The sequence below is a fragment of the Chlorocebus sabaeus genome, chromosome 4 (assembly GCF_047675955.1).
Source record: "Chlorocebus sabaeus isolate Y175 chromosome 4, mChlSab1.0.hap1, whole genome shotgun sequence".
NCBI lineage: Eukaryota > Metazoa > Chordata > Mammalia > Primates > Cercopithecidae > Chlorocebus > Chlorocebus sabaeus.
Genome location: NC_132907.1, coordinates 69,586,787 through 69,658,875, shown reverse-complemented (window position 1 = coordinate 69,658,875; position 72,089 = coordinate 69,586,787).

Below are 72,089 nucleotides of genomic sequence, written 5' to 3'. Positions count from 1 at the left end.
TAATACTAAACAAAGTAACAACAATGAAAATAATAACAGTAACATGGAAGTTAAAGAAAGTTATTACTGGGTTCTGCACTACTTCAAGCAGAGCATTTTATGATGATTCCTTGTTCCATTATTATATTCTGAGTTGAAAGTAAGAAACTGACATATAGTGAGAACCTTCTTTTCAGTTTCTGTCAATTTGAAAATCTTGGAATCCCTGCTTCCTGGTTAGTCTTAGTGGCACTCTTATCCAGACAGACGCTCCTGGTGATTAGGGGAGCTAGCATGGTTTGATAATCTGCCAAGAACAACTGAAGTTGTATGCACCGCAATGTGGGAGCTTTCTCCTAGGTCACACACCCATGTTCACACTTCTCAATGGACTGAAAAGAGCTTAGAAGACCTCATGAATTGTGTGAATCTATAATTCTTAAGTAAACCGGTGTACTCCTTGGGGAAATCATATTTGTCATCTTGCTTCAAATGTGCATAGACACGATGTGCAGTTTCGAGTTTATGCAAAATTATGCAAACATATTTATATCATCTTTTTGTTCTTTTCAGAATTGCAGAATTCTAAACTTTTGACCTTCTTTCCCTGGTTCCTACGAGTTCAAATGGTATGTAGTTCACTTACAATTTACGAGCTTACTGTTTCTTACATCTAAAATAAATGCTTAGAGTAAAAATAAACGCATTCACAGTTTACAAAGCAATTTTGCATAAGTTGCATCACAGGTGTTATTATTACTCTGAAATATAAAATTAATAAATATGTTTAATAACTGTGAAGCTTCTGTTAAAATGCTAATGATAGAATTAATAATATATTATTAATCTACAATAATAATATTATAGATAATAATAGTCTTTTATCTTTCACGTGTTTTTGACCTTAGGAGAAAAAGGATGTCTCATAACTTTTGAATCCATAAAACAATTTTTACACAGTATATATATATATTAAGCTTCTTCATGTTTGATTTATATTTAGTCATGCATTGATAAACCACAATATATATGCATTTTAAGAAGAAAACTTAATATGTTCAAAATTGTTAAAGATTATATTTATACATATTTAGATTTGTTTAATGAATTTATTACCAAATGAATTGTGTTCATCTCGACAATGATAAAAAATATTTCTAATATAAAATTCCTAATTGTATTGCTAAAAAAATGAATTCATAGAGATTTCACACAGACAGGTTGCACATTTCAGGGATCCAGCAAATCTAATTGAATGTGAGTAAACCCATCTTACAGGGTGTCTACACAGCATTTAATCTTCTTCTATCAAATGTATTTTAATTATTTTGAAGTTGAGCTTTTTGAGATTTAAACGTATTCTCTTTTAATTTTATTTTGTTATATCTAGCTAAAATGTTCTCAAACACATAGCTTTTTAAAAAAATCACGTATTTGATGGAGTTTCAGATACATTGTTTTCTTCTTGGTGTATTTGTTTTATGATATCCTCATATAAAAAGTCAAATAAATGCTAAAATTTGGCAGCATTTTTTTTTTTTCCCTGCAAAGCAGCAGATAGCAAATACTTCCAGCTTTGTGGTCCATATGGTCTCTGTTGCTACTACTCAACTCTGTCATGCAAATATCGCTAAATATAATCTCTCTCTCTCTCTCTCTCTCTATACACACACACACACACACACACACACACACACACACACACTAGAGTGGCTTTTCTTTCAATAAAACTTTATTTGCAAAACAGGTGTAGAACCAGGTTTGGCCTGTAGGCTACAGTTTGTTTACTCCTGTACTAGCTCATTCAACATAGCAGAGTGTCTTGCCTCTGAGTCTCAAATCAGGAACTTCAAAGACTACTTCTTTTCAGAGCCACAAACTCCAATATGAAAATTACATGTTTGATTTTCTGCAACACAGGTAGAGGTTGACACCTTATACTACGTAACCCTCACATTATAAAGTGCTCCTTTCAAATTTTCTTAATGTCTAAAGTACAAGCCTTATTTTGGAGTTAACCATGTTAAAAGTGTTGCAGCATCCTGGAGTGGATGGAACTGAAGGGACACGTGACAGGAGTAACTTTTCACATAATGCCCTAGGGTTATCCATGGGAAGGTGGTAATGACTGAATTTCCAAATATCGGTGGGAGACAGCACATCACAGGAGAAGTAAATTGTTCTTGGCACCTGGACTGTTTACCTCCCTGACTGGGAGAATCATTGCACTAGTAATGCTTTTCCAGCAGGCAGGTTGAAACTTCAGAGGGCTGCAGCAGCTGGTGATTACACTCAGCTGTGAGAAACTAAAAACTTGTTCATCACTGGCTTAAACAATTATGGGCTTATTTTTCTTCAGACAATTAGAAGGCTAAAAGTATTTCAAGGACTCATGTTACGGCTGAGGTTTCTGGCATTTTTTTGGCCTTCCCCTTAGCTTCCTACTGCTCAAGTTGCTTCTGCACCAGCCATCAAGATTACATTCTAAACTGGAAGAAAGGGTGACTGTCAGGGAGCAAGAATGTGCTTACATTAAGAAGGAAGTTTTTACCATATTTTTACATTGCCAAATCTGTGTCACATATCCTTGCGGAAGACATTGCAAAATGTGTTGCTAGGCCTATTGCATGGACTCTGCTATAAAGGAAGATGATTCAATTAACCAGGAATTGGTAAGGCACCCAAAAATGTCTGCTTAAAGTATAAGTATGTATGGAGAGTGCAACTTCCTCTCCACATGCAACATGGAGACCTATCCAGGTTGAAGGACACATTTCTTTTCTATCACTTCCTTTCTTCTCCTTCTCCTCCTTCTTCTTTCACATCTTTAGATAAGGAGATATTTTCAAGCTTAAAGGCAAAGACATCAACCATAGTAAGAAAGCTCTGCATAGCTGATTATATAGAATAGTACTATATATGTGTGACATAAACATTCAAAAATTTGTAAATTAAATTAAAAGTAAAATGACCTCAGTAATACTCAGATTACTTAGCAAGAAAAAATCAAATTCATGTCCATAATGGCAATATATATTATAATGTTCTTAGAAAAATAACAACAATAAAGTAAGTACAATGGAAAAAATTTTCATGCAATTAGAGCAAAAAATCACAATAAAGTTATTCATGAAACTTGATGTAGTTATTATATCATCTGAGGGCTGGGCTTGGTAGCTCACACCTGTAATACCAGTGCTTGGGGAGGCCAAAGTGAGAAGATTGTTTGAGTTCAAGAGTTGGAGACCAGCTTGGACAAGATAGTGAGTCTCCTTCTCTACAAAAAATAATTTTTAAAAATTCTTATCATAACAGCTATTATATTGACAGTCACATAATTAAGATTGAATAAATACATACAGGTATGTCCCCTACATTGTTTTTATTCAATGTTTTGTTGCAAAATTTGTAACCTATGCAACTAGCCATGAAAAGCAAATAAAAGGAAGGAAAAAAATCCAAGAGAATAAAATGAATACCAACATTTTGTCAGGCAACTAAATAAGTAGAGTTTTTTTGTTTTTTTAGGTCAATATTGCAGCTGCTATGACATTTTAACAGTCATAAATTTGCATATGTAAAATTGCAGTTATCTTTACCTTTTCCTTTGGTGAAAATTTCTGAACCAAGCCAATATCTGAAGTATCATACATTTAATCTAGATATTCTCTGACTTTTTCAATTCCAGTTAACAATACCATTCCATCAGTCCCATTTATAACGGACATTTGCATTTGATCTATTCTGTGGCCCTTTGATGTCAGTTCTAAATATGGAGAAATTGTGAGGACAAATTCCTATTGGTGATGAGAAAGAAATCTTCTTTCTTTCTTTTCTTTCTTTCTTTCTTTCTTTCTTTCTTTCTTTCTTTCTTTCTTTCTTTCTTTCTTTCTTTCTTTCTTTCTTTCTTTCTTTTCTTTCTTTTTCTTTTTCTCTTTCTTTTTCTCTCTCTCTTTCTTTCCCTCTCTCCCTCCCTTCCTCCCTCCCTTCCTTCCTTCTTTCCTTCCTTCCTTCCTTCCTCTCTCTCTTTCTCTCTCTCTCTCTCTCTCTCTCTCAAACAAGCTCTCTGCTTGTTTGTATGCCCCTGACTTCTGCTGGTGTCCAGCAACAATTGTCACACTTCTGGTTTGCTTCTTTTTCCATATACTTACTACTGTTTCCACACTCATCATAACTCTAAGACCTGTGTTGATTTCATTTTACTGAAGGTTTAGTTGAATTTTTTCTCATGGTGATAATGTTCATCACTTCTGCATAATATTACAAGGAATTCACAGAATTTTGGTGACTGTTCTTTATCTTTACATTCTTTTTTTTTTTCTGGTTCACACATTCATATTTGTTGTTTACTTGTTCTGATATTCAGTGAATCACATCCTATGTTGCTTTACTATAAATTGCATATGTATTTATTGAGAGCATAGAACAGCACAAAAATATGTATTTTACCTGCAAATTGATGTTTTCTTTCTGCATACTGAAGTCTGGGCAGAAAATAATTTTTCTTTAGAAATTTACATGTATTTATTTCAGTAATCTATATTTTACCAGTGCTGTTAAATCTAATGGCTGCTCAATATTTGCTGAAAGATTTTGTTGCGCACTGTGAAGTTTCATGATGATGATAGGGTTGGGTACTGATCTCTTTGTAGGGTTGATTCTGAGAAACACTGGCAGTTCTGAGGTGTGTTCTGACGTTGCTTCTTTAACATTTTCCTCCGTTTCATTCTCTGTGTCTCTCCTTTGGCACTCCCCTGAGCTTTAAATTGCATCTCTTGATTGATCCTTTAATTTTAGGTTTTCTTTCATACTGTTAAAGCTTGTGTTTGTTTAATCTTCCTCTATTTCCTGAAGGTCGTCTTGTTCATTATTTCCAAAATTTAATGGAATTTTTAATGTGACCATATTTTATATATTTGTAGCTTCTTTTTTCTCATTTCATTTTAAGTACTTTTGTTTTTATTTCTTAGTTTCAACATCCCTCATTTCTCTAAAAAAGAGTAGCGCTGATATATTTAAGGTTTCACTTAGCTTTTAGGATTCCCTCTTTTTTAACCATAGTATTTTTTCTTTGGTCTTAATTTATCTTTCACAACAGAAGCTTTGCCAGATATTGGAGACTCTTTGCTATCCACTTGATATTAACTAGGGCATACTAATGTGACAACGGGACAATTTTTGTTGTTGAGAATTCTCATATTTCAGTGTTAGTATCTCTTGGTTGTGCAGCATTTAGCTTTTTCAGAGAGAAACCTTTCTGTATTCTACATGGTAAGTGTAGGGCTGGCTGTGATTGCCCTAAAAATCAAGTGGTAGAAGGAAGCTTGAGTCATTACAGTTTAATATTTACATATCCATTTAATGTGCTTGCTTACTATAAGAATTTATTACCTTGCCAAACATCAGTCACTGACATATTGGAAACTTGAACCTGTCTTGTCAAATTATTCTGGAGAGGAAACCGCCCATTTTTTATTTAGGTGGAGAAACTGGCTCTATGGAAAGGGTGGAACTGCAGAATTTAAATCCTTCTGATGTATGTTTTCAGATAGACTCCTTGTTTTTACTTCCACATTTTAACCTTGGGATCAATAGTAAAGGGTCCTGCCAATTTATCGTATTTTGGGGCATTTTAATACTTAAATTAGCTTTCTGCTCATTTACACCTCCTCTGCAGACACATATAGAAAGCTATCTATTCTTATTTAAGTCAATTAAAAGACACATAGAGAAAGCTATCTATTCTTCGTTAAGTCATTCATTTTCAGTATTTTACAGATAAATCATCATAACATTTTATCATCAAATATCTTTTGTTTGCTTGAGAGTGTTTTTTAAAAAAATTAATGACATTTTGTAGAAATTTAGATAAATTAGGCAGATATAACGTATTAATCAATTTTCAAATGCTGCTAATAAAAACATAAATGAGACTGGGTAATTTATGAAGAAAAGAGATTTAATTGACTCACAGTTCAGCATGGCTGGGGGACCTCAAGAAACTTACAATCATGACAAAAGAAGAAGCAAACATATCCTTCAGCAGGAAGGAGAAGTGCCAAGCCAAAGGAGGAAAAGCCCCTTATTAAGATCTCGTGAGAACTCACTATCATTAGAACTGCATGAGAGTAATCGTCCCCATGATTGAATCATTTCCCACCCAGGACACATGAGGATAATGTGAACCACCATTCAAGATGAGATTTTGGTGGGGACATAGCCAAATAATATCAGATAGTTCGTCTTTTAGATCAGCCATGTTTCACTAGATATCTCCCAAATCAATTTAATACATCTTTTGCCTATGAGTAAGCAATGCCATTTTTCAGTATATTACATTGCCATGAAAATTTTGGTCTTTAATATAAAAGTTTGCCTCCATTTCTTTCACCTTCTATTAGTACCATATATTTTAATATCATAATTTTATGTCATTTTTAATATATGAAAATACAGCTTCACTGTAAATAAGTGTTCTTAAATGCTTTTTAAACTCATCTCCTGCATCATTTATTGATTTCAGAAGAAATATTATCTTAGTCCATTAGGACTGCCAGACCAACAATACAAAAAACTACATAGGTTATAAACGATGTCCATTTTTTTCTTACTCTTCTGGAAGCTGGGAAGTTCAAGAGCAAGGCACCGGCAGCAGCAGTACCTGGTAAGGGCTCACGTTCTCACAGATGGCTCCTTTCACTGTGTCCTCGTATGGTAAAATGGGCAACAAACCAGCTTCCTTGGGCTTCTTTTGTAAAGACCTTACTCCCATTTCTGAGGGCTTCATTCTCAGGGTTCAGGTTAGGATCAGATCTGGGTTACTCAAATTCTACACATTCCAAAAAGACCTGTCTGTCTTCACAACTGTGGTCCTCAGCCAGCTGCTAAAATATAACGTTTAGCCGGGCACGGTGGCTCACGCCTGTAATCCCAGCACTCTGGGAGGCCGAGGCGGGCGGATCACGAGGTCAGGAGATCGAGACCATCTTGGCAAACACGGTGAAACCCCTTCTCTACTAAAAAATACAAAAAAATTAGCCGGTCATGGTGGCAGGCGCCTGTAGTCCCAGCTTCTCGGGAGGCTGAGGCAGGAGAATGGCGTGAATCCGGGAGGCGCAGGAGCTTGCAGTGAGATAGCGCCACTGCACTCCAGCCTGGGCGACAGAGCAAGACTCCGTCTCAAAAAAAAAAAAAAAAAAAAAAGAAAGATAACGTTTAAACTATTATAAGGTATGTTCTATACCAAAGGTCTTGTGCAATGCTATATTTACGGCAAACAGCCTGTTCTTTTACGCCTGAGGACTTGATCCATGCTATATGTGTTTGAGCAGACAATTCTATGCAAACAGTGTGACTTATGGTGAACAATTGTTTTTCTCTTTGCTTGTAGAAGGTTCTGAAATATGGGTACCTGTGGTAAGTCACACAGGTGCTGCATGCCTGTGTGATTGAATGAAAACTCATAGACCAAAGCTTGGTTGAGCTTCCCTTGCACGTGTTATCACACCTTGTTGGTGGGAGAATGAAATGCACCCCGATGTGACTCCACTGGGAGAGGACACTGTGTCTTTGTCCTTTCTGTTGTTATAATAAAATTCCTTAGATTGGGTAATTTATAAACAACAAAAAATTATTGCTCACAGTTATTGGGGTTAGAAAGTTCAAGATCCAAGTGCGAGAAAATTTAGTGTGTCATGCAGGCCCATTTCTCATAGACGATTCCTTCTATGTATCCTCACATGGTGGGAAAAATAAACAAAGAAGTTCTCTAGAACTTTTTTTAAAAATAAGGACATGAATCTCATTTATGAGGGCAGAGTCCCATAAATGGGGTCTCCCAAAGACCCCATTGCTTAACATTGTCTTGGCAGTTAGGTTTTTATATACAATTTTTTATTGGGGGGGAGCACAAACATTCAGATTGTAAAAATCTAGAACCTTATACCTGATTTCTCCTTGACTTTATCCTATAAATCTTTTCCCTTTGCAGATTTTAATTTGAATCCTTTCACTGCAACAAACATCAATGAGTATAATATTTTATTCTGAGTTCTTTGAGTCCTTCCAGTGAATTATTGAATCTAATTGTGGTCTTAGGAACCACCAATGCACACAAACACATACACCCAGTGATATATTTATATATATGTGTGTGTGTGTATATATATATATAAAAGGTTGGTGCAAAGGTAATTGCAGTCTTTGTTATTAAAAGTAATGGCAAATACTGCAATTACCTTTGCACCAATCCAATACTTACATGCAGCAATATACAGACATATATATATATATTTTTATACACACATGTATAGTTACAGCAATTCTTATGTCAGAAATGTGGATCATTTGAAATTTTTCTCAGTCTTTGAAATATATTTTTGTCTTAAAAGAATACAAACTGGTCTGAGGGCAGTGGTGTTTACAACTAATTGATCACAACCAGTTACAGATTTATTTGTTCCTTTTCTATTCCCACTGTTTCATTCTACTAGCCTTTGAAAAAATAATAAAGATAAAATAAAATAAAAATAAATAAATAAATAAATAAATAATAAATAAATAAATAAATAAATAAAAATGAAATGATATTTCTTGATAAAAATCTCTAATTTTAATAGAGTAAAATATGTAAATGTTTATTATGAGTTTACCTGTATTTTTGACAAATATTCTTTACCAACTTAAAATATTCTTTACCAACTTAAGATATTGAAGATACCGCTTATGGAATCTTCTAAAACCTATAAATTTTACTTTTAAGTTTAGGCCTATTATACATATGAAATTAATTTTTTGCCTGATGAGAGAAAGAGGTTAGGCAAAACTTTTGTTTTTATATGTTCATCCAATCACTCCAGCAACATTTGTTGAAGATACCTTTTTTTCCTTGGCTTGGATTGGTGCCTTTATTGAAAAATAATTGATGACATGTGTGCGTTTCCATTTCTGGATTACTCATTCTGCTTGACTGATCAACTTATTTTTATATATCAATACCAAACCCTTTTGATGAATATAACTTTGTAGCAAGCCTGGTAAGCAAGTGACGTATATGCTCAAATTTGTATTTGATTTTGCTTTAAAAAATTATTAAAGCTCTTCTAGACTACTTAGATTTTCTTATAAGTTCTACTATGCATTATTGGAATATTTTTATATTTTCTTAAATGTTTTATAATTTTTATACTATATATTTTGTTGATGTTTTACCAAATTTATATGTAAGCATTTTATTCCTTAATGCTATCGGAGACTTTTTCTGCTCCTAATATGTGTATATATCTGTTTGTTTTTGAGATGGAATCTCACTCTTTTACCCAGGCTGGAGTGCAGTGGTGTGATGTTGGCCCACTGCAACCTCCACCCCCTGGGTTCAAGAGATTTTCCTGCCTCAGCCTCCTGAGTAGCTGGGATTACAGGCGCATGTCACCACGCCTGGCTAATTTTGTGTGTGTGTGTGTGTGTGTGTGTGTATTTATAGTAGAGATGGGATTTCCCCTTGTTGGTCAGGCTGGTATCAAACTCCTGACCTCAGATGATCCACCCGTCTCAGCCTCCCAAAGTGTTGGTATTACAGGCATGAGCCACTGCACCCAGTCAATATATATTTTTCAAATTAAACTTTTATTTTGTAATAATTGTAAATCCATTGCAGTTGTGAGAAATAATATACAGAGATCTTAAATATACTTTACCAGTTATTCTAATAGTAACATCCTAAAAACTATAACAATATTTAGAATACAGCACGTAATTAGGATATTGGCTTGATACAATCAAGATACAGAGCATTTCCATCACAGCAATGGTCCTCATGCTGCTCTTTTCAAGTGTTTGGATATTTTAATTTTAGCTTTTTTATTGATTTCTTTTTCTTTTTCTTTTTTTTTTTTTTTTTTGTGAGACGGAGTCTCGCTCTGTTGCCCAGGCTGGAGTGCAGTGGCCGGATCTCGGCTCACTGCAAGCTCCGCCTCCCAGGTTCACACCATTCTCCTGCCTCAGCCTCCCGAATAGCTGGGAATACAGGCGCCCGCCACCTCGCCCAGCTAGTTTTTTGTATTTTTTAGTAGAGATGGGGTTTCACCATGTTAGCCAGGATGGTCTCGATCTCCTGACCTCGTGATCCGCCGTCTCGGCCTCCCAAAGTGCTGGGATTACAGGCTTGAGCCACTGCGCCCGGCCTTTTTTATTGATTTCTAGTTTAGTTCCATTGTGGTTAGACAATACACTTCACTTAATTCCAATACATCTAAATCTGTTAAGTTTTTTTAGTAGAGTTTTGTTTTACAGCCCAAGATGTTGCATATCTTGGCATACAGTGGTTGGAACTTGAAAAAGATATTTATGCTATCGTTGCCTGGGGCGTTTGATAAATGTCAATTAGATTCTGTTGGTTGGTGAAGTCATGGAGTTCTAAATTATTACTGATTTTTATTTAGTTGCTCCATTAATTGTTTAGAGAGGAAGATATTTAAGCCTCCAACTGTAATCGTGAGTTTGTTTTTATTTCTGTCAGTTTTATAGGCTTGGCTTCAAATATTGTATAGCTTGCTTGCTTACTGCATATACATTTAGGTCATCTTGGTGGGTTGACCTATTTATCATTATGCACACACACATATATATAATCAGATAAAGTAGACTTCATATATATATATATATATAGCGCCACACTTTTTTCCCTTCACCATTTATATAATGTCTTTTTGACAGTTTTACTTCCATCCTTCCGCTTATATCACATTTGAAGTGAGTTTTCCGTAGGCAGCATACAGTTGAGTCGTACTTTTTCTTTGTCAACCTCTGTCTTTTGTTTGCTTCATTTTCCATTTACACATAGTGTGATTTTTGATGTTAGAACTTGTATCTGTCTTTTGTTTTCATTGTCATTCTCTTTAAAAAATTTCTCTTTCATTTTTCTTTATACTGGCTACATGGATTTTTAATAGGGAATTTATTTAATCTGCAGAGTCTATTAACCCAAAATATGTAAATAATGCTTATTAAATTATTTGGACTTATAGAATATTTTATACAAGGATATCTCAATAATATTATAAAAATATACCGACATAGCATAGATAGGCACAAATCTTGTTAGTTTTTTATTTTAGGTACCTATTCAATTAATTATTGTATTCTAAAATAATAGTTGATATTTGCATAATTTGCATATTTTTTATCAGCTCTGCAAATACTATACATTTTTATTCCTTTGTGTCAACTTTAAGTAAAATATAACAACATAAGAAAATAGGTGGAAATATGACTTCCTAAACATCTCAAAGTGACTCAGAATCTGGACATAAGACAGGAATCCTGTCTCCTAGACTAGTCAATACCACACCGCATTGTACTCAGAGGAATTATATAATGTTGTTTGGCACAAAACACATTTAAAACTTAGCTCTTAAATTATTTCAATAACTTTTTAAACAAATTAAACATTTAACAAACTTTGAATTAGAGTGTTTTAAAATCTCATTTGCAATCATGAGTTCTTCCATATTTTTTTTAAAGAACACGTTGATAAATTATTCAAGGGAAAAACAGATTGAAGTTAGTAAAATCTTCGTTGTTGCTATTACTGTTCTAAGTAATTGAAATGAATCTCTTCTTTAATTCCTCATTTCATGCTCTTCTTTAATGCTCATTTCAGCATTTCTCATTTGGAATAATTAAATTTCTGACATGGGAAATATATGCAATAGGTGAAAGGTAAATAATTTATCTTACATTATCTTTTCTACAACTGGATACATTTTCCATCAGAAAAGAAGATGATGAAGATAAAGAAGATGAAGAAAATGAAGAAGAAGAAGAAGAAGAAGAAGAAGAAGAAGAAGAAGAAGAAGAAGGAGAAGGAGAAGGAGAAGGAGAAGGAGAAGGAGAAGGAGAAGGAGAAGGAGCAGGAGCAGGAGCAGGAGCAGGAGCAGGAGCAGGAGCAGGAGCAGCAGCGAAATCACCATTCAAAATATCTTTAAGTTGGGCAATTTTTTTTCCCTGTTCCTTCGAGGAAGTGAAAGTAAAAATTGGAAACTCCATATTTGCTCAGTGACCAGGCTTATATATAGCTTTTTTATTCCTTTTTAAAAATCGAAATGGCATTTTCTATAAGTAGTTTATTGTATTGAAATAAGGTATTTGAACATTAAATTTATTTCTATTCTTTTTCCATTCTCATTTGTGCAGTGCACAGAGGGATCCCTTGGACTTTGTGGCCAATTCAACAAGGCAAGTCTGGTTTATGGTACTACGTGATGTGAAATCAATGTGTGTAGTAATAAAAGTGTGTACACATTCAAAGTGTGTATATGTGTGTGCTCCTGTGTGTATGTGTGTTGAGTGCTCCTTACTATAACTAAATTTTTAAAAAGAATTTTAAAAAGCATGTGTCTGTATGATAATAATTTTCTTTGATTTATCTAAAAAACATGTCCCAATTTTCTCTCCCAGACTTATAAGAGAAACTTAGTTGCATTGAGTTTGTCTGGATGATAAGAGCTTAAATAATTGACGAGGTGATTATGAGGTTTTCAACTAAAGGCTCAATACCTAAGACCTACATTTTCCATAATCAAAGATCAAATCTTTTGAAATTTATATACAGGAATTCCCAGTATCTACCCAGAGAGTACATCTTACTTCTGCTACTAATCCCATGATATCTATGGCTGACAGATTACAGAAGTCAAAAATTTAAAGTGTAAATTAATAAATAACAACACTCAGAGGTTTTGAAGCATCCTATTGAGACTAGCATCTTTAGCATCACCTGGAGATGTCTTAAAATGTAAATTCTCAGGCCCCACATGATACCAGATAAATCCTAAGATCTGGTAGTAAGCCCCAGGAGTTTCTTTTAATAAGTAATACAGATGATTCTGATGCACACATAAGTTTTCTAATCGTTACTCTATTTGATAAGTAGATTAGTTATTTCCTGGTTTAAAAAAAAAATGTTAGTTTAGGTGATCATAAAATAGCTGTATTTTTGTAAACATCTCACTTAGCAAATTATATAAAATTTTCAATTACCAATAGTTCAACGTATTTATAACATACAGTATTACAAAATTGTCCTTGAATTTTAGATGGTTTTCATTTTTCTCATCTACACCTAATTCAAGCTTTTGCCAGTGCTCCTTGCATTCTCTTCTGTTTTAATTTTCCTCTATTGCTTATTATTGTAAACTTCTTCCCACACCAAGTTTACATACTTTTACCACTCTATGTACTGATATAGTCTTCAGATCTTCATAGATGCTTCAGAACAAGTTATATTTTCAGTTGTCAGTTTTCAAGACTTTTGGTTTTATCTTTCTTGCCCTCTCCTCTCAAGTTGGATTACATTGCTTTTTAAGAAGAGACAGGTACTCAAAGCATGCCTGCCTAAGGCTACTGTCATTTCCTTCACCAGGAAAATGATACCATCCAAAGTTTTAAACAGCTCAAGACTTTATTTCCTCTTTTTTTGTACATTTTCAATCAAATAAATATATTTAGAAGCTTAAAAATATTTCTCTAGGAAAGTTTTAAACAGCCAAAGAAAAGACTGGATCTGGAATCAGAGACTTGTTTCAAATTCTAACTTGGGCGATGATTAATTATATTGCCTTAGGAAAGTCAATTAACTTTTCTGGGACTTCATTTCTTTATATGTAAAATGGAATAATCATTTCTGACTTTCTTGTTTGTGTGAGGTTTAAGATAAATGTAGATGAAGCATCCAACTCTAGATATCAGACATGGCTCTTGACAGAAATCAAGACATGGTCACTCTGTGTGCATACAGCTTTGGGAGAAAAACTACAAAATTAACAGAAGAGTCCCTTAGGCTATATGCTATCATAGATAAGCATTTCTTTTCACGCCGATTACCAAATGATACGCTATTTTTCCATGAATACTTTTAGTTAAAATAATATTCTAAAAATAGCTTGGTATACAGATGTGTGAGGAAAAAATGAAAATCCTTTTACAATATAAATTATTGCAATATTTGCCCACATAACTTACACACAAATTGCCAAATATAAAGTTGTAAATTTGGTTCATCATAATAAAGACACACTGAGTATTTACCCTATGAGATGTATGCTATTTCATTTTAGTTTCAAAATGAACCTACTAATAGCGTTTTTGCACCAGTTTTACAGATAAGAAAATGGAATCACAGGGATGTTGAGCAGTTTTTTCAAGGACACAATTAACAATGGTCAGCCAGGATTGGAATGCTAGTCGCTGGTCTCTGAAATGTCTCCTTAAAGCAAGGTACTTGGTTACATCTCTAATAGAAATGTACCCAAATTAATCAATTTAGTTATAAATGCAGTCTCTGTTGTAATTTGTAAATATAGAAACAATGGGACCCTCGGTATACCACCTTCTTACAATATCCTAGAGAGAAACTGCTGAATGTTAAACCAACACACACACCTAGTGGAATCCATCAGACATAGGACAAGATTAAGGCAGCCTGAGATGAGAGGGAACGTCTTTGTTTCTTTCCATTTTCATACTGATTTGTGAGCAGTGATCACTGAATCAGAGTACCTGTGTTTTGTAGTAAATATCAGTCGGTTACCAAACTAGTAGCCACTAAGCAGTTCCAGACCTTGGTGTTCTTAGTTTGTTTTGGGAATGGATATTGAGGGCTATGGCCAACCCTGGTATCCAGACTTTTTAAAAATAGCCTTATTGAAATATAATGTATACACTTTGGTTCAACTCTGAAAAAATAATAGATGTTACAGAAAAAGACCCAGGTTTTCTCTAGACTTTTGGCTTAAGGGACTGAAGAAAAGAAGATGTGCTGATTTTCCTCCAAACTGTCTAATCCATTTGCTCAGGAAAGGAAAATAGACAAAGAAATGGGACGACTGCCTTGTCAGGAGCTATAAATGGACTATTTGGCTGCAGTTTCTTATTTTAAAGTCTCTTAGGAATCTGCTAACAGACAGCAGGACATTGATAAACCCGAATAAAAAGTAACCCAATGACATTTTTTTCAAATTTACTTTCTGCCTTAAGTTTTGCTTTCCTTATGGTATATCAACTCTGACATCAATGTCTTTTCTTATGAACATATCTCTGCATTAGCACTTCAAGGTCTGTGGCAGGATATAGCTTCATGTTAATTTATGGGTCTGAGCACTCTTTGGAAATTGCTATCATTTCCAAACCTGTTTAAAATGCCTGTGTGACATTTTCCATGAGAAGACTGACACTAGAATCAGCCTGATTGATTTGGGGGAGAGAATAGATGTGGTATCACATTCCAAGCTGGTTTAGAAAAGGGAACAGACAATTTAAAATAGCATAGTAGAAAGACTGGAAGTCCAAGAGCTGGGTCCCACTTTCATATCTGCTTTTTAACCTGTATGGCTGCAGTCACTTCAATATCCTTACATGCAATAACAGCTAAGAAATATAAATACAAGTAATAACAATAGGTATACAACAACAAACAGCCACTCTCCCTGGAAAGTAACTTATTACATCTTAAAGAGAAGGTAAACTAAACATTGGCAAATACTTCCCATTTATTTTTATTTCCTACCAAGTCTTCCTTATTCACTGATTCTTCAATAGTACCTATCCTCATACCCTTCAAGATAATGTTGACATGTTCTAAATAAAGGTTTGCCATTTTGCAGGTTTTTTTGCAGTTTCTAAACATTAACATTTTCCTCCTGGAACATCGTGTAAGAAGATATGCTCGCATCTTGCTATAACTATGTCCTCAGGGTCCTTGTATTTGAGCAGCCTTATAAGATTTACAACAAGGTCCTTTGGCATAACAGGACTTGGCTGTGATTCAAGATGGATTTGCCTTACAACAGAATAGCTTCTGGAGTGTCAGAAGAGGATTTCAAAGCATTTTTAGAGGCATTTATTTATTTGTTATCATGGCTTCAGTTTTATAGACCTAGAAATGATACTTTATAATATTTTCTGGAGGTTAGATATTTTTAGCCATGTATTTTCATTTGTGTGACAAGACCTGTGTCCTCTTTCACATTTCTAATATTCATGGTAAATCATGTTACAATCTGAACTATTTTTCACATCTTTGAGTTACTGGTTCTGTTTGTTTATAGTTCTAATTAATAGATAACCTATGAGATTCTTCAATCCTCAGCTACCAAGAGGGTGACCAACAATTCAATTCAATTCTGACATTAAATACACCATAAGTTTTAGGGCTCTGTCCTTCAAGACTGCCTACACTTCAGGTATCAGTTGCAATGGGACGCCAATGCTGCCCACATTTCTGCCAGGCTGGCAGCCACACACACACACACACAAATTTAGGGGTTCCCATGATTTCTCCCTCAAGTTTGATATTTCACCAGAACAGCCCACATAACTCAGGGAAACACTTTACGTGTGTTTGCTGGTTTATTATAAAGAATGTTTTATAAGATAATAGGATACATCTTTGATAATATATGAAAAGAACTCTCTATAAATAGCAAAAAATTTTCTTATTATATCAAGTAACTCTAATTTGATATTACTTATTCATTTTCATAGAAAAATTCCAAATTACATATTTAAACACTTTAAAGTCAACTCCAAGGAATGTACTGATTTGGGGGGCATTTTGCTTCTCTATGATTTCATTTACCTATTTATCTAATAGTAACTATCATTTCTTTCGGTTTATTTAAAAATCAAAAATCTGATTAATTCAAGGTGCAGTATCAAGCACTTTATCAAGAATACAAGAAAAACAAAGACATTGAAAGATGCTAATTTTCTAGTATTTCTTTTCCTCTCACTCTGGCTCTCCTGTCTTTGCACTGTACCATCCCCCACTTACATTACTTAGGTTGCGTTCTTTTTTGTGAACAATATTACTCTGGTCCACTGGTTTCAGGTTTGGGTAAAAAAAAAATTTATCCAGGTGAAATAATCACTGGAACCAAAGAAGACATCTCACCCCATCGTGATAAAACAAATAGAAAATGAAAATCACTTTAAAGAAATTTGGGGATTAACTTTAAGTAGTAAGAACAGAGAAAACCAAGAGTCCACAAACTCCTATATATTCAAAATACTCCTAACACTTTTTTAAAAAGCTTTCTGAGGCCAGGCGCAGTGGCTCACACCTGTAATCTCAGCACTTTGGGAGGCCGAGGCGGGCAGATCACGAGGTCAGGAGATGGAGACCATCCTGGCTAACACAGTGAAACCCTGTCTCTACTAAAAATACAAAAAAATAGCCGGGCGAGGTGGCGGGCGCCTGTGGTCCCAGCTACTCGGGAGGCTGAGGCAGGAGAATGGTGTGAACCCAGGAGGCGGAGTTTGCAGTGAGCTGAGATCGTGCCACTGCACTCCAGCCTGGGCGACAGAGCGAGACTCCGTCTCAAAAAAAAAAGCTTTCTGATTTCTAAATCCTTCTGCGGTTGGAGTTTTCTCAGTCCCTGTAACTTTTTATACATGAGAAAGTGGATCAAGATCTCTCTGGCACCACAGTGTCCTTTTTAGACAATTATATCTTCTCTTCTTTTTTCACCAGCTTCACAATCAAATATACTCCTCCTAGTCATACTCCTGAATTTATTGACACATTTAATAAATTGAATAATGAATTACATTTCTTTGACCCAACACTTGTTATCTTTCTAAGTGGCTTCACATTTCTGTGGATGTCACAGCCAACATCTGAGGTTTGTTCCTAAATTTTTTTCATCTCAATAACTTTTTCCTCCATGTTAGCTTCGACCATTTCTGGTCAAAAATTCAGAAATTTTACCATCTTTCAAATCACTATTTCAAACATCCCAAAATCCACCTACATAGTCCTCAGCATATGGTTAACTTGCTTAAGCACTATTATTGAAACATTTTTCCCAACTCATCAATGTTCAGTAGGCCTCCTTTCTCTCTGTCAGCCTCTTCCTATCTTAAATCCCCTGCTTATCCACTTTAGCATATTCAGCCTTCCATTTCTTTGCAAATGCCAAGAATATTTCTGGTTCTTTCTGTTTCCATGTCTTTTTGCTGGTTTCTCCTCCTCCTTCAGCCTTGAGTATTCTATTTACTCTTCCCTCTCTCCTTTCCACCAGAATGACATACAATCTAGTTGCCCATATTTTAAATCTCTTTCTGGAATTGTTTTTCTCAACTTCAGTGTTATTTATCCATCTATCTGCTTAGTATTACCATAATAGTATCTATACCTATCTAAAAATTACAGTATTAATTCTTGTGGAATCTATACATGTTTAGAATCTCTTAAGTTCTTGAGTTTAATGCTATTCTATTCCTATCAAATGACCTTTAATAAAATTGGTATAAACCAGTTGGTTCCATTTGTAGGTAACTACAAAAAACCTTCATCTTGGTATCCTAATGTCATTAAAAAGAGAATGCTCTGGTCAAAAAAAAAAAAAAAGGAACAAATCAAAACAAAATGAAACCCACTGTAAACAAAATCAATTGTCAAATGACAAGCACTTGGATAGCTGGAAGAACCTAAACTAGTAAATCACTTTGAAGGATGGTCTGTCATTATACACTAAGTTACAAATGCATTTACATTTGATCCACCAAGTGCTTTTCTAAATATATACCTTGACAATTTGCCTCCAATATTATGAATATATATATTGACATGTTTATTTACAAGAAAATCCTTCAAATTATAAAATATTGAAATTTTATTATTATTCTTATTAAGTTCTAGGGCACATGTGTACAACGTGCAGGTTTGTTACATAGGTATACATTTGCCATTTTGGTGTGCTGCACCCATTAACTCGTCATTTACATTAGGTATATCTCCCAATGCTATCTCCCTCCCTCATCCCCCCACCCCATGACAGGCCCCGGTGTGTGATGTTCCCCATCCTGCGTCCAAGTGTTCTCATTGTTCAATTCCTACCTATGAGTGAGAACATGCAGTGTTTGTTTTTCTGTCCTTGTGACAGTTTGCTCAGAATGATGGTGTCCAGCTTCATTCATGTCCCTACAAAGGACATGAACTCATCCTTTTTTATGGCTGCATAGTATTCCATGGTGTATATGTGCCACATTTTCTTAATCCAGTCTATCATTGATGGACATTCGGGTTGGTTTCAAGTCACTGCTATTGTGAAAATTCCCACATGCGTAAGTAATGAAACAAAAAGTTTCTATAAATGATGGTCATCTACTCATTGGAATACTAGGCAGCTGGCAATAAGAATTAGAAATATTTTTATGAAGTAATAAGGTAAGATTCCAGAATATATTGTAAGTTAAAAACAAAGTTCAAAATAGTATTTATAGCATGCTACCTTTCATGTAGGAAATGAGGAAATTATATACACATATGCACACACACACATATGCAGATATATGTGTGTGTGTGTTTATGTGTATCATGACTGTAATCCCAGCACTTTGGGAGGCCAAGGCAGGAGGATCACTTGAGTTCAAGACCAGCCTGGGAAACATGGTGAGACCCCATCTGTATATAAGAAAAAAATAAAAAATAAAAGCAATGTATGGCAGTGCTTACTCCTAGTCCTAGCTCCTAGGGAGGCTGAGGCAGGAGGATCACTTGAGTCCAGGAAGTTGAGGCTGCACTGAACCATGATCATACCACTGTCCTCTAGCTTGGGCACCAGAGTGAGACCTTGTCTTAAAGAAGAGGAAGAGGAAGAGGAAGAAGAAGAGGAGGAAGAGGAAGAGGAGGAGGAGGAAGAAGAAGAAGAAGAAGAAGAAGAAGAAGAAGAAGAAGAAGAAGAAGAAGCAGCAGCAGCAGCAGCAGGAGCAGCAGCAGCAGCAGCAGCAGCAGCGGCAATATGAGACAATAGCCAATTGTCTTATATGCTTTAAATTCCTTCAGTTTGTCTGCATATACTTCTGGGATGGGCTAGAAATGCAGATTTGGGTGAGTTGGGGAGTAGCCAAGCAATTGGGAGGCATAGGAAGGCCACCATTCACTTTTAAATCCCTCATCTGAAGATTCAGTTACATAGAGAACATCCCCAATTCAGAGCATGATCCAGAGCAGGCTGTGGTGAAAAGATGGGGACAAAGTATGCTCCCTGAGAAGAATGCCCACTGAGACAGCTTCATCCTTCTTCACTCAGTTTTGTAAACTTGATCCTTTCATTTGATATATCTTTGGCCCAAATTGACTTTTCATGAATTCACTTCCGAGTGAACAAAACAGAGAAAATATTGATGTTAATTTCATAAGAGGTTATGGAGTCTCTATTATTTGAATCCTCAAAAGCACCACCTCAACAAAAAATAACAAATATTAGGAAGATGCTCTTCTTAGAATTGAGGTAGATGACTTGGTAGAAGAAGTTGGTGATCATGAGATAATTTTCATTTGGAATTGCTTGCTGGTTTGATTGTTATCAATGATCCATAGTTACAGGTTTTCAGTAGAAACACTGCTATTTCTTGCAAGTTTCCAGTATTTTTTCTCTCTCCTTCTTTTTCAACACTGACCAAAGAAAATTAAATAGTTACATTAATTTGTCATATTGACAAAGTAAGGTTTAGAAATCTGAACTCTAAAATCTAAACTGTTTAGAGATTAAAAAATAGAATTGCTGAAATGAATAAGCAAAAAATGCCAAAGTAATACGAGTGATATGAGGCATAACAATAATGCCAAGAGTAATTGAGTAAAAAATCTGGAAAGATAAGAAATTGTTGTGAGATAAAAAAAAAAACCAAGATCAAGTTTGTGGCTTTAGGTATGAAGCAATTAGGGATGTCAAAGCTATAGGAATAGAAGGCAGAAGTGGGTAAGAAAGTCATGATGAATAAACCAAGTCACTTGAAGCTATTGTATTCATTAGGACAGAAACATCCATACTGATAATGGAATTTACACAAGATGGTAACAGAGTGTGAGATAAAAATGAAATGCTACAAATCATATGCAAAGTCCTTAATGAATATTATAGAATGATAAGGAGTTAGCAGATTTAAAAAATAATTAAAAAATGAAAAGATGGCTAAGGCACTGCCACTGGTTCTAAAAATGAAAAGTTTATCTGCAGGCCTAGAGATGATCAGATAAAGCAAAAAATGAATTAATATGGAATATAAAGTATCAAATAATAAATAAATAATAAAATATATAATAAAATATATGTCCTTGTCACACTATTTGAACATATAGTTGGGGTTTATGTGATACAAATTACACGGATTCTTTTTTTGTTTGTTTTTTGTTTTTTTTTGAGACGGCGTCTTGCTCTGTCGCCCAGGCTGGAGTTCACAGGTGTGATCTTGGCTCACTGCAGCCTCCACCTCCCCAGGTTGCAGCAATTCTCCTGCCTCAGCCTCCCAGGTAGCTGGGATTACAGACATGCACCACAACACCCAGCTAATTTTTGTATTTTTAGTAGAGATGGGGGTTCACCATGTTGGCCAGGCTCGTCTCAAACTCCTGACCTCGGGTGATCCACCCACCTTGGCCTCCCAAAGTGCTAGAATTACAGGCGTGAGCCACCATGCCTGTCCTGTAATACAGGTTCTTGATGTATGATTTATTTGTATCTTACAAGCACTGAAGCTGTATTTTTTTATTTTTTAAAAATGGAAGGCCACTATTTATTGCTTAGTATGTCACTTGAGTGACACATTTTGTACTGACTTCTGGGATTTTTTTCCCACTAATTTTGCTGCAGCCACTTAGGTTAACTGACCAAGCCAGCAGTCTCTGTCAGTACATCACCTAGTCTCTGCTGGATGCTGCTTCTCTCCTATGGTGGGGATTCTTTGTTGAAGCTATAGAATAAGAAGCTATGGCACTTGCTCAAGACCTCATGCTTGTGAATGCAAAGTGGAAGTTAAAAGAGGAGTTAGTTAAAGTTAAGAGCACTCTACCTAAATCTCCTGATCCCTAGTGATTAATGTCTAAATTGGTTCATGAGGACATTCAAAAACAGTTCCAGGAAATTAATTAGTTGCATTTGACACCAAGAGGTGACTAGCTCAGTAACACATTCCTGCACGTCTAGACCCTTGTTCCCTTGCTCGTTGTCCTTGGCATTGTACTACCTGTTAAAGTGCTAGTACATGACAATTTGCATCTCTGGAGGGCTTAGGGCTGAGAAATTTCCATTCTCAAGTATTTGTGAATATATGATTCATTTCTACATCCTGCCTTAACATTGTAAGACTTTATAAAATTAAGCGATCTCACATGAAACCCAGTTTTTCTGTAGAAAGCATCACTAGACCTTCCTATATGCTTAGCCATTCCCCTTTTCAAAAAAGTCAATCACCTCTATCTAGTTAAAGACATACTTTCATCAACAACATCAGACTTTTCTTACTAGAAAACAACTTTTTTCATTAGAAATAACTTAAAACACTGAAGTGTCAGTTTCAAAAGATGAGTTCAATTTGTTTAAAACCAAGATGACAATTTCCATGAAACCTTAAGATAACAGAGTTTCTCTGGGGATTCCTAATTCCTGTTCTCAGTTATTGTGGTTAAAACCCTCTCAGGCATTTTGTTTCCCCTGAAATCCATGCTTTCCATACTTGATCAGTAATCAAAATTCTTCAAAGTTGTTGCCTAAAAATATCTCTTGTATTGACAAATTCATTAATATGCACAAAAGATAATAAAACACATGTTTACTTTGAAAGATGGTAAACAAAGACAATATTGCTGCAGAGGGGCAGAGAGTGAGTAGATAATGATTAGTTAGGTTGAACAAAAGAATTAATGAGGGACATGAGGCTACAGCTTAGTCTTAATGTAGGAAAACAGCTAAACAGAGGATAACAAAAGAGAATAATAATTTTTAAAATACAATTTAATACATTTTATAAAGATTATGACAGTTCTATTTTATTAAGCATTTAAGCCTAATAAAAATTCAGTTGAATATGTCATTCAAATTTATATATAAATGAATCTATATATTAAAAACGTATTTTTAACAATAATTTCCTGATTGTACATCATTTAAGGACAAGTAAGTAGTAGCTAGCTAATCAGATAAACAAGAATATAATTAATACATGTTTCTACAAATGTATACATATTTCTGTGTATGCATATTTCTATATATACACATAGTTATAGATTGAATGTTCTTGCTCCCTAAAGTTCATACGTTGAAGCCTTAACTTTCAGTGGCTATATTTGGAATTGGGGGCTTTAAGAAGTAATTCAGGTTAAATGAGGTCATGTGGGTGGGTCTCCATCATGTATGATAAATGTCCCTATAAGAAGAAGCACCAGCTTCATCCATATTCCTGAAAAGGACATGAACTCGTTCTTCTTTATGGCTGCATAGTATTCCATGGTGCACATGTGACACATTTTCTTTATCCAGTCTATCATTGATGGGCATTTGGATTGGTTCCATTAGGACACATATCTAATGCAAGTGGGATTTAAAGCTTAGATGACAGGTTGATAGGTGCAGCAAACCACCATGGCACATGTATACCTATGTAACAAACCTGCACGTTCTGCACATGTATCTCAGAACTTAAAGTAAAACTAAAAAAAAAAAAAAAAGAGTCACCGAAGACTTTGTGCACTCTTTGTCTCTCTTTCTCTCTTTCTTTCTCTACCTCTTTTTCTCATCACACAAAAAGATTATGTGAGTATACAGTGCATGACGGCTACATACAAACCAATAGAAGAGGTCTCATAATAAAACCTACCTTGCCAATACCTTGGTCTTGGACTTTGTAGTTCCAGAACAGTAGGTAAATAAATGTTTGTTATATAAGCCATTCAGTCTGTGACATTTTATTAAGGCAGTCTGAGCAGATTTATATATATATGTGTGTGTGTGTGTATATATATACATGTGTATATATATACACATACATATTTGTGTATACATACAAGTGTGTGTATATACATATATATATATATAAAATCTCCATATCTATATCTATGTCTATCTATGTATTTCATTAAATATATAATACAGGTAATTTTACACTAAGGCTTTATCTGACCTTGTAAAAATATATTAATTACTTTTTCAAGAGAGTTATTGCATGTAACAAAGAGAAACAACTAATGTGTTTTCTTCTTTTAATTTTTTTTATTTGAAGCCAGTTGATTTTTGTGCTTTAAGTAATTTTATTGTTGTGTGGTTGTAGGCTTCCCAAGAAGTTACAGTTCATTAAAAGGATTTTATATTTTGAATTTCAACTAGATGAGTTGTTTATTTGGTAAAGGAGAATGTCATATTTTTGATCAAAAGAAATAATATATTTTAATATCAATTTATCAATATATCCCATATATGACATGTCTATTATTTATTCTCTTATTGTTTCTTACATAGTTTTTATATTTCTAGTTTATGGTCCTGCCTTCAATATGCCACTATAATTTAGATTTCATTTACTTCATTGAATTGTATTTTCTATTCTCATGACTTTAGGTATTATTTTGTGTTTTCTCAATCATTATCTTTTAGACTTTATTTAAAATTATTATTTTTATAATAAAACAGTGTTGGGAGGTGGAACCTAATGAGAGATATTTAGCTTATGAAGGCTTCACCTTCATAAATAGACTAATGCCACTAAAAATGGTCTGGCAGGAGTAACTTCTCTCCTCTGCTCTTCTGCTACCAACACAGCTTTGCCACTCTCTTGTCTCCTTTTTGCCCCCTCCTTCCTCTCTTGTCTCCTCCTCCACTATGAAGATGGAGCAGGAAGGCCCTCAACATGCCAAATGCTGCTGCCTTGATCTTGAATGTCCTAGTCTCCAGAACTTGAGGAGTAAATTTCTGTTCTGTAAATTACCCATTCTCAGGTATTTTGTTATAACAGTACAAATAAGACAATTGTTAAATTAGTAAAATCCCATATTATAGACTTAATGCCTGGAACGTCTAAATGGAAAAAAAGTCTATTGCCTTCTAAGTAAATTTTCAGGCATGAGAATATATGTAATGAATGGGTGGCATAGATGACATCCTATTTTTTTTTTTTTTTTTTTTTTACATTTAATTAGAAATTCAGAAAAGGGAGAAAAAGCACTTGGTGTGCTTGGAAAAAGTTTCATAGAGCAGTTTGAACTTCCGCTGGACTTACAGAGGAAGACAAAGATCAACGAGAGGAAGTAGAGAAAAAAATGCATAAATTTACATAATGCATTTGAGCGACAATGGGATCCTTCTGGCTGAAAATTATGGTTCATGTAGACAAACGAGCAGTTCTAGTTCAGAGACTTACAAATAGTTCTAATGACAAAGAAAAGTCAACGATGAGGAGAGTGATGTTACAAAACAGATGTGTGCAAGGATTCTTATTGACAATTTTTTGGTAACATTTTTCCTAATTTTGGGGGAAGTGACCATATGTCCACAGGCACTCAGAATTCTATGCCAGTTATGTGCCTGAAATTTTAATTACGAATTACAATTACATAACACTTCTATTGGTTTTGAGTAACAAGAAATATGGTGAGTTATTATTTCTCCCACTTGTATGCCAGATAATTATATTGAATAGTACACTCAGAAAACATCAATAAAAATATATATTTAGCATGCACAACCAACCGTGAAGTAGATAAGACAAAAACAAAAATGTGTATATATATATATATATATAGGATATCTTTTGTTTAACGCCTGCTATCTACTTCTCATTTCTTTCTGGCTGCTCTGTGTCTGGGAGACAGGCCCTTACATATTGCATCATGAGTTCCCTTGACCTAGGGTTTCAGTTAGGTCAACACTTTGCACTGACAAGAGATTGAAAGGTTACTCACTCTACAAGATTCAATGAATTGATTGCATCATTCATACTGGACATCCTTCTCCATGCAATTACCATCTCTGATTCTAGGTAACTTTTTCCCTGGCCTTTTCTGGTCTATCTGTCTTTAAACCTTCCTTCTGTTGCTAACCCCAGGCAGTGGTGTGAATACACTGTAGTTGTTGATAGCACTTACCATCTTCTGAGATCTAGTTGTGGCCATTGCTTCCCAACTCTGTCTTCATTAAGGCCATGGTGTCACCTTGAAATCAGCCATGGTGGGAGCATTCACATCATGGAAAATAGCATAGCTACAAATTAGGTTTTTTGGTTTATTTTTGTTTTTGATTTTTTTCTAGAAAGCCAGTTATTAAAAATGTCTAAACAGACTACTAACTCAACTGCTCTGTGTTACTATTTCTCTCCTCCTTTTTAATTCCCTAAAACACACACTCAATTTGTAAAAGGATTTGATTTATTAAACATCCCTCTAAATATTGATTTTAATGTGCCATCTATTGTTTTTCTCATTAGCCTTAAATAACATTGTAATTGGTATCAGAAATAGTTCCCAGAAACAAACCTCAGAAATAGTATCCTGGGGTTGAATTGTAGACATACTGAGAAACCTATGGATATATTGGTTTGGAGGAAAAATTGGACACTGGAAAGTTGTATAAATATTTTCAAAATATCACTGTTATTAGCATGGGAAGACATGGCTTCAGGAGATAAAGTTTCTTTGGAATTTTATCCTTTTGATGATAATAATGATGAAAAGATTTTTATTGTTGTTGGCTATATCTAAGAGCCCTAGAAAGTATACTCAAGTACAAGAACAAAATAAAGGTTGTGAATACTCAACTCATACAATAAATGGAAAGTTAGAAATTCTCAATGACAGTTTTGAGGAGTTCATTACCTCTGCTAGTTAGAGCAGATATGGCTGAGGAACAATAACCAGAGTTTGCTGTAGGAGTTGCAGATTTGCAGTGTCAATAAAATGCTCAATTCACGGATTGAGAAAGAATAACTCCTTGAGACATAGATGGAAAAAATTGGGAAGACACAAATCCAGCTTAACTTTCTAGACTCTCTTCTCCCCCCACACAGTACTAATGAATCTCCCTAGCAGAGACATACATTCAAACTCTTTCTGAGAGAACTAGAATTTCCCTTCAGAAAAAAAGTATTCTTAAATGTATTTGGGGACTACTTTCCCTGCAAAGCCCATGCTGTATGCCAATCATTACCTTCAGGGCCATAGGAGTTGTCCAACATACACCAAATGAGAAACATAGTTGACTCCAAGACTCTATACACAGTGAAGTAACAAAAGTGAATCAGTTTCAATTAACAAGAGTCTGAGAAGCATGTATGAGAGTGTTAAACACTCTGGGGGTACTAGGCAAAGGAGGATGAAATTTTAAAATGATAAATGCCACCCAATCTATTTATAAATTGTCCTTACCTGGAACATGGAATATAATGTTTGGATCTAGCATGTGGGATGAATGCTAATAGTCAGCAGCTACTCTGGCTGGTTGAAGCCTGTACTCAAGAGAAAGCTCCAGCAATTAGCAATGCAGTTAAAATATCAGTTCTAGGGGGTATATACAGGAAGGAATCAGAAGCCTCATGTTGATTACACTGTTGGTATTGAAATATTTGATATTACCTGATCATACAGCCATTGGCCATGTGCTATGCAATGGTCTAAAGGTAATGCCTTTGTCAAGCATTGAGAAAAAAACTTTGATTATAAGGGCACTAGCATTTGTATAAGCCTGTGTGTGACCATCATCAATCTATTGGCTAGGACGGTGACAAAAGATGTTGCAATAGCCTTGGATTTCCTGAATCTCAATGGAAGTATTGGGATTCAAAGTTGCTCGAGGCAAGGTTAGCTCTTGCCCTCCAGAGACAAGGTGGATGCAAATATCCCAGTAAATGTCAAGGCAGGAATGGTAACAAAATTTAATATGCAGACATCTGCTTATCATGATCTGCACAGAGTGCAGGCTTTTGATGATTGATGGAGTCTTGGTTTGATTCTTTCTTGCAGTGGGTCCAATGAGACTACGAATTTATTCTATGTATATTTTTTCATTCCCAGAATGTATGATGGGAGTAAACAAACTTAATAACTGGCAAAGCTTCCAGTGTTTTCTACCTGGGAATCTAATGAAAATTCCTATATTTAGCCACACAATATAATAAAATAATGTTTGTCTTCTTCTTTACCAGTTTGCCTAAGGGCTATGGCAACTTTCTTGTTCCCTGTTAAAATCAGTCCAGAGTTGTCTTCATAACTCTCCTTACATCTTTCTGGTCCTTTGCACTTTAGATCTTATACCACTTGGACATGGAGAGAAGGATATAACAAGACGCCTGTGTTAAGGATATAAGTCTTTCACCTGGATAAAAGACAAGAACAGACACTTTTGGGAGAATGGGGAAAAAGTGATACTCTCTCCTAGATATCCTTTTGCCTATTTAAATACATTCTCTAACCTTCTCTACACTGTGTTGTGTTCTAGAAAGCTAATGTATACACACTGCCTCAATGACTTCTCATTACTTTTATATCTAGTTGTGCATGAAGGGAACCATCAGCAACAAATCTGAGTGCTGGAGGACCATGCACTTTAGAGATGTACAATCACATATCACTTAACAGCCGGGATATGTTCTGAGAAATGTATTAGGGAATTCCATTATAGTGTGAACATCATAGAGTGCACTCACACAAATCTAAATGATATTGCCTACTACACATCCAGGCTATAAGGTATAGGTTATTACTCATAGGCTACGAAGTTGCACAGCAGGTTACTAAACTAACTACTGTAGACAATTGCAACACAGTAGTAAGCATTTGATATCCAAATATATCTAAACATAGAAAAGGTACAGTAAAAACACAGTATAAGAACTAAAAATGGTGTACTTGTATAGGATACCATGAATAGAGCTTGCAGGACTGGAAGCTGCTCTCTATGAGTCGGTGAGTGAGTGGTGAGTGTATGTGAAGGCCTGGGACATTACTGTGCACTGCTGTTGACTTATACTGTACTTAGGATACACTAAATTTATGAAACTTTTTTCTTCAATAATAAGCTAACTTTAGCTTACTGTAACTTACTTACTCTATAAACATTTTAAATTTTTTGACTCTTTAGTAATAACATTTAATTTAAAACAAGCACATTGTAAAACTATCCAAAAATATTTTCTTTCTATCCCTATCCAACGTACTGTTTTCTATTTTTAAAAATTTAAATTTATTTATTTACTTTTTAGTCTTTAAACTTTTTTTGTTAAAAGCTAAGACACACACACATTAGCCTATTACTACACAGGGTCAAGATCATCAAGATATAAGTAGGTGGTAGAAATTTTTTTGCTTTATTATAATCTTGTGTGACCACCATCGTATATGTGGTACGTCATTGACTGAGGCATCGTTATGGGCTGCACAACTGCTTTGCTGGATTCCTTAAAGGCATGGTATTATCACTGACTGTCTTAGACTATTCTCCATCCTCTCTATTTATTTTCTGCAGATTTACACTATTGAGCTCTTCCTTTCATCCTTCAGGATTAGGAAAGTGAATAGTTTCTTCTGGTTACTAGTTCTGGTAATACATTATTCCTTGGGTACTCTTAAATACAACCCAAACCTCTATAAAGAGCAACTTTATAAACCTCTCTTCTAATTACCCAGCTTGAATTTCCAGTTTCTTGGAGGAACCATTACTAATACACTGTGTTTCAGTTAGCTGTAGCTCACAAACTTGCTCAAAACACCATAATTACTTAACTGTTTGATTCTATGACTCAGGTTTACATTTTAATTTTTTCCTTCCATTTATAATGTTTATCCATACTATAATACCTTTCTAGAACATAACATCAGAAGTGTGGAATCTTAAACTCAAAAATGCTTTTTCTAAATCAAATTTTCATTGTGTTTAGATATATATTTTATTATTAGGCTATAACTGTATAATTTTGACTGAATTAAATAAATTAAAAATAATTTTTATAAATAAATAGAAAAAATACTTTCCACTAGTAACACAAATAAAACATATATCCTATTAGCAATGTGTTGTATTGATACTAATCTTCAAATCTCATACCCTCTATGTAGATACTTGTACTTTCCTACTTTAATTACTATTTATTATAAATTTTTCACTCTAATGCAAACATTTGTATGAATTAGACTTCTTCCAGAAGCAAAGAGAAGAAATCAATTTCACGTGAAACAGATTATTTTAATTTAATTGGTTAGCTATTAATGTTTTCCATAATACTTAATCCAAAAGATACATTTATTGTAGTTTTTTTTCCCACTGGGAAAACCAATTTCTATACTCTTATTAGTACACATTTTGAAGAGTAGTATAAATAAAAGTGTTGATTATTAGACACTTTCTTTTTCACTCAACGTTTTTAAGATGAAAAATATGATATTTCTGAATGTTTAAACTTTGTCATTTGTTGGGGGAATTTATCTTTCAATCTGTTATTCGACAATCTCTTTTTCTCCCCATTACACTTTGAGTTCTTGCTGCAGGAACATTAAATGATCTATGTTCTTCTGAGTGCATCGGTTTGTTCATATCTCCCTGACTTTGCCCAGAACGACATTTTATTACTTCAGCCTTAGAATGACACGTTATTACTATCTTTCAAGTTAAATATTTTCTATTTTTAAAACCTTTTTTTGACCCTACCTGCCTACCTCAGGCAAAATTAATCCTTTTTTTTCCTTTTGATGCATGCACAGTCAGTGAATACCTCTTAAATTTCATTGACAGTACGAGATTACTCAGAAAATAGATTCAGCACCTGTGTAGCACACTAGTTAAGCAAGCACACCAAAGGAAAAAGAAGTAAATTATAGAGGCATATTACATTTTAAAATACCACATTTTGTCAACTCTTAAACACTTTTCACTATTTTAATATCTCTGACTTTTGAATATATGTTAAAATTGATATTATGTTATTATATAGTTGGCATAAAATTGTCTCCCTTTGTTGTATATGAGAAATTGATATGTATTATAATTGGGGGAGGAGTTGCTGTTAGAAATTTTCATTATGTTTTATGATTTTCTAGCTTGATCTCTGTCTCCCTCTCTACCCAATAAGGATGATTTTTGTTTTCTAATTTTTGATAATGTATAAAGGAAGATATTCTCATTCTATGCTGTTCAGCCCAATAATGCAGTATGTGATCAGATGCCTTTGCTTTATTTCAAGGTACTTATCAAGCAAAACTAATCAATATAAATGACAAGAAGATTTTGCAGTGTTTAAACATAATTTTCATAATTATGCTAAGCAAATTTTTAATGTTTTGAAATTTCATTTTCTGTAAGCAAGGAATCAAACTATGTGTTAAGAGAAAGGTCTAAGACTTGTGGCTATGAGGAGAAGACTATCGTTAATTCAATATTCAAAAGCAGTTCTAATAGTTTCTAAAACAAACTTGTCCAACCTGTGGCCCATGGATAGCATGCAGCTGAGGGCAGCTTTGAATGCAGCCTAACACAAATTCATAAACTTTTTAAAACATCAGGAGATTTTTGGCTATTTTTTTAGCTCATTGGCTACCATTAGCATTAGTGTATTTTATGTGTGGCCCAAGACAAGTCTTTTTCTTTCAGTATGTCCCAGGGAAGCCAAAATTTGGACGACTCTGCTGTAAAACAATGTAATTGGGCTTCTCTATAACCAGAAATTCCCCAACAGTCTTAATGAGTACTTGTAAAGATGTTTTTAAAAATGTTGTAAGTATCAGTTGATCGAGAAAGATGTGGAAAAGGTGCTATTTCCTGTAAAATTTAATTTTGATGTTCCATCTTTTCAAATTCTTCAAAATAATCTTATTTTTATGTATGATTTCCTTTGGGTTAATTTTAAGTACATTGAACTACCTAACTTGAGAATAACATAACAAGAAGACATGTGTTGTTGGAAAAAATATGAGTGAAGACAGACTACAAATTCTTTAGCTGAAATTAAAATAAGTTTCATTTACTTAAAATGAAAATAAATGTAACATTAAGTTTTAATAAAAAGAAGAAACAAAAAGGAAGCACTGCAATTTTTGAGAAGAGGTATGCAGGGAAATAAAAAAGAAATGTCTAGAAATCAAAGAGCTAATCCTACTTATACTTTGTGGAAAAAAGGCAAGTAAATGCAAGCAAAATTTATGTGCACACAGAAAATAAGTTTAGCATTTAACTATCGAATACTACTGCCTATAGATTCAGGTTAATATCATCTTTGAAATAAAAGTTTGGAGCTAAGACAGATTTTAACTGAAATGGACAGAAAATAAGAAGAAAATTATTCATATAGCATCTGAACACAAAGGTTACATAGACTTTTTCTTAAAACATAAATATTATAAAAGTAATATTTAAGATTATGAAAAAGTAGAAAAAAGAATGCAATAAGTGCATGTGTGTTTGTGTGTGTGCACTTAAATTGTACATGTGTCTGTATGTTTGTGTGCATGCACACATATACTATATATATATTTATTATTGTACACATATATATATATATAGAGAGAGAGAGAGAGTACATATTCTCTGTGGAACAAATACACCCCAAAACACGGCAAAAATTTTCCTTACAACTACATGGCTCAGAAAGGAATTATCTAGAATACAAAATAAATTAAAAGTCAAGTAACAGATGAAAACAAACCACAATTAGATGAAAGAGTAAAATTCAGAGTTAAGAAAAACGTTAAGAACTAAAATAGTATTATGACAGAATTGACTAAAAGAGCAATGTCAAGAGAAAAAGGTTGACAATCTTAGGACAAATATACGGCCATGGTGAAGATGCTTAAGAGAATAACAGAATGCAGGATTATATGAAGAGTGTTTAAATATGTTAGGAATGAGAGTACCAAAACATGAAAACAGCATTTGAAAGCACAAATAGCATTTCTGTAAAAACTAAAATCATAAAACAGCATTCATGTTTATAGGCATAAAATATAGGAATGAAGATCAAAGGAAACCACAGAGAGAAGATTATACTATATTTTTAACAAACTTACACAAAATGATCAACATCAACAGATTTTCCAGTGAGCTACTGACTTTCAAAGATTAAGAACTAATTCTACTAGCGTCCAACAAAGGACAGCAAGTCAAGTAAAACAATAACAACATTTGGCAGACCTCAGCCTTTTCTAAGGTAGTATTCAATTCAGTACACTGGTGAAAATTGCTTCCCAAATGTTAAACTAAGTAAAATCATAACATTTTTTATGAGCTAACTTATCTTTCATAGGTAAGGCACACAAAATCAAGTCAAAAGTGTGTTTTGAGACAACAAATTCACCATTTATTCCTAAGGGCTAAGTGAGCAGAGTCAACGTTTCATCTCTTGGTAGACAAAAAGTCTATGTAATATAACTTATTATCATATGTTTGATATTTGTGGGATTTCAATAACCTTAATATAGCAAGTCATCATATATCACAATTCAGGACATTTTGTTAAATAATGCTGACCATATGAAGTTTGAAACACAGATGACTTCTGAGATAAACAATATGGATAAATCAAATTAAAGTCCTATGAAGGAGAAAGTATTAAAGACCCATATTATAAAAAGAGAACATTGACTGACACAGATGAATCATCACACACTGGCTTGGATTTGGATTTCCCTGGAACATACAGCTAGATATTGTGTTCAACTCTAGAATCAATAAATTACCCACACAGCTCTCCCAATTTTCTCTAGTCTTAGATGGATATTTTTTTCCTTCTTTGCATTTGGTAAGTTGTTGCAAACACAGGGAATGCTTCAAAGTGTATTGGAACAAATTACAAAAATTCTGTGGTGTTAATCCAGGGCGAATAAAGCAACGAGAAAACAGGAAATGAAAACCACTAATTTAAAAATGGGGCATCAAAATGACACCTAGTTTTTATTATAGTGTGATAACCGATTTTGTAATCAATTTTCATAAGAAATTGAAGATTTTTGTCAGTTTAAAATGACTAAAACATTCAATGTAATTTGATTAATTGCATTTCTGATTTAATTTTGATGCTTATTAAAGCAATTTAAAAAATTTTAATCACTATTTAAATATTTAATGGAAAATTAATTTTTAAAATATTTTCTTTTATTTATGTATTTTGAAGACAAGGACTCGCTCTGTCACCCAGGCTGGAGTACAGTAGAATGATCATAGCTCACTTGAATTTCTGAGCTCAAGTGATCCTCCTGCTTCAGCGTTCCAAGTATCTAGTACTATAGGTATGCACCATAAAGCTCGGCTAATTAAAGAAATATATTTTTTTTGGTAGATATGAGGCCTCCCTATGTCGTCTAGGCTGATCTCAAACTCCTGTCCTTAAGTTCTCTTCCTCCTTCAGCCCCCCAAAGTGCTAGAATTACGAGCATCAGCCATTGCATCTGGTACTAATTTTTACATATTTAAGTTTTGCTTTATTTTTCATGTAAATTATTTATAATGGGAAGCCTGATGAAAATGTTTACAATAATTTAATAATGTTATAAAGAGTAGCAATTTTTAAAAATTAAATAGTTCTGTGTATCCCTCTTCATCTATAAAGATTATTCTGTTATTCAAGAACCTATCAATGCATTTTTAAACACTGAAAATCTAATAATATATTTTACAAATAATACATTATTTAGAAATCATGGGAAAAGAAGAGGTTGTATAATTACTTCCCAGATATGAGTTCACTTATAAGAATTTAAAATATATGCTTATCTGTTTATTCAACATTGTTTAACAAATGTTGCAAATAATAGATGAATTTGGGAAAATGATCCAAGTTGTTTTTTTTTTTTTTTCATTATAGGCAAAGAATTAGGGAATATGGTTCATTTAGCCAAATATAGTTCCCTTTTTTCCTTATTTACAACTCAGAAATATTTACTTATCACCATTCTATGCTTGTCCTTGTTATAGGCTATGGAAATGTAAAGATAAATATCACATACATGATTCCTATTCTCATGGAGCTTGAACTCCAGAAGAAAAGAAAAGCAAGGTAAAAGAAAATCACTTTGATGAAGTTACTGTAATTGTTTTAAAAACCAAGAAGGAAACAAACAAGTTCTAAAATAAATAATAACAGGTAGGAACTATTTCTTGGTAAGGGCAAGAGGAAGATCTCACTAATGAGCTGAGCTTTAAGTGGATTAATGAGTAATAATATTGACCCGGGTATAGAGACGAGGAAAATCCAACATGGGACCTGGTCTGATTGTAATATCATTCCATTACCTGTCATGGACAAGGAGAAGTGGCAGAATATGTGGTTAGGGACAGAGCAAAAACTAAATCATGGAGATCTTTGTAGGTCGTGTTAGGCATTGAGCAATTATTCCGAGTCCAAGGGTAAAGGCTGAGTGGTTTTAAGATGGCGTTATTTTCATTAATAGCACCACTAGTTGTTTATTGACAGCTTACTGTGTGCCATATACTATCCTAAATCTGTTGTATACTATAATATCTCAGGGGTCTGCAAACAGCCCACCAGTCAAATCCTGCCCACCATGTGTATCTGTATAGTCCCTGGTTACAACCCTGGAAGATGCACTGGTGGCCATGGAGACCCAGCCTGGCATGCCCCTCCGCCCTGTTCTCTCTCTATCCCTAGCACCTAAGGTCAGCAGCCAAGTCAGGAAGGCTGGCTGGGCTCTCCTGGAGGCCACAAAGATAGGTATGTCACTGGGCAGAGATTGAAGAGGACAGTTACATCCTCCTGCAGCCACCCCTCAGACCTGTGATTCTACCAACTCAGAAGGTCTCCAGCTGAGGGCAACTGGGGACACTCCATGACACTGACTTGGATCAACCATCACAGGTCTGAAAGGTGGGCAGACATTTGTGTCCTCTCATTATCAAGGTAGCTCTGCAATATCCTCCTTTTTGCCTCTTGATCCACAAAGTCTGAACTATTTTTTAGTTGGCTCTTTACTTTCTACTTTTTCTGTAACACTAGTCAATACGTAACCTTAGTATCCCCATCCCACAGAGGCAGAACTGCAGCTCAGCAAGGCTACCTCACTCCAGAGCCTGATGCATGATTTGGAGGGCTATCACAGAGGTCCAGAAAATAAATAAGGGGGGCAGATATGAAGGAGAAAACAAAGCTTGGGAGTATACTGTTAACACTAACTTGTCAAGGTTTACTTTTAAATCTCAGGTGAGAGTGAGTTAAGGATAGGCAAACTGATTTTGAATTTTCTTCGTTTAACAAGAATGGTAGTACAATTATAAGATAGAGTAAACTAGAGATGAAATAAGGATAAGGGGGAAAGAGTGGATACTGAGGAATTGTCCTGTGAAATTGGAGATGTCTGCGAGAATCCCAACAGGATCTGTAAGTAGGAGGTTGGATATAAGGTTCTAGAACTTCCAGTAACTGAGCATTTACCTCAGATGTGGAAGGGAAGTGACCTATTGTTTTTGGCTTTGAGTTTTGTTTTGTTTTTGCTCTTTTCGCTTTTTGACAAGGAAAACAGTAAGACAGAACCAAAAAGCAAGTCCTAGTTAACCCCAGGACCAGTCCAGCAGGAGCAGAAGAGAGAAAACTGCGAGCTACTGAATGTTCACTTCATTAATTAAAAGTGCAGTTTATTTGATAATTACATAATTTGTTATTAAATTATGGAATTTAAAGTGGCTTAGTATTTATTTAAAAATTCAGGTTGTCATTTTGTGGTATGTTACTATGTGAGGTTGCCTAGTCCATTGACTAGGTTAGCCTATTTCTACAACTTCGTATTCCTAGAATACTCTGCAAGAGAAGATAGTTGAAAAAAAAAGTATCATGAATAAGTTAAATTAATATGAAACAAAATTTGTTCCCAGAAACTTCAACACCAGACCATTATGCCTTCACTTTATCAAATTCATTGGCTCTACAAGCATGACTGACTTACACTGGATGAATAAATGGGGGATCTTTTAATAGGATTCTCTGAAATAATATCACGCTTTCCTTCTTCCACTTATGTCTTTCAAGAGGTCCAAAGGGTACAAATGAGCCAATCATTTTTATTCTGAGTTACACAACTCATAATTTTCTGAATACATGCTGATTGTCATCTAAAGATCAATTGAGAACAATGTTAATGAATTAGAAGCTGATAAACTGGGTAAACTACATTTATTTCAAAATTTCCCCTTTTCCTCTTTAAAAAATTTAAAGCAGTTAGAGATTTTAATTTCATTTAAAAATCTCCATCTCTAGGCCAGGAGTGGTGGCTCACACTTGTAATCCCAGCACTTTGGGAGGCCAGTGCAGGCTGATCAACTGAGGTCGGGAGTTCGAGACCAATCTGGCCAACATGGTGAATCCCTGTCTTTACTAAAAACACAAAAATTAGCCAGGCATGATGTTGGGTGGAGGGTGGTGCCTATAGTCCCAGCTATTCTGGAGGCTGAGGCAAGAGAATTGTTTGAACTCAGGAGGTGGAGGTTGCAGTGAGCTGAGATTGCACTCCAGCCTGCGTGACACAGCAAGACTCCGTCTCAAAAAAAAAAAAAAAAAAAAAAAAAAATTCTCCATCTCTAAACTAAAAGATACCGAAATCTTCGTACTTGAGTTTATTGCAAAGAGTGGCCCTGGGATTTTATTGTGATAGATGTCAAAGAAGTTTTGAAAAGCACAATTAGAATTTCACTGCTGAAATCATGGGAAATCAAGTAGAAGCCTGTTAGAGACAAAACAGCAATTATTGAAGAAGCAAGAAAGTAAAGTTAGTACTATATACATTTTTAAATGTCAAGAAGGACCAACAGTAATGTTAACGGGACTAGGCAGAAGGTTTCCACTCCTTCCCTTCTTTCACCATTGGTATAGTTCTCTGATGCCATGAAAGGGCCACGATCATATGGTGAGCTTGGGAGAGGGGAAATAGTAAAGAATGTAGTGAGGGATTTACATTCTATTAATTAGAACTGTCAACATTGCCTCTGTGGCCTTGAGAAACAAGTCTCCTCTGTCTTCTGGCATCACCACAGAGTTTACAAACTAAACCCAAAAAGGTTTTGAAGTCCACGCGTTCGTAAGTGTTGTCCTGTTTCCAATTCCTCTTTGAATAAGGACTGCTCTCATACTAAAGAAAAATATTTGCCATATGTGGGAGGTAATTTGTCATGTAGCTAAAATCTTATCAAATTAGAATCATAAAATAAATTATTAAACCAATTTCTTATAAACAAAGGGCAAAAAGAGACAGAAGAAAGAAATATAAAATAGAAAAAGTTCCCCAAACCCAAAACCTTAAACCAAATTACTTTTTCTGTCATATGCCTGTAGAAATGTAAGCGTTCTCCAAATCAAGATTACAAGAGATTTGCAGGGGTGTCCACTCTTTTGGCTTCCCTGGGCCCCACTGGAAGAAGAGGAAGAATTGTCTTGGGCCATGCATAAAATTCACAAACACTAACGACAGCTGATGAGCTAAAAACAAACAAACAAACAAACACAAATCACACACACACACACACAAGTCCCATAATGTTTTAAGAAAGTATACGAATTTGTTTTGGGCCACATTCAAAGCCGTCCTGGGCTGCATGCAGCCTATGGGCGGCAGATTGGACAAGCTTGGATTACAGCATCCCAGTCATATTGGAATAGCAGTGTTTCCTATCTTGATAAAATGTAAGACTGCCTTACTATTGGGAAGCCAAGCCAAAGGACTTATAAGCTAATACTCGATTGGGTATTGGAGGCTATATAGAATTATCTTACCTTAGAAAACTCCACCAAAATGCTGTCAGATAAATTCTGTATATTTCAAGGACTTGCTGATTCCTTGTTTAAACAAAATTTCCATTATTATCATCATCATTATTATCAGTAGGCAGGTATTTTATTTAAAAAGTTCATTTTAATCTATAATATATATAATTTATGTCCAGCTCTAATTATTGGTATACTTGAAAATATTAAATATATACAATCTATAGTATTACATTACTTAAACAAGTTTGTATTTCCATACTACAGTCAGCATCTTGAGTTTCTTCTTTAATTAATGTTAGTGATGTTTTAAAGCATATAATCCTTTGTTGAATATTATTTGAATAATAGTGCTCTATGAGGATAAAGATATATTAAATTCCTATTGGGTTCAAAGCTGTAATATACCTTGTGGGACTCTTTAGGATAATTTATAAGTAATTATTTGACTTAATTTACTAGAATGTGAATTAAATATATATATATAAATAATAAATCTATTTTAGGTAACATATATTAAATATATGTCTATTATTAACAAGCACAAATACATTTGAATATATTTTGCTTAAAAAATCTAGTTTTTTTAGTGTTTCATTTGTTAAATGTCTATGGCATCAAAATGTTGCTCTGTGAAATTTTTAATCTATGGTAAACAGTGAGTAAATATTGTGGCATTGCATATACAGGAAAAATTCAAATGCATTAAACACACTGGTATGCTATGAACCTATTTAAGGTCTTAGAAAAGCGAAGACTTATTTTTATGCTGCTCAATAGTACATTAACAAATTAACATCTAGAGAAGTATAGCATCAAAGAGATAAAGGACCTAAGCTAGAAATAAGCTTTACCCAACAAACAGAAAGAAGTTTGATCAACTGCTTTGAGGAATAAAGCAGCTTAATGAGCTTATGAAGCTCATTAAGTCAACGAGGTCAGAGCCTAAATAAATGAGATGAGAAATAGGAAATTTAAGAAAAAAATATTAAGAGTGTAAAGATCACAACCGAACTCATAAAAAAGTTAGTAACATCAAAGGACAGAGGGTTAGTAACACAGGAACAAGGTTTGAGGTAACTCTGGGGGGATCACATTTTTTTTTTTTTTTGAAAAGAAGAAAAAGTGCGATACAGATGTATTAAGAAATAAAGATGATTAATCTTCTTGAGGAATAAACCTCAACAACTAAAAATAACGACGACGACAACAACAACAACAACACTAACACAACAATAAAACTAAGATTTACCAGAAAAAAAGAAAATACTACTTGTGTTCCTAGAGCACTTTGAGTTTTCGGTAACATGCAGATGCCCTTTAAATCTTCAAAAATATGGAAAGAATACTTCAGATAATGGAGCAGAAGGCAAGTCACTTACAAGGTTGGAGGTTTTAGATTGGCATGAGACTTCTCTGCAGTGACATTCAATGCTAAGATTACAAAATTCAAAGACAAAAGTATAAACCAAAGGATGGGATTGTTCTCAGATAAGAAATCATTGTAAACTATAAAATTCCAATTCTTGGAGCAAGTGTTATTGAGGATTACTCGTATCCAATTAAGAAGTTAATCAGCACATATACTTTCCAAACTAGAGAAACCATAATCGCAAAAACAGGTCCATTCAAATATAGAACAAATACTTTTATATTTAGTGTGTAACAATTAGATAAATTATAAAGTAACAAACTAACAGATTAAAATCGTGGTCTATATTTCATGTATCTGTATTAGAATGGAAGAGAGAGAGCCAATGGCCTATCCTTTGTTGAAAATATTCAGTAAAAATTGTTTAAGAAAATATGTAGTTAAAAAATAATGTGTTCCACCTGTTAATGTCTTCCATAATATCTTTGTATAATCTTAGAGTTTTTGAAGATATATAGTGTAAAATACAGTTTTTCAAACTTTGAATGTTTTCAGCTATACCTTAATTTCATCTTTTCTGATATTTCATGTAAAACATAATATTATTGTATATTTTAATTAGATTGTATGTAGAAAGCAATCCATTTTTACAAAAGTTTGTATGCTTTTTTACTCATTATGCTTGGATAACTATCTGGAATCATTTCTACCTAAAAATAATTATGTATGTAGTTGAAAAATGATATGTGTGATCTTTTATTAATTTTTTCTCTACTTATTAGCATTGGGTAAAATTTTCTGTCATAGTTTTGACATTTTGCAAAAATTGTAAGTGTAGTTGTTATTTTATAATATGAATTATATGGTAGTAATATTATTATTATATTAAAAATTGGTAACTTAAAAAGAGAATAAAAATTCACATCCACTCCAGTGAATATGTCCAAATTTGGAGAGCAGAAATTATGGATTTATATATGATGATAGTTTACAACAGCAACTGTAATTTAATAAAATAAATGAACAATTTGTGAACAGAATATAGTGTTCCCAGATTAAAACATGTAGTTAAAAATGAGATAATTTAGCTTAACAGTGTTGCAGAGTGTCAAAAATACAGTAAGCACTAATACCTGTGTGAACTAAAGCCTATGCATGCATATGAATACAAACTATACACACACCTTGAAAGATGTAGTATTTTCTGCTAGATGTATTTGAAATATTAAACTCCAATTTTTGATTATGATGTGTAACATGCCAATGCTGTTCATCTCTTCTCATTTATCAGTTCATAATAGGGTTTTGTTGTTGTTGTTGTTGTTGTTTGTTTTGAGACGAAGTCTCTCTCTATTGCCCAGGCTGGAGCGCAGTGTCATGCATGATCTTGGCTCATTGCAACCTCTTCCTTCCAGGTTCAGAGACACTCCTGCCTCAGCCTCCCGATATCTGAGACTGCAGGTGTGCACCCATGCCCAGTTAATTTTTCTATTTTGTAGAGACAGGGATTAGCCATGTTGGCCAGGCTGGTTTTCAATTCCTGATCTCAGGTGATCTGCCCGCTTCGACCTCCCAAAGTGCTGGGATTACAGGCATAAGCCACCTCACCTGGCCCATAATAATGTTAAAAATGAGAATTTTTGGCTGGGTACCTTGGCTCATGCCTGCAATTCCAGCATTTTGGAAGGCAGAGGCAGGTGGACCACTTGAGTTCCGGAGTTCAAGACCAGCCTGGTCAACATGGCGAAACCCCGTTTCTACTAAAAAATAGAAAAAAATGGCCAGACGTGGTAACGGATGCCCGTAATGCCAGCTACTTAGGAGGTTGAGGCAGGGAAAATTACTTGAACCCAGGAGGCGGAAGTTGCAGTGAGCCAAGATCATGCCACTGCACTCCAGCTTGGATGAGAAAGCGCGACTCTGTCTTGGAACAACAACAACAATAAATGAATTTTTATACCACTGATGTTTAGAATAGTGGTCAGTTAATCAGTACATCCCCTGCCACCTCAAAAACAAATATTTTACACTAATTGGGCACAAACAAAAGCCAAGAGTTAGAAAGACAATGGCCTGGTAAATACAAGAACACTGAAAGATTTCATCTACTACACAATTGAAGTATTTTGTATTTTTTGTTGGCACATAATAATTGTATACATTTACTGGGTACATGTGATATTTTGATACGTGCATATAATGTATAATGAACAAATTAGAGTATTTAGGCTATCTATCACCTCAAATATTTATCTCTTTTTTTGTGCCGGGAACATTTCAAACCTTCTCTTCTAGGTATTTTAAAATATAAAATAAATAATTGTTAACTATAGTCACATTACTGTGCTACCATACACTAGAACTTATACTTTCTATGTACCTGTCTGTTTGTACCCATTAATAAGTTTTTCTTCATGCCCGCTCCCAATCACACACCCTTCCCACCTTCTGGTAACCATCATTCTACTCTCTACATCCTTGAGATCAACTTCTTAAGCTCTCACATGAGTGAGAACAGGTGATATTTGTCTTTCTGGGCCTGGCTTATTTCATTTAACATAATGACCTCCAGCACCACCCATGTTGTTGCAAATGTAAAATGCCATTGCTTTTTACGGCTTAACAATAATTCTTTATACATACTTTTATTTATCCATTCATCTATTGACAGACATTTTGTTATTCCGTATTTCGGATTTTGTAAATCGTGCTGTAATAAACATAAGAGTGCAGATATCCCTTTTAAATACAAATTTTCTTTGCTTTGAATAAATACTCAGCAGTGAACTCCTGGATCATATGGTAGTTCTATTTTCACTTTTTCGAGAAACCTTTATACCGTTCTCCATAATGGTTGTACTAATTCACATTCTCACCAACAGGGTATGAGTTCCCTTTTCTTCACAACCGTGCCAGCATTTATCTTTTGCCTTTTTGATAATTACCATTCTAACTAGAGTGATATCCTGGTTTGATTTACATTTTCCTGATGATTAGTGTTGTTGGCAAGTTTAAACTAAACTTCCTGGGACTGGGCACGGTGGCTCATAACTGTAATCCCAGCTTTGGGAGGCCAAGGCGGGTGGATCACTTGAGGTCAGGAGTTTGAGACCAGTCTGGCCTACATGGTGAAACTTCGCCTCTACTAAAAATAAAAAATTGAGCTGAGTGTGGTGATGAGTGCCTGTGTTACCAGCTACTCAGGAGGCTGAGGCAGGAAATTGCTTGAACCTGGGAGGTGAAGGTTGCAGCGAGTCGAGATCGCGCCACTGCCTGAGCGACAGAGTGAAACTCCATCTCAAAAAAAAAATAATAATAATAAAATAAAATAGTATACACACACACACACACATTTGTTGGCCCTTTGTATGTCTTCTTTTGAGAAATGTCTGTCTAGATCTTTTTCCTAGTTTATATTTGGATTATTTGGTTTTCTTTATGCTGAGTTGTTTGGGTTTCTTATATATTCTGGGTATTAGTCCCTTGTCAGATGAATAATTTGCAAATTTTTTTCTCCCATTCAACAAGTTGTCTCTTCACCCTATTGATTATTTCTTTTCCTGCACAGGTTTTTTGAATTTAATATAGTTCCATTTATCTATTTTTTCTTATTACCTGTGCTTTTGTACTTTTAATTTTTTTATTTTATTTGTCATTATGCACATGCTCTGCAACTATAACTTCTAACAACACTACTGAAAGTATATCCTAGGAGGAATGGTAGGGAGAGGCTGAAGCTGACAATGCAGATTTACCCACCTACTTAAGCTCACAAGACAGCTATAAACTCTCAGAATGTCAATGACCATAGTCCACTCATCATAACAACATGAAATGAGAGTGAGACTTGGGAATCTTTTCAAAGGCTAGCAACACATTTAATTATAGAATTCACATCTCTGTAAAGGTGGTTTGTCTTTATGAACAAAAGTTAATCCCACAAATAACATTCAAGAGGTTTTCTCTTTATGCGTATGTGAATACAGATTGGAACAAAAATAATTCTTCTACATGTTTATGCAGAAAATAGGTACAGATTGATAAAATTGCTCATAAAAGCCCAGATAAGAAAAATAAGGCCCCAAAATAAATTGAAACTTGAAAAACAAAAAAATAAATAAATAAATACAACAATATATATAAAAGGGGAGAAAAATCTGGTTTATGTGAAAAAACTGATGAGTCATGCAATCATGAATCAACAGACCCTTTCTTCTTGTACTTTCTCATCTTCCTTCTCCTTTCTTCTAACACTGCTGTCAAGGCTTACTGTCAGAGACTGTAGTGACACTTAACAGGACACCACTCTCCTTCACTAAGTTTGACAAAATCATCTCCTTCATCCTGGAGATGAATTAACCAAGTTTGTAAAGTCTTTTCAGGTCACTGGACAAGGAGATTCTAAAGGTCTCTACATTATTTTTTATTAAGAGTATAAATCTTAGTAACTCACTTGGGGCTGTCTATGGTGCCATGGACCTACTAGAGCCAATCATAGTTATTGGGCAAAACTCAGCAAGTGGGGTCTCCAGTGAGTTTTGGTACCATCGTTGGACAACAGTAGCAGCTAGGAAATTGCATCCTAGGTTTTTTTAGAGCCCCTTTGTTGAATCTCTAATCAAATCCGCCTAGCAAGCTCCTTGACTATCACAGATGCAAAGGATTGACTGTGCAGCAAGTGTTGTCTAGGAAGGGCAGCTGTCTTGAGAGAGACCCTCCAGGTAAAGCCTTTGTACACGCCTATGATCTAGGTCAGAAAGATCACAAACAGATTTTGACCAGGAGTGATACTTTCCAACAATTATTTAATTTTTGCACACCACAGACATTTTTAAAATTGAGATACAAATACTGTCCATAAAATATGGTATTCTTAGTGTACTGTCCAATTGTTTACATATAATTATACAATCACTGACTAAATCACGATTTAGCAAACTTTTGCCACCCATGACAGTATTTATTTATTTATTTATTTATATTTTTTTGAAACGGAGTCTCACTCTGTCATCCAGGCTGGAGTGCAGTGGCGTGATCTCAGCTTACTGCAACTTCCCCTACCCAGGTTCAAGGGGTTTTCCTGCCTCAGCCTCCTGAGTAGCTAGGACTACATGTGCCGCCAACACACCTGGCTAATTTTTTGTATTTTTAGTAGAGATGGGGTTTCACCATATTAGCCAGGATGGTCTCGATCTCTTGACCTCGTGATCTTACCTCAGCCTCCCAAAGTGCTGGGATTACAGGTGTAAACCACCGCGCCTGACCCCCACCACAGTACTTTTATGATCCTTGTCAGGCAATACTGCCCCTGAGGCACCCAGTAGTCTCACTTCTATCACCTTATGATAGATTTTGTTGTGGTTGTTGTTGTATTTGTTGTTGTTGTTGTTTGCTTGGTATTTGTCATATAAAAGGATAAATGTGTTCTCCTTTTAACTGACTTTATTCAACATACTATCTGTGAAACATATCAATGTTGTTACAGTTTGTTCTTTTTTATTACAGTACACAGTGCACATAAAACAGGGTATGGGTATAACACATTTTTCTGTTCTACTATTATTGTACACATAGTAATTGTTTTCCATTTTTGGCTAATAAAACTGTTGTGAACATATTCATTGCCGAGATGAACACACTTGTTGCAGAAATAAGCATATTCATATATTTGTCTGTTTAAGATTTAATTTGCATTTCCATTATGAGTGATTTTTTTAAACATGGCCACTAGCCTTTTGGATATTCTATTTTGTAAAATCCCTGTTCACACTTCTTATACATTTTATACTGGGTTCTTAGTCCTGATTTATAGACATTTATAGACAATATGATTCACATCCCCTGGAAACAAAATTGAGGTTTTAACTGTTATCTCTGGAACTGATGGAATATGAAGACAAAAAAATAAATATATCAAGTGCTAACGAAGTCGGAAAAATGAATGAGAAAATTTCCGAAAAATTCAACCGGTGATATAAACTAAGTGTCTCATTCATGCACATCTGTGGCCTTGACTTCACCTGAATGGCAAGCTATGTGAAATAGTATTGCCATTGTAGATTCCTAATGGGGCCTCATGCTCCTTAGCTGGAGAAGAGGGACTCCAGTGTGAACAGAAAACATGGAGTACTGTGTCAATTACTAGAGCTTCTCAATGGGATGGTTCCTTGTTTCAGCAGTAACTTCCTCCCTAATTTTCCAGAGGCCATTTCAAGTAACTGACAAAGATATCCAGAATTCCGGAGTAACAAGTGAGGTGGAGAAAGACGCACTTTTAGGGAAATATGATGACTGGGGTTTCACAGTGTTTAAGTGGGAGCTATTTGTCATGGTTAAAAACAATAACAACAACAACAACAACAAAAACAGTCTGCAGAGCAGAAAGGGCCGTGTGAGTTAACTGGAAAGCCAGGCACCTAATAATGGTAGTTATGTTAATTAGACAGCAAAGTTTCTACCTAATTTTGGAACGCCGAAACACTGAGGAAAAATGCTGAGAAAAACAGTGTCATGTGGTTGCCACCAACGATTCAGTTGGTGCAAAAGTAATGGTGAAATTACTTTTGTCCATTCTAATATATCACAATCAAACAATGTTATAGAGATTACCAAGTTGTGTCTTAAAATTCAGTAAGCTACATAAATATTGGACAAATGTGGACAAAATTATTAATTGAAGATGGTATTATGTACCTAAAATTAGGATACTAAAGTAACATATGTTATATATGTTACATATACTTGCATGTATGTCTATTAACATTTCTGTACATACATATTTCCTGTATAATCATTTAAGCAATACTGATTTAAATACAGATAAATTTACTTATGTTGACTATAAACAGAGATAAAATTTCTAATCAATATAAAATATTTCAATGAGAAAAGCAAGTCATTTTGTTTAAAAGAATACACTAGATAATGTTGCAACAGTGTCCACAATAATTCTAAATTATTACATAATTGTAATGCAATTTTACTTAGAATTCAAATGTATTGGATTTTATTACTATATTTGTTTTATAGTTTTTCCTGAAAAAAAAGTTCTAACTATCCATTCAGGAAAATTTTTGTTAAAATTATAAGGTCTATTTGGAAGAAAAAATATAGTAGTAGAAGATAAACCCTATAGGATATTAACAATTAAAATAATGTTATTATATTTGGAAAGAATAATATTGATCTAAAATGGAGAGAGTAGTGGGAAAATGGTAGAACAAAAACATATCCAAGAATATATGGGAACTTAATATTAAAGGTAGCATTTTAACTCAGTAGGAAATAGATAAGATTATTTAGTAAATGGTTTGAGGGTATTAAGATGTTACAGGAAGAAATACACTTAGATTTTATACATATTTTATATGAATAAATTCTAGTTTTATTGAAGATATTCACACAGATATAATATTTCAATATTGAAAGCAAATACAAAGCATCCTTGTGCAAACTGCAGCTACAGGAGATATTTCTACAGTAGAATGAAAATGAAGAAGCCATGAAATAAAATATTTAATTATGTTAAAATGTATAAATTATATAAAATACCAAAAAAATCATACAGTGTCAAAATGACAACCAGTCAAATGAGAAATATTTGGAAACCTATATTCCAAAGGTGGCTGAAATGACTTGGAATGCTTCCACATTCTATTTAAAACAAACTTACTACTCAATCAGCAAAAGCAGAATCTCAAATTTGGTCTTTGTAAGTCGGTGAGAGACAACATTTCTAAAAAGAGCCATTTGAAAGGAGAAACTACTGACAGTTTCTGAGCAGAAAATGAACTTAGGAGACAGGAGCTGCCATTAAATTTAAGGAAGGCAAGAAAGAAAGTAATTAGATTATTGCAATAATTCTGCTATAATGGTGACTGTGATTAGCTTTGTCCAAAGTATGTATATACAATTGTGCAGGTTGTTACTATTTAACCTCAGCATTATTGAAGTCACAAACTTCAAACTTACATGAAGTGCCATCGGTGATTTGGTGATGGCAGTGTAAATGAAGACAATGGAGATGATGATAGATGACAGATAAAGATAGAAAGGAAGGAAGAAAGGGAGGAGGGGAGGAAGAAAAAAAGGAAGGAAGGAAGGGAGGGAGGGAGGAGAGCGGAGGGGAGAGGAGGAGAGGGGAGGGGAGGGAAGGAAGGGAAGAGAGAAAGAGAAAGAAAGAAAATACAGGAAGAAAGGAAAGAAAGAAAAAAGAAAAGACAGAAAGAAAGAAATGATTAAATAGATGTTATGTATTTACATATGTATAGCTGCATATATATGTCTGTCTATCCTGCTTTATAGGCTTAAAAAAACCGAAATTATACTAAGAGAATAAAGTGGATGTGGCGTGATTAATGAGTAGAGTGAATAAAAGCCACCACTGAGGATTTCTGCATGTGCAACCAGTTGAATGATTTCACCAGTTGTTTTCATATATATCTATACACATATATATACATATATATATGCCCTTTCCACAATACAGAATGTTACATACTTATTATTTGTCTCCTGCAACCAGAATAAAGGATCATGAAAGCAAAGCTTATTTTTTCTTTTTTATTATTTTCCTGTGTCTGTCTGTCTATCTATCTATCTATCTATCTATCTATCTATCTATCTATCTATCTATCTATCTATTTTTTTCCAATAGGTTTTTGGATAACAGTTGGGATAACATGGATAAGTTCTTTAGTGGTGATGATTGCAATTTTAGGACACTCATTACCCGAGCAGTATATACTTACCCAATGTGTAGTCCTTTATCCCTCAACCCCCTCCCTTCCTTTCCCCTGAGTCTCCAAAGTCCATTGTATCATTCTTATGCCTTTGCATCATCACAGCTTAGCTCCCACTTATGAGTGAAAACATACAATGTTGGGTTTTCCATTCCTGAATTACTTCACTTAGAATAATGGTCTCCAATTCCATCCAGGTTGCCGTGAAGGCCATTACTTTGTTCCTTTTTATGACTGAGTAGTATTCCATGGTATGTGTGTGTGTGTATACATATATATACTACTCAGTATTACATGTGTATATATGTGTATATATACACAGACACATATATATCATATATGTATATTTATCTACTATGTATCTATTTATGCCATATTTTCCTTACCCATTCATTGATTGATGGGCATGTGGGCTGGTTCCATACTTTTGGAATTGCAAATGGTGCTGCTATAAACATGCATGTTCAAGTATCTTTTTCATAAAATGATTTCTTTTCCTATGTGTAGCTACTCAGTAGTGGGACTGCTGAATCAAACGGTAGGTCTACTTTTAGTTCTTTAAGGAGTCTCCACACTGTTTTCCATAGTGAGTATACTAGTTGACATTCGCACCAGCAGTGTAAAAGTGTTCCTCTTTCACAGCATCCATGCCAACATCTATTTTTTTTTTTTAATTTTTTGATTACGGCCATTCTGAAATTCTAACTCAAATCTGGTTTTCACATGACAGATACAGATTGGTAAATGCAACTATTTATTCAAAATCTCCATCTTATTATTTTAAAGGCATATTGAACACTGTCTGAAAGAGAATTTATGATCATCTCTCTGTTTGCTCCACAGCCTTTTCCCCATTTTGCTGAATTTCACATTGTTCTCTTTAGCTTCTAATTAAAAAATAATCTGTTTCTGCTCTCTTTTTTCTCTCTCTGTATATATATATGTATGTGTGTATGTGTGTATCTATCTCTCTCTCTATGTATCTATGTATCTAGGTATCTATCTATCCTGCATTTGTCCATTTGTTGAATCCTAAATATAGATGCTAAAGTAATCAGAATGCTAATGTTTTAATTTATTATTATAAAAAAATAAAATTTAAAATTGGACGGAATCTATTCTCTCTTTCTCTCTCTGTACTAGAATACCACTTAGATGGAAACATTTACATAGTTAACAGAAGAAAGAAGAAACAGAAGTATATTACATTTTTAGTAAAGTATTTGATTCTAAAGCCACTTGCAAAAATTTACAACCCCAGATAGACAAAACAAATTCTGAAAAAAACTAAAGTAATACATGAAGACTAGATCTAACGGATACTAATATTATTATATATAAGGCCAGAAAACTTCACAATGTGATACTAGGAAGTGAATGCACAGTATAAAAATCTAAAAAGGAAAAAAAAAACTCTGGTGGATATGGTGTATTATACATAGTGCATACATGTTGGTGAATGCAAGATATAATATTAAACACACACAATTCGATAACTTCTTTAAAAAATGAAGATTTTTTTTTTAAAAAAGCATCTCTAAAATGTTTCATTTACAAAAGAAAATTAAAAAGCAGAGCCCTTATATATTTATTTATTTTAATTTTATTTATTTTTTTATTATACTTTAAGTTCGAGGGTACATGTGTACAACCTGCAGGTTTGTTACATATGTATACATGTGCCATGTTGGTGTGCTGCACCCATTAACTCATCATTTACATTAGGTATATCTTTTAATGCTATTCCTACCCCTTCCCCCCACCTCACAACAGGCCTTGGTGTGTCATGTTCCTCTTCCTGTGTCCTAGTGTTCTCATTGTTCAATTCCCACCTGAGTGAGAACATGAGGTGCTTGGTTTTCTGTCCTTGTGACAGTTTGCTGAGAATGATGATTTCCAGCTTCATCCATGTCCCTACAAAGGACATGAACTCATCCATTTTTATAACTGCATAGTATTTCATGTTGTATATGTGCCACATTTTCTTAACCCAGTCCATCATAGATGGACATTTTGGTTGGTTCCATGTCTTTGCTATTGTGAATAGTGCTGCAATAAACATACGTGGGCATGTGTCTTTACAGCAGCATGATTTATAACCCTTTGGGTATATACCCAGTAATGGGATGACTGGGTCAAATGATATTTCTAGTTCTAGATCCTTGAGGAATCGCCACATTGTCCTCCACAATGGTTGAACTAGTTTACACTCCCACCAACAGTGTAAAAGTGTTCCTATTTCTCCACATCCTCTCCAGCATCTGTTTCCTGACTTTTTAATGATGGCCATTCTAACTGGTATGAGATAGTATCTCATTGTGGTTTTGATTTGCATTTCTCTGATAAGCAGTGATGATGAGCATTTTTTCATGTATCTGTTGGCTGCATAAATGTCTTCTTTTGAGAAGTGTTTGTTCATATCCTTTGCCCACTTTTTGATGGGGTTGTTTGTTTTTTTCTTGTAAATTTGTTTGAGTTCTTTGTAGATTCTGAATATTAGCCCTTTGTCAAATGAGTAGATTGCAAAATTTTTCTCCCATTCTGTAGGTTGCCTGTTCACTCTGATGGGAGTTTCTTTTGCTCTGGAAGAAGCTCTTTAGTTTAATTAGATCCCATTTGTCAATTTTAGCTTTTGTTGCCATTGCTTTTGGTGTTTTAGATATGAAGTCCTTGCCCATGCCTATGTCCTGAAGGGTATTACCTAGGTTTTCTTCTAGGGTTTTTATGGTTTTAGGTCTAACATTTGAGTCTTTAATTCATCTTGAATTAATTTTTGTACAACGTATAAGGAAGGGATCCAATTTCACCTTTCTACATAAGGCTAGCCAGTTTTCCCAGGACCATTTATTAAATAGGGAATCCTTTCCCCATTTCTTGTTTTTGTCAGGTTTGTCAAAGATCAGATGGTTGTAGATGTGTGGTATTATTTCTGAGGCCTCTGTTCTGTTCCATTGGTCTACATGTCTGGTTTGGTACCAGTACCATCCTGTTTTGGTTACCATAGCCTTGTAGTATAGTTTGAAGTCAAGTAGTGTGATGCCTCCAGCTTTGTTCTTTTGGCTTAGGATTGTCTTGGCAATGCAGACTTTTTTGGTTCCATATGAACTTTAAAGTAGTCTTTTCCAATTCTGTGAAGAAAGTCATTGGTAGCTTGTTGGGGATGTCATTGAATCTATAAATTACCTTGGGCCATATGGCCATTTGCATGATATTGATTGCTCCTATCCATGAGCATGGAATGTTTTTCCATTTGTTTGTGTCCTCTATCATTTTGTTGAGCAGTGGTTTGTCGTTCTCCTTGAAGACGTCCTTCACATTCCTTGTAAGTTGGATTCCTAGGTATTTTATTTTATTTGAAGCAATTGTGAATGGGAGTTCACTCATGATTTGGCTGTCTGTTACTGGTGTATAAGAATGTTTGTGATTTTTGCACACTGATTTTGTATCCTGAGACTTTGCTGAAGCTGCTTATCAACTTAAGGAGATGTGAGGCTGAGATGGTGGGATTTTCTAAATATACAATCGTGTCATCTGCAAGCAGGGTCAATTTGACTTCCTCTTTTCCTAATTGAATACCCTTTATTTCTTTCTTCTGCCTGATTGCCCTGACCAGAACTTTCAACACTATGTTGAACAGGAGTGGTGAGAGAGGGCATCCCTGTCTTGTGCCAGTTTTCAAAGGGAATGCTTCCAGTTTTTGCCCATTCAGCATGATATTGGCTGTGAGTTTGTCATAAATAGCTCTTATTATTTTGAGAGGCATCCCATCAATACCAAATTTATTGGGAGTTTTTAGCATGAAGGGCTGTTGAATTTTGTCAAAGGCCTTTTCTGCATCTATTGAGACAATCATGTGGTTCTTGTCTTTGGTTCTGTTTACATGCTGGATTACGTTTATTGATTTGCATATGTTGAACCAGCCTTGCATCCCAGGGATGAAGCCCACCTGATCATGTTGGATAAGCTTTTTGATGTGCTGCTGGATTCGGTTTGCCAGTATTTTATCGAGGATATTTGCATCGGTGTTCATCAGGGATATTGGTCTAAAATTCAATTTTTTGTGTGTGTTTCTGCCAGGCTTTGGTATCAGGATGATGTTGACCTCATAACATAAGTTAGGGAGGATTCCCTCTTTTTCTGTTGATTGGAATAGTTTCAGAAGGAATGGTACCAGCTACTCCTTGTATGTACCTCTGGCAGAATTTGGCTGTGAGTCCCTCTGGTCTGGACTTTTTTTGTTGGTAGGCTATTAATTATTGCCTCAATTTCGGAGTCTGTTTTTCGTCTATTCAGGGATTCAACTTCTTCCTGGTTTAGTCTTGGGAGGATGTATGTGTCCAGGAATTCATCCATTTCTTCTAGATTTTTTAGTTTATTTGCCCAGAGGTGTTTATAATATTCTCTGATGGTAGTTTTTATTTCTGTGGGATCAGTGGTGATATCCCCTTTATCATTTTTTATTGCGTCTGTTTGATTCTTCTCTCTTTTCTTCTTTATTTAGTCTTGCTAGCAGTCTATCAATTTTGTTGATCTTTTCAAAAAACTAGCTCCTGGATTCACTGATTTTTTGAAGGGCTTTTGTGCTCTATCTCCTTCAGTTCTGCTCTGATTTTAGTCATTTTTTGCTTTCTGCTAGTTTTTGAATGTATTTGCTCTTGCTTCTCTAATTCTTTTAATTGTAATGTTAGGGTGTCAATTTTAGATCTTTCCTGCTTTCTCTTGTGGGCATTTAGTGCTATAAATTTCCCTCTACACACTGCTTTAAATGTGCCCCAGAGATTCTGGTATGTTGTTTCTTTGTTCTCATTGGTTTCAAAGAACATCTGTATTTCTGCCTTCATTTTGTTATGTACCCAGTAGTCATTCAGGAGCAGGTTGTTCAGTTTCCATGTAGTTGAGTGGTTTTGAGTGAGTTTCTTAATCCTGAGTTCTAATTTGATTGTACTGTGGTCTGAGAGACAGTTTGTTATAATTTCTGTTCTTGTACATTTGCTGAGGAGTGCTTTACTTCCAACTATGTGGTCAATTTTGGAATAAGTACGATGTGGTGCTGGCAGAGCTTTATATATTTAAACAGATAAAAAGAAAACAAAAATAATAAGAATATATGAGGTTTTAAAAACAACAACAATAGTAACCTTAAAGCTTTGACAAGTCTAAATATTACACAAAACCTAAAAACAGAAAAAGGATAAATATTTCACCGTTATGTTTAATTCTAACAGAATAATCTCTATATCAGGATGCAGGAATCACAAAATATTTGTTTAATTTATTTGTCAATAAGGAAATCACTTTAGTACCAGTTAAATGATACATGAAATATATTTAAAATATATTATTGCCTGAAGGTAAGGTATCTGTTATATAAGGACATCCCACAAGTTAACTACTAGGACCTTGCCAAATCTAAATGGGAAATCAGTAAACCATTTACATAGGAAGTTCACCAAAGAGCACACAGAAAATATTAAAATTTGTTTTAACTTATTCATCATAAGTAATGTGTAAATTTAATTGGCAGATACCATTTTTCATCTGTCATCATGGCAAAGATAAAAATTGTTAAGACATTGCAATGTTACTATATAGGAGATACCAATATAGTCAACTTCACATGTGGGTGTATAACTTTGACAACTATTGTTGCCAATTTGCCAGCGAAAATCAGAATTACAAAGCCTGATGGCATAGTGTGTTTGCTTAAATCCTTATAGCGATGAATTGAAGTGTTTTTTCTTCTTGTACACAAAACGTGTGTTTTCCCATGCACACATATGAACTTTTATAATATATAATTTGATGCATAGGTGTTCAATTACATTATCTTCTCTGTGATAATTATTGACATTTGTTTTCCATCATACTCCCACAAGGAAATAAAATCAGTTCTCATAGGGGAATTTTTTTTTCTGTAATATCTGCTTATCTGCTTTTATCACATCGTTAGCCCTTCATCTAGTAATGTCTTTGAGAGGAATTCTCAAGCTTGAATTCTCTCTGCTTCTGCAGAGAATTTTGTAGCCATCCTGATTTTTCCCAATAATGATGATTAGATGTTTGTATTTATAAGATCAAAGGATTTTTTTTTTATTTTTCAAGTCCATTTATTTTTAATATGAGGTAATTTTGAGTATTCCAAACCCACACCTTTGGCAATTTATGCTGGTAAACAATGTTCTCTTTTCTCTGTAGATGCAAGTTTCTTTTATTTTTGGATTTTTTAACTTTCATTATGACAGAGATTGTTCCGTTCTATTCAATTTGCTCATATTGGTCCTTTACAAGCCATATTATAAACATACTGGAGTTGTATCCATCTTTCTGTCTGCTGGTATACATATCTTTATATCTACATTTATGTAAATATGTCTATACATATTTTTTGTTTCTAATTTTTTAAAACTCTGTTCATTTTCATTTCATTTTCTTGGAATTCATAAGCCAATATTTTATGCTTCTAATGTTTATAGCCCTATTTTCCCTTTTCATCATTTACAGTGTGATATCTTAATTTTTCCTTGTAATTTCTTCTTAAATTCTGCCAGTCCAGAGTTCTCTTCTCCTGACACTTGACAGTTTTTCTTTAAGCTTTTGTATATCTCATTTCAGCTGTCAGCTACACTGTTTTTTGGTTTGTTTAGGAAGTTTATTTAATCTACTATTTTTGTATTCTATTTCTTTCTTATGTTCTTCTAGTTTTTTGTGTGTGCTGTCCAAGTTAATTTTTAAGTATAATACATTGTTTAATGATACGAATTCTTTTCTGACCAGCTATAACAGAAAACATGTGATGTGTGGAGAAGGCAGTATTCAAAGTGAAAATGCTCATATGTTTGAATGATTTAGTTTAGCTCTTTATTTTCTTCAAGTCAAGAGTTTCCAATTGTAGAGATGTTCTCAAATTAGAAACTTCCTAAATAATAGACTTGCAATAATTTGTGTGTTTCCCTATTCGCTTCACTACCCCTCCATTCTCTGTTATAGCAACAGAGAATAGCCCATGAGCTGTCACCACCAGCACTTATGTCATTGCTCTTGTGTTAAAGACAGTTTTTTGTTTGTTTATTTGTTTTCCCTCTCAGTTTATGCCACTTGCTTTGGAGAACTGTTCTCTTCTGGCCTAGCCCAAGATTTGTTCCTGAAATCATCCTCTTTAGTCATCTTTCTGAAATCTTATTGGTTACCAAAGACATTCTGTAGCCCTTCCTCATGGGTAGTGGTGTAGAATCTCCTGCTCTTGTTGGAAGCTTAAGTTTTTGTTTCCTTTTTCCGGTTACGATTGCATTATTTGTTTGACATATAAGGTATAAAATAGTCATATCTTTGGTACCATTTATAAAATAAAATCCTTTTAATGTTTATCTGAAGGCTCACAGCTACAACTTTAGTGCTAATCTAACTGCATTGACTTGCCTCAAAATACGTAAAATACCAGAACTAGCATATGTCTCAGTACAATTTCATGTAGTATTCAAGTTTTTATGTATTACAGGCACATTTCATATTATTACATGTACTTGGTGTGGTTAACAGAAAGTCATATTTATTTAAATTTTATTGACATTGATGCATCATTTGTAAACAGTAAAATTTAGAGGCTTCTAGGTTTGGTGCATCTTAAATTTCATGCAAATCTGAAGGTTGCATGAATACCTGCTTTGCTGATGAATAAATTTTCGGGAAGATAAGCCATCCCAATCGCTTGATGCTTATGAGACTATGTAATCTCATAGTCATACCCTTCAGAGAAGTGCTCTGAGGAATCCATTGTGATAAAAATATGAATTGACCATGTAATATACATATTCACCATAGTTTCATTTGAGACTCTCATAAAAGCTATACATGTTACATCCACAGGCTAAATTAAATGTATAAATCATTTATACAATGAAGTGTTTTATGCCTGAATTCATAGGATTTCTAAGTGCCTAGAATACTAATCACAGGAAAGGGATTCCTATGTCTTAGATTTTGATGTCTTACATGAAAACATATATACAGGCTTAAAATACACATCTACATTAGAACTTAAAGTATAATAAAAAAAGAAGTATAATTCTTAATCACCATGGAATATAACAATAGACATTAATTACATTCTAGTTCAAAGGTCGAGATTAAGTGAGATCTGCCTTATTTACCTTCATGCATGGCTTTCAACTTTATAGGTTAAACAGACTTGCCTTATTTGTAATAAGGTGGAATAATTTTAGGTCTCAGAAAATGTCATTTTGAAAGTTACCATAAAATGACATAGTTCCTAAGCAATTGATATTTCCAGCAAAACATCTGTGTTAAAGTCATTAGTAAATATCACATATCAAAAAATGTGTCTAGAAAATAGAACCTTTAATAAATAATTAAGTTCTAGAAAGTAAGAGGTTTAGAAATATAGCGATGTTCAAGCATTTAAAATCAAAAGTAAATTTATCCTATTCTAATTCCATCTGTTCTTTTATTTTCTTAATATTTACCCTCATGTCACTATATCATGGAGTGTTGTCTCATTATTACAATGGAATCTATATCATTCACTCTTGTCTTTATACTGCTCACAAGTAACAAAGACTATTATTTCTTAATGTATTATACAGAATTTGAGTTTGAGAGCTAATAATAAATTTATCTATGATAGCCCTAGGCTAAACATTAAATTTTTGTTACCATCCAGACAGTTCATCTTTTTTACCTAAACAGGAATAGGATTGAGACACTATTTTATTTCCTCTCAAAGCCTAAAATAAATCAAAACTAATAAATAAGTAACTGATTAAATAAAACAGTAAAAACCATGTTTCTTGTATCTAAAGAGGACTGAACTCCACAAAGTCGTAATCTAAAGCACAAAATCATTCAGTCTCCAACAGCGCATCCTCCTGTTCTGAGTATATTTGCATATGGATGTATATTTATGTGAGCACAAAGGGGCTTCACCTAGGGCCTATACCTCTGAAATTATGGTTTCTATTATTACCATTATTATTGCCTTATTTTGAAATAATTTTACACTTAATTAAAAGTTTCAGAATAGTACTAAGTATCCCCATCTACTCATCACACACATCACTAAGCATAACTGTTTCCCACATTTGCTTTTTAAATAATGTATCTTTTTCTTAAATGCTGAAATATTCCAGAGTAATAGACACGATGTCTCATTACCTCTAAATGTGTCAATACTGATAGCCTAATAATACGGAAATTCTCTTACATCAATAAAATGTAATCTTTCTTTATACTTCATAATCTTTGTTATTTTCTACGAGTTCAGGCCAATAAGAAGTTGATTAAGGAATGAATGGGCGGTATGTGAAATGAAAACAGGAGTTGACCTGAAGTACTCCCATTAGCCAAACTGAGGGCTATTTGAACATCAAACAAATAATAATAACAGTGATAGACTATAACCTATAAATAAAATCAGAATCCAGGAGTTCATACTGATTTAAATAAAATGAATAAATAAATGTCATAGAATGGAAAGTATCTTTTTATAGTGTAATTTCTGCCTAAAAATGCAGAAGCAATGATGAAAATAGGACATCACAATTTGACAAGTACAATAGTTACAATACATGCTTGCAAAAGTCATCAATGCCTGCTAAAAGCATCAAGAATGTGATGAAAAATAAGATATTTACATAGTCTCAAATTATTTCCTGCAGATCCTTATTGGTGCAAAAGAATAAAACAACAATTTTGTAATGGAAAATCTTAACAGACACCACCTTAACCAGGAGATAAACACTATCACCGACAATGACATGTCAAATGTTTTAAAATAATGCCCTGAGAAGGATACAGAGGCAGTTTCATGATATTCTGAATAGACGTATATCACAAAAATTTAATAATGAAAAAACATAAGACAGAGCCATATTAAGGAACATTCTTCAAAATAACTAGTGTACACTCTGCAAAATAGTCTTATTTTTTAAAAAAAAAAATATTGGTTTTGTTTGTTTTGCCCTTTTTCCATGGTGGAACATATCTTTATTCGTGGTTCTTCACTGTTATTTTTCCCTTCTCATTGCATGTATTATACAGAATTGCTACACATAGCATAATGCACTTTAGATGTCACTATGTGAAACTGCATAATAGATCCCAATTTCAGCTCAGTTCATAAGGTATTTACTGTGTGAACACCTAGGTTACAGACAATTTATCTTTCCCTTATCCATATAACAAAAACTCTCTCTTTGGCCTATCCATTACATTCAACCTTATAATATTATGACAACAATGATTCATCTCCCTTACTAGATTCCTCCTGTTCCAGCCATGTGAAGTATCAGCTCTGCTTCCCCTTCACCTTCCACCAGGATTATAAGTCCCTTGAGGTCTCCCAAGAAGTCAAGCAGAGGCCAATATCATGCTTCCTGTACAGCCTGTGGAAGTGTGAGTCAAACCACATTTCTAAAGAGTTCATCCATGGCTCACTCACCTTTGTATTCCTAGTGTGCGTAGATGGTAAATAAATTGAATTTTAAATCAGTGCCATATTTTTAAGTCTTGACACTTTCTCTTTTGTTGTGTACTAAAGCAGGGCATGGGTCTTCTCATCATTTTTAGGGTCAGTTTATGTTTCCATATTCTCCCAACTGCACTCAAAAGATTTATCCGCAGATCTAATTATTTTATCCCTGCAGTTGTAAACTAAGTTTTTGAAGGGAAATTCATGTGTATTTATCTTACCATTGATCATAAAGGCAGATATGCAAATATAGGTCAAAGAGGCATTCAAAGTTGGCCTCCCTGGAAGAGCTCAAAGCAATTCTTACAATAAATAATGTGTTACATGTAGTATTTTAAAATTGAATGCAAAAGCAAACTGGTTTTAAAAAGATAAAGAGCCTCATCTTTCACAAAGTTCCTCTAGAACATGCCTGAGATTGCAATCTCTTTAAGATTTCTTCTCCTAAAGTGAAACATTTTTTTATTATGTGATTTTTCACTCTATTAACTAGTGATCAGATCAATTATGTACCCAACCATTTTTTTTTTTTTTTTTCTGTTTGCAGGAAGAAGAAATTGATCCATTATTCTGTCTGGTTTGAAAAAAAGTCTAAAATAAATTTATATTTGGGAGTTTATTTTATTGTGCTGTTTTCTATAAGAAAATGCATAATTAGGAGGAAAATGTGCTAACAAAGATTCTCATGTAATTGTCCATATGAAAGGCTGATAATTAAGCCCAATACTGGTTACAGCTCACTTTTTCCAAAACCAAGTCCCTAATACAAGAGGCAATTTCTGAGGTACTGATTTTATACTTTAAGATAATAAAACTAGGGTCTAATTATTTCAGTGCCACTGAGTGGTCTACAATGGGCATTAAAACTCATTATCTGCATTCACATGTTTTGTTGGTTGAAATTATCTTCCCTTATCCTCCCTACAGGTGTAAGTAACAAAATGAAGCATCTAGAAGTTCAAAATTGTTCTCATTTTTAAAATAAAAATTAAACAATTAGAATAAAACAAGTAGTATTTTATAGAGATTAGTAAGTATGGTTATTCAGGGATTGTATAAAATTAGAAAAATAATAATATTAATTGATGAATTGAATTGTGTATGACATGGCTAACACAGTATCCATACAAATAATTTTCAACCTTGCATGTCCTACTGAATTCAAATGGATTCAGCAAGCTACAATTCGTGCGTTAAATATAACCAAAAGTCCAAATCCAGCCAAGAGGCCTCTTTTGGCTTGTGATATGGTTTGAATCTCTGTCCTCACCAACACCAAATCTCATGTTGGGTTGTAGTCCCCTGTGCTGGAGGTAGGGCCTAGTGGGAGGTGACTGGATCACTGGGCTGGATTTCTCATAAATGGTTTAGCACTATCCCCTTGCTATTGTTCTCCTGATAGTGTGAGTTATTCTGAGAGCTGGTTGTTTAAAAGCCTGCAGCACCTCCCCCGGGGCTCTGTCTTCCTCCTGCTCCAGTCATGTAAAGTGTCAGCTAGACTTCCCCTTCACCTTCCACTATATTTGTAAGTTTCCTGAGGCCTTTCCCGAAGTCAAGCAGAGGCCAACTTAACGCTTCCTGTACAGCCTGTGGAAATGTGAGCCAAACCTCTTTTCTTTATAAATTATCCAGTGTCAGGTACTTCTTTATACTCATGTGAGAACAGACTAAAGCATCTAGTTTTTATAAATTAGTTTTTAGGATAACAATCACATCCATTCTTTTTGTAATGTCTGTGGTTGCTTTCATGCTACAATGACAGAATGGAGGTTTTGTCATACGGACCACGTGGCCTGCAAAACCTAAGACATATACCATATTACCTTTAACAGAAAAAGTTTTCTGATTCCTGTATTAAAAGGAAATTTTCTGGCAAAATAGTTTCTGATGTCTGTAAATAGGTTACAGGTATTTGTTGATGATATGAAAAGCCTGATATAGATGCCAACTTGGCTTACATTTTCATAATAAGAAAGGATCTCTCTATTGCAACTTAGAAACCAATGTTAAAACTAAAGAATTCCCATTTGGTAGTGTAACCCATTCTCAAACTGAGTTAAGCAAATAAAACATCGTCACATGGGTATTGTTATTATATATGTAGAAGTAAATAAAATATTGTCAAATGGGTAATGTATATTATATATTTTCTAAAGGCTTGATCTTTGCAAACAGTTCCTTTACCTTATTTTTGCATTATGGACAATGCGATTGTTTAACTCACTGTAAAAATTTTAATGCGTTACTATTTCTTTCTACACTTTGTAAAAACTAGATTTAGCTATATAACTTTTCAGTCACTGATGTGCACACTTATTTAGCAAAACCAATTGTCCCTTCTATTGTAAAGGAAGAGTGATATTCAGTTCAGGATACTACAAAGTAGGATTCCTGAAGAAATATCTTAAATACAAGGCCACTACTGAGGTAAGCCCTTGTACATTTGTGCTGGGGTTAGACCGATATCTTTTTCATTCGTGGTCATTAATTTTTATACTAAGGATTGAAAGTAATTTTTCTCTTTATATCTATAATGAAACATCTGCATATGAAAAGCAGAATTTAGTTTTTCCATTTTAGGGATAAAATACTTTTTGCTCATTGACTTTATGTTCAGTGTTGTAGTTGAAATGTTAGAGATTTTCTTGAATTTTCTAATTTGCTTTAAAATATAAATGTAACCTTATTTTTTATTTCATTTATATGCTATTTAAAGTCTTCTTGAATACTCCTGTGGAATTACATTTGAGGAATTGCTAATTAAACCCAATGGTTTCTCTAACCATCCATAACACTGAAACTGGAATGTGTAAGTGACTTCACTTCTCTTTGTAATACTCCTCTTTTTTTCTTGAGCTGCTCCTACTAGTTACACAATATTTGTAAAAATGGTACCTAAAAGAATAATTCTATTTTATTGTAAATATTTCTGGGAGTTTCCAAAACAATTGAGCTTGCACTCATTAGGTTGTAGAAAGGAAACTGAGAATAGAAAATTTAAGATTACTGTTTTTTTTTAATCAAAATCTGACTAGTTAAGATTACACAGGAATTTAATGACATGTCTTTGTTCCAAGTTAGTGCACTATCTTGCATATTTAAATAGGATTACAAGGACTGTCAATGTATTTGAACTGCGTAACTAGTGCAATGTGTGTGACCTCCAAACTTATTCAGTTAATTTAATGAAATGGGCAAAATTAATACTACTCGATTAATTAGACATTGAGCACATACTTGTCAGCTTTTTCTGAATCAACTTGTTTTTTGTTATTATTCAAGTTACAGAATGTAAATTTAATAACTGTTTTATTTGTTACTGGTTATATGTGTAAGAAGAGCCGCATCTTCCAAGTAGAAAAATTTCACTCAAAATTAAATCACAGGAGACTCTATCTCAGCCTCCTTTAATAAAAGACCTTCAGGTATACATGTAAATCTAACTTTTAAATAACGCTTTTTGGAATTTATAATTTTATTTTAGTTTTAAATTATTGCTTTGGTTTAGCTCTGGGATTTTTCTTCCTTAGAGGCATAATTAACTAATGAAAAATTGTTATTTCTCAGAAAGTAAAAAATAAATATATTTGCATACAAATGAGAAAATATGAAGTCAACAAGTTTAATAAAAACAATGGTTTTAAATTACATTAGGGCAGCTTTACATATAGAACCTTCTAGAGAAGAGGCAAGAATTAATCATTGTTTAAAGGTATACAAGATTATTCAAATAATTTAACAGTAGAAAGTAGTTTTTATTATAATAATTTTTTTTCATGACTCCAAAACATTCCTTTCAATTACTTCTTAGAGCTAATATCTATATATGTTTATCAACACTTACAAAAATTCCAACAATTTGGACTCTCTAGTCTTATTTTATGCCCACCTTTTTAATTTTTTCTTTTCATTATGATCAACACTGCGTTTTACAAACTGCTTAAAGTGGAGGTTACCAGACTTGATTTTTCCTTCTTCCTGAATTGCATCACCTTTCCCTGTTGCAAACCTTGGAACATGGAAATCACATGGAACATGAGAAAACAGTCAAAAGTGGAGAGAGGGAGAAAAGAATTTGTGCCAATGCAAAAACATGATAAACTTTATTTTTCCACGGATGCATCAATTTGGTAAACACACATATCGTGATGATGGGGTAGTGTATTAGGGATCTCAAGATATATATATACACACGCTATTAGTTTTGTCCTGCTAGAGAACATATATATGTATATATAAATCCCCCATATATATAGGAACTCTATATAAGTACTCTCATATATATATGAAGTCTCTCATATATATATGAACTCTCTCATATATACATATATATATAAGAGTTTATTATTAACTTACCCTATGGCAAGTTTCCATCAATAGGCTGTCTGCAAGCTTGAGGAGCAAGGAGAGTCAGTCTGAGTCTCAAAACTGAAGAACTTTGAGTCCAGTGATCCAAGGCAGGAAGCATCCAGTACTGAAGAAAGATGTGGGCTGGGAGGCCAGGCCAGTTTCTCCTTTTCATGTTTTTCTGCCTGCTTTATATTCGCTGGCAGCTGATTCAATTGTGCCCAGCAGATTAAGGGTAGATCTGTCTTTCCAAGCCCACTGACTTAAATATTTAACTCTTTAGGCAACACCCTCACAGGCACACCTGAGATCAATTATTTTGTGTCTTTTAATCCAATCAAGTTGACAGTATTAACGATCACAGGTAGTTAATTTTATATGTCAATGTAGCAGGCCTATGATTTCCAGTTGTTTGGTCAAATGCTAATCTAGATGCTGCTGTGAGGTATTTTGTAGATGTTATTAACATTTACAACAAACTTAACTGTAAAGAAAAGAGATTATTCTCCATAAGGCAGGTGGGCCTCATCTGAGCACTTGAATTCCTTAGTGTGTCCAGAATTGGTGGGTTCTTGGTCTCACTGACTTCAAGTATGAAGCCGTGGACCCTTGTGGTGAGAGTTACAGTTTTTGTTGTTGTTGTTGTTTGTTTTTTGAGAGTCTCGCTCTGTCACCCAGGTTGGAGTGCAGTGGCCGGATCTCAGCTCACTGCAAGCTCCGCCTCCCGGGTTTACGCCATTCTCCTGCCTCAGCCTCCCGAGTAGCTGGGACTACAGGCGTCCGCTACCTCGCCCGGCTAGTTTTTTTGTATTTTTTAGGAGAGACGGGGTTTCCCCGTGTTAGCCAGGATTGTCTCGATCTCCTGACATCGTGATCCACCCGTCTGGGCCTCCCGAGAGTTACAGTTCTTAAAGATGGTGGGTCTGGAGTTTCTTTCTGATGTTCAGATGTGTTCGGAGTTTCTTCCTTCTGGTGGGTTCGTGGTCTTGCTGGCTTCAGGAGTGAAGCTGCAGACTTTCGCAGCATTACAGCTCCTAAGGCGGCACCATCTGGAGTTGTTCCTTCCTCCCTCCCATGGGAGTTGTTCATTCCTCACGGTGGGCTCGTGGTCTCACTGGCCTTAGGAGTCAAGCTGCGGACCTTCACAGTGAGTGTTACAGCTCATAAGGGCGACATGGACCCAAAGAGTGAGCAGCAGCAAGATTTATTGCTAAGAGCAAAAGAACAAACCTTCCCCAAGGTCCTGAGCAACCTGCCACTGCTGGCGCTGGAAGATTACTTTTATTCTCTCATCTGCCCCCACCCTCATCCTGCTGATTGGTCCATTTTGCAGAGAGGTGATTGGTTTATTTTACAGAGAGCTGATTGGTCAGTTTTGACAGAGTGCTGATTGGTGCGTTTACAATCCTTTAGCTAGACACAGAGTGCTACACGTAAAGGCTCCCCAGGCGGGACTTATGGGGAGGCTCCAGCATGGCGGGCTGCATTAGGTGCGGAAACTGAAGTTTCCCAGGGAGCAAGGAATTTCGCCTTAAAAAGGTAACATAGAAATCTTGTCTGAGTTTGCAGCCTGCCCGCCTGCCCCATGAGTTTGGATTCAAGACTGTGACTTCAACTCTTGTCAGTGTTACCAGCTGGCTGGTCGGACCTACAGATTTCACACTTGCCAGACTCCACAATCCCTTAAGCCAAATCCTTAAAATCTCTCTCTCCCCCTTTCATATACAAATATCCCAGTGCCTTTTCCCAACTTTGTTTGTCCACCCAATTCCCAATGAAAGGGTTTATATGTAATATTGTTAAATACAATCGAAGTTTTTTTTGGCATAATATTTGCAAGTTAGAGTTAGGACAATAGTTAAGAAAGATGTCGGATAAGTGATGGAAAATAGGTCATACTCATGGATAATTGATTAAGGAGAAACACCAGAGAGGATAATAAAAATTTGACATTAACAGTTTTTAAATACCTTAAAATGAAAGTCTCTGATGAATATCGGCAATAGTCTTACTTAGCATTCTAAAATTATTGTCCAGTGACAGGGAAGTAGAGCTTTCTGGGGGAAGTCCAAGACCAGGGCTTGGGTAGAGTTGGCATGTGGTGAATAACTACTTCTTGGTTCAGATATACGTTTTCTCATCCTGTCCTCACGTGGCAGAGGAGATAAAAGATGTCTCTGGGGGCTCCTTCATAAGGGCACTTATCTCATTCGTGAGAGGTCCACCCTCAGGACTTAATGACCTCCCAAAGTCCCAAACTCCTAATACCATCACAGTGAGTATTAGGTTTCAGCCTATCAGTTTTGGGGAACATAAACATTTTGTCTCTAGCACCCATATAATTAAAAGCTCTTAGAGGTTTCCAGTAATGCTTTAAAGAGATCCTGCAACAAATTCTTTGGAGAGCACAAGTGTAGTGTAATTTTCTAATTAATGTATAAAACTTAATTATAGTGCAGCCTTTGAGTGCGTATATTTAGTGGGAGAGAATTACTAACACGTAGGTGATACACATTTCTATCATTTAGTTTCAAAAGTTTAAACTTTTTTCATCTTAACTCTTACTTTTCATGCCAACAAATCATACCACCAGATTAATTTGAAGCAAATTCTGTATATTATATATATATAAATATTTCTTTCTTACAATTTTTACATTGCGATTTAATTTACCCTAAACATTGCCTGTTTAAATTGTACAATTGAGAGGTATTTATTTAATTTGGAGAACAGCTTTCAGTAGATATCTGTTTTTATATTCTGTATAAATCTTCCACCCTGTGAGATTACCAAATTTATCCTATGTTTGTCTATTGAACCCCAAATAAAGGATCTGATTATTTGTTTGCCTTAGAGATTTTCATCTATGTAATGATTACTTTTATGTTACATTATCTTTTCTTAGAAGCTAAACATTTTTTCTTCAGCTCTTACTTAAATGTTGGTCAATCTATTTGGATTAGAGAAATTGACAGAGTTGAAACCATTATAGTTATTTGAAACTGTTCAGGTTGTGGTGGTGGTATCAGGTCTGTTCAATTTTACCTGTGCTATACAAAATTATACTCTTATTATTCTCTTACATAGTACTACAGCTTTTAGTAACTCCTAGATTTATACACAGTTTATAGAAAAATTAGAGAGTTTAACGCAATTAATTAAGAGAGTGTAAATAATAAAGAAGAGAGAATACATTTTAAACCGGGTGTTTTGGAATTGAATTAATATACTATGTAATTCCTAGAAGTAAAATTATTTTAAACTTTTAGTAAATGTTTTTAAGAGATCATCAAGCATTTAATATTAATTCCAGCAGACAATTGCAAAAATTTAAACATGTACACAAAAAGAAAATGTAACAAGCTGCACATTTCTTTCTTTCTTTTTTTTTTTTTTTAGTTGGAGTCCCTGCTCTGGCTCTGTCGCCCAGACTGGAGTGCAGTGGTGCGAACTCGGCTCACTGCAAGCTCCGCCTCCCGGGTTCATGCCATTCTCCTGCCTCAACAAGCTGCACATTTCTATCATTTCGTTTCAAGAGTTTAAACTTTTTTCATCTTAGCTCTTACTTTTTATGCCACTAAATCATACCACCAGATTAGTTTGAAGCAAATTCTGTATATTTTATGTATATGTGTATATATATATAACAATTTCTCTCTTACAATTTTTACGTGTTTTAATTTACCCTAAAAATTGCCTGTTTAAATTGTACAATTGAGGGATTTTTATTTTATGCAAAAAGGTTGTGCAATCATCGCTATTACCTAATCCCACCGTATTTTTATCACCCCCCAAATAAATGCCATACTCATTACGGCAAATGCTATGCCTATCTACTTTCTTTCTCTATAAATTACCTAATCTTGGCATTTTATATAAATAGTATTTTTGAGTCTGGTTTCTTTTACTTAGTGCAGTGCTTTTACACTTTATCCATATTTTTCTATTTATGAATATTTCATTATTTTACGAACAAATAATATTTCATTGTATAGGTGTACCCCATTTTGTTTAGTCAGTTCATCAATTGATGGACATCTGTGTTTTGACAGTGTTTTGTCTGTCATGACAAATGGTGCTATGGAATGCAGTACAATTTTTTGAATAGGCTTATGTTTTCAATTCTCTGAAAGGTGTACCTAGGGTTGCATTGCTGGTCATAGAATAACTCTTAACTTTCTAATGAAGTTTCCAAAATGACGGAAGCATTTTAAATTTCCATCATCAGTGATGGAAATACATCATATGAAATAAGTACTTACTTTACTTAATATCACAAATATTTATTTCTCTGTTTTCTTCTAGAGGTGTATCATGTAAGCTCTCACGTTTTGATATTTGATTCATTTTGCAATTTTCTTTTTGTGAATATGTATAGTGTAGAGAAGGGGTGTAATGATTATATTGTATGTGGATAGTCAGTTGTACTAGCACTATATGTGGAAAACATTTCTTTCCCCATCAAATAGTCTTAAAAACCTTCTTAATATATGAATTGATCATAAATGTAAAGATTTATTTATGGATTCCCGACTCTATTCCATTGATCTTTTTTTTTTTTTTTTTTTTTTTTTGAGACGGAGTCTGGCTCTGTCGCCCAGGATGGAGTGCAGTGGCCGGATCTCAGCTCACTGCAAGCTCCGCCTCCCGGGTTTACGCCATTCTCCTGCCTCAGCCTCCCGAGTAGCTGGGACTACAGGCGCCGCCACCACGCCCGGCTAGTTTTTTGTATTTTTTAGGAGAGACGGGGTTTCACTGTGTTAGCCAGGATGGTCTCGATCTCCTGACCTCGTGATCCGCCCGTCTCGGCCTCCCAAAGTGCTGGGATTACAGGCTTGAGCCACCGCGCCCGGCCTCCATTGATCTATATGAGTTTCCTATGTGTGTACCACACTGCTCGTATTACTTTATGACTTTCCTACACTTTGTGCTCCACTGTTTTTGTTACTATAGCTTCATAGTAAATTTGATAATAAGGAAAAGTGAATTATCTAACTAAATTTTATTATGACTGCTTTGGTTCTTCTGGATTCTTTAAATCTCCATGTGAGTTTTAGGATCAGTTTATAAATATATTTAAAAAGCCACTAGAATATTGATAGAGATTGCACTGAGTTTGTAGATCATTAGCAGAAACATTAGTTATCCAAGGACATGTGATGTCTTTTCATTAATATTTTTAAATAATATTTTGTAAAATTCAGGGTACAAGTCTGACTCTCTTTTGTTAAACTTATCCCTAAGTATTTTTAGTTTTGCTAGTGTAAATGAAATTATTTTATCTTTTTCAGTTTTGGCTGTTCAGTCTTAGGTGCAGACATACAACTGATTTTATGTATTGACTTGTACCCTGCAAACTTGCTGATGTTGCTCTAATGGGTATTTTGGATTCCTTGGGATTTTTCTACATATAAGATCATGTCATATGAAAAGAGATAGTTTTCATTCTTTCTAATCTGAATGCATTTTACTTTACTTTCTTGTCAAATTGTCCTAGATAGCACCAAATGTACAATGGTGAATAAAAGTGGTGAGAGTGAATATCTGCATCTTGTTTCAGTTATTAGTGAGAAAACATTCAGTCTTTTACCTATTAACATTAACTCATTTATGCCTGAGATGGCAAATTTTGTATTTTTGCAATCAGACCTTGGTGATAACCTTAAGCAGTAGGCTATAAATAACTCTCACATCCTTAGCATTCCAATAATGGAAGAGTAGGCATAAACAGGGAAAGCAATATATTAGTAGAGAGCTTTTTATACTTGTCCTTTATTTGTTTGCAGGAAATTTCTTCTATTTCTAATTTGTTGAGTTTTCTTTTACCATGAAAATGCGTTATATTTTGTCAAATAAAATTTTCTGCATTTATTAAGATAATAATGCCCTTTGTTCTAACAATATGGTATATTACATTGAATGTCATCTTCTGAGTCAACTTTGTATTCCTCATATCTGAGAATTTCATGGACCTGGTGCACAAATATTTTACTGTACTGTTGGATTTATTTTGCTAATATTTCAATGAGAATATTTTGTATCTTCATAACAGATACTGGCTTTCTTTTTTTGTGATGTTTTTGTCTGGCTTTAATGTCAGAGTAATAGAAGCCTCATAGAATAAACTTAGAAGTGTTGTCTCCTATTCTGTTTTTGGAAGAGATTCTTAAGAATTGATGTTAAATATTCATGATGTACAATCTTTTCAGTAAGCTGTTGGATATGTATTTTGTTGAGGATATTTGCATGTATATTCATAGAGTGCATAAGATCTGTTGTTTTCCTTACTTGTGAAGTCTTTGGCTTTTGGTGATAAGATAATCCTAGCCATGTAGAATAAGTTTGGAAGGGATTACTTCTCTTCTTTTTTTTGGAAGATTTTTGAAAAAGATAATTGTATATTTTCCTTTAAATATTTTATAGAATTCCCCAGTGTAGCCATCTGGTCTTGGGCTTTTCTTTGTTAGGAAGTGTTTGATTATTGACTTAGTCTTTTCGTTTTCACAGAAGTATGTTCTGATTGTTCAAATTTTTTGAGTGATATGTGTTTCTAGGAATTTGACTATTTCACCTATTTCATCTAATTTTTGGTATGCCACTGTGCATAGTATATTTTAATAATTTTTATTTCTGTAAGTTCTGTCATGTCGTCACCACGTTAAATCCTCCTGTTAGTAATTTGAATCTTTATGCTTTTTCTTAGCCAACTGAGGTACATGTTTTTCAGTTTTATTCATCTTAAAAAAATTTTTGTTGACGTTTAAAATTATTTTTCTATTCTCTATTTAGTTGATCTCTAATTTAACATTTAGTATTTTCCTTCTTCTACCTTTGGGTTTAGTTTGTTCCTCTTCTTTCTCTGCATCATTGCCAGCATTTGGTATTGTTGTTATTATTATTATTATTATATTAATTTTCGTCATTCTGTTAGGCAAAGTGAGACGTTATTGTGGTTAAAATTTATATCTCCTGTATCATTGATGATGTTGAACATATTTTATATGTTTATTTGCCATGCGAATGTACTGTCTGTGTCTTTTGCCCATTTACCTTTGTACTTTTTGTTCAATTACTGTTGAGTTTTGATAATTAAAAAAAAATTTCTAAATGCAAGTCTTTTGCTGAATATATTGCTTGCAAGTATTTTCTCACAATCTGTGGCTTTTCTGTTCATCATTCAACTTTTAGCACAGTAATAGTTTTTAATTTTAATGAAGTCCAATTTATCATTATTTCCCCTTTATATTGTTCTTTCAATGTGAAATCTAAGAAGTATAGATTATCTTCCATCTCACCCCAGTGCCTCCAGAAGTTTTATAGTTCTATATTTAACTTCATTATGCTTGCATTTTGAGTTCATTTTTTAAATTATACTTTAAGTTCTGGGAAACATGTGCAGAACGTGCAGGTTTGTTACATAGTTATACACGTGCCAAGGTGGTTTGCTGCACTCATCAAACCGTCATCTACATTAGGTATTTTTCCTAATGTTATCCCTCCCCTAGCCCCCCACCACCCAACAAGCCCTGATATGTGATGTTCCCCTCTCTGCGTCCATGTGATCTCATTGTTCAACTCCCATTTATGAGTGAGAACATGCATTGTTTGGTTTTCTGTTCCTGTGTAAGTTTGCTGAGAATTATGGTTTCCAGCTTCATCCATGTCCCTGAAAAGGAATGAACTCATTCTTTTTTATGGCTACATAATATTCCATGATGCATATGTGCCACATTTTCTTTATCCAGTCTATCATTGATGGGCATTTGGGTTGGTTCCAAGTCTTTGCTATTGTGAACCGTGCTGCAATAAACATATGTGTGCATGTGTCTTTATAGTAGAATGATTTATAATCTTTTGGGTATATATCCAATAATGGAATTGCTGGGCCAAATGGTTTTCCTGGTTCTAGATCCTTGAGGAATCACCACAGAGACTTCCACAATGGTTGAACTAATTTACACTCCCATCAACAGTGTAAAAGCATTCCTATTTCTCCACATCCTCTCCAGCATCTTTTGTTTCCTGACTTTTTAATGATCACCATTCTAACTGGTGTGAGATGGTATCTCATTGTGGTTTTGTTTTGCATTTCTCTAATGACCAGTGATGATGAGCTTTTTCTCATATGTTTTTTGGCCACATAAATGCCTTCTTTTGAGAAGTGTCTGTTTATATCCTTTGCCCATTTTTTGATGAGGTTTTTTTGTTTTGTTTTGTTTTGTTTTGTTTTCCTTGTAAATTTGTTTAAGTTCCTTGTAGATTCTGGATATTAGCTCTTTGTCAGATGGATAGATTGCAAAAAATTTCTCCTATTTTTTAGGTTGCCTGTTCATTCTGATGATCATTTCTTTTGCTGTGCAGAAGCTCTTTATTTCATTTAGATCCCATTTGTCAATTTTGGCTTCTGTTGCCATTGTTTTTGGTGTTTTACTTATGAAGTCTGCCTATGTCTATGTCCTGAATGGTATTGCCTAGATTTTCTTCTAGAGTTTTTATGGTTTTAGGTCTTATTTTTAAGTCTTTACTCCATCTTGAGTTAATTTTTGTATAAGCTGTAAGGAAGGGGTCCAGTTTCAGTTTTGGTGAACCAGTTTTCCTACACCATTTATTAGATAGAGAATCCTTTCCCAATGCTTATTTGTGTCAGGTTTGTCAA